Raw genomic sequence first — 72089 nt, 5'->3', positions numbered from 1 at the left:
AACCTGGTGCCCACCCTGTTATTTATGTATACTATAGTCACCAAATTGTCTGTTCTGTCCAACATATGTTGCACCCGAAGACAATCCTGAAACCGTAACAGTGCCCTAGCACTGCCATACGCTTTCTCCAATTGGAGGTCCTCCTACTCTCCTGAAGAGACAAACGTGCCTGAGTGGAGGCATGCTCCAGAGCTGCTCTCCACCCAAATGCGCTGGCATCTGTAGTTAATACCAACAGTGGGCCTGCCTGGAGTTTCAAACCCCAGCACAATTAATCTGGGGGAAGCCACCAGGTCAGAATCTCTGTGATCTGGGAAGTTACTGGGACTATCCTCTTGCATTCTGCCGAGGGGGGGTTCCAGAAGACATGATCCATGCAAATACCCTGAAGATGTAGGGGGGTCACCAAGGGAGCCACCACCTTGGTATACACCAGTGGAGCCGACTTTAGGTTAGAGGGAAGCACATAGAAGTTTAAGTGCTGTCGGTTGGCACAAAAATGCAGATACTTCCAAAGAGGAGTAAACACTGGCATATGCAAGTAGGCATCCTGAACATCCAAAGTGACTATCCAATGATCCCAGCATACACAAGGAATATCCCTCTGCAGTATCTCCATCTTCAAAGGCATGGATTAAGCAAACTTGTTCATATGCTCAAGGTTGAGCATCATTCAAAAGCCTTCTGTGGCTTTCTGAACCAGAAACATTATGGAGTAGAAGCCCTGACCAATGGACTCCATGGGAACCTCTGAAATTGCCTCCTTCTGTAGCAAAAAGTTACTCCCCTGCTAGATTGCAAGTTGTTTGTCTATTTGGTATGGAAAAAGTCCTGGCCTCACCCCCAGATCTAGAGGAAGAGGCACAAACTCCATTTTGTATCCTGATTGAATCACATTAAGGACCCAAGAACGGAAGTGGATTTGAGCCTGGCTCCCAGATAAATATGCAGCCTACTTCTGACCACAAAGGACTGTCCAACTCATTGATGGGCATGTCTGCTGCTTTGTAGGTGACTTAGATTTCTTCTCTGGCTCACTGTGAGGGCAAAACTTCCTCTGCTGGCCTTGATGTTGCAGTGAGAAGGGTCACTGTTAGAAATGGGGTTTCTGTTTGGCTAGGGTATGCACCTAAGCCAGTGGGAACCCACCCCTTTAGTCACTGTAAGGGAGTTACATACACAAGATAATCCATGCTCACCACCTTGGCAGCATGGCAGAGCAGTCAGTCTTATCTCAGAGGCAATGTGTAAAGCATTTGTGCAACACACACACACACACACAAACCAGTGACACACTAGGCACACCACAAAAAGAGACTCCGCAAAAGGTTATATAAAATGCTACTTGGTATTGCACATAAAACAGTTTAGACCATAATCCCATAAAGCACTGTGCCAACTAGACGATTGTCATGACATCACATAGACCATAAATTACTTTGCCAACCAGGCAATTATCAGAACCTTACAAGTTAGAGCAATCCAGGAGCTACTTGTAGGTGGCACATGTTATAAAACCACCATCACTGCATATATAAGGCAAATCCTAGAACAGTGCTCATTATCCTGATCAATGCAAGGCAAAACAACATACATTAATGATTCAGCACTTATCCTGTGCCACATAATGGATTGACACATGAATCACCACATATTACAGTTAAAACGTAGGGCACAGCACCCCTGTGCCCCTATTACGCTTTATACTGTAAGTTAGGCCCCAAGTGCAGGGCATAGCAGCACATGCATGCCTATTAGCTGTGATGGAGCGTAAAAGCTTAATTATGTTGCCTCTATCAATTTACACCACTAAATGAGATTTAGGACAATAAAATTTGATAAAATGTGTAAAATGTTTGAAGACGAAAACATGATATTTTCTACTGCATCGTAAAAACATGCAGAAGTGTTCTGCAATGTGAAAATGTGAAACATAAATAAAGAGAAGAAAAAGTTATTTGCTAATGCAATATAATCATGTGTTTAAGAAATCTAAACATAATTAATCTAGAAACTGTGCTGCTGATTACTAAATGTCACAAATGAAAATAATGCTTACGCAATGAAACACTTAAAACAGTTGAAATGTTTAGTTTAAAGCTGCTTGACAATATGAAGAATCGCAGTTTTACTTTAGTATTGTGTGATACAAACGTGAATAACAAAAGGGACAATCATATTAATCTGTTTTGGAAATAAAAATGTGTGAAATATTTTTTTTTAGTAGTACCTAATACTGACATGTAACTTCTGAAGAAAAGAACAATGAATGAATTAAATAAAAAAGGCATTATTCATATTAATGTGTGTTTTATATTAATCATAACGTGCTAATGATTCAGCAGGTTTTATGCAGGCTTCAAATGCTTCGTTGTCCTCGTTCGAACACAGAATTTAGCTGAAGTAGTCATTTTAGACAATATGAGAAATTTTCATGAAGTTTGTTGCTTAAGCTTATGAACAATAGAATCTTTCTGAATCAGCAACATTTTTAATAGAAATGTATCAATACAATTGCAAACCCAGAGAGAGCGTCTGGGAACAGACAGACAGTGAACAAAGTGAATTTTCTTAATTCTGAGGAAAGGGTGGAATTAAAATGTTGTTGGAATCGATGATTTTGCAAAAGGATTACTTAATGCTTCCAGATTTCTTAGTAAGGTATTGATCACACCATGAGCAGCCCACTGTGGACAACCAACGGAAAACATATTGTAAGATGGAAAGCATACTTTGTGGGCGTAAACTGAGAACCTTTGTAAGTATAACTGCCCCTTTGGAGGAGGAGTCGGTGCTGGTTGTCATTTTCAATTACCCTGCCAGACATGCTGTCGGACTGAACTCTGATTTTCTTTCCTATGCCAAACCTATATGAACTGAAGTTTCCGAACTGACTCAACCTGTACTTTGCTGGCTGGTAAAGTGTGCAGGTAAAACTCTTGAGCGGAAGAGTTTATGTACTCATTCCTGTGACTCATTACGCTTCAAAACTGCATATTTGGTTTGTATAAGCTAGATGCTGAAACTTGACTTTTCCCTTGATCTCTCTCTCTTCTTTTCAAAGGTAATCAGCAAATGTTATTTTTTTGAATCTGTATGACATTGAGTGACTAATTGTACTAAATGATATCTATTGAATCTTAAATGTGATTTGTGTTCTTGACCATTCAAATTGAGGCTTAGATAAATGGTTTATATGAGCAAACTTTACCGTATTTGAGTAATTCTTGGTGTGAGCCTTTTGTCGTGAGTCTTATCATTATAGTCTCTACAGAAATGATTGTTTGTTGTTAGCATGGACTTGGAATTTTATTATTCTGGGTCCTCATAAGTATTTGCCTTACGTTCTCTAAATATACAAGTCCCAGTTAGCTCACACAAAAGATCCATTGAAGGACCAATGGCAGTTTAGTGTTTATTTATGGGCCCAGAGAGGAAATAAATTGAAATATGATAATATGACGTAAGTATAAAATAAAGATTTTTGGCCAGCTTTCCGCTGCAACAGACTAATATGGTAAAACACCAAAGTGAACAGATGCCCCCAGATATGTGGGTTTTCAAGGGGACACACACTTGCACAACCAACTGATTCACCATAAATGCATAGGGTGCAGCTTCCCTACACTCTTATTATACATTATACAGTAGCTCCTATCCACAACGTGGGTCCCAGAAGCATCTGTGCCCCTATTACCGGGAATACAGTTCCATGGAAACAAAGAATCAGGGCCACTGCCGAGGTTTATTCCTTCCTGCCAGATCCTCTATTGTGCCCCCAGGTATGAAGCAAACAAAGGGAGAAGGTACAACAAGGCAGCTGCCCGCAAACAAAGGGCGCAGCTGCTACACTTGCAGGAGTATTATCGACTGGTAGGCACCGCTCGCTGATGCAGCCTATTCACTGAACTGTGTTGAGAAGACTGGCATAGGCTAGGTGCTGCCAGCTGGTACTGTCATTACTGTGGCATCCCTTTTGCTGGTCTCCCCTTGGCAGTCATCAGCGTTGGCTGGTAACGCAGGTGCTCCGGCCAGGGCTGCCCTTTGGCTTCTCTGGTGGTAGCTCAGCAACCGGCCACAGCCCCTCAGACCATCTGATCTACCATAACCTGACGTTAACCTCTATTCAGACCATGAATGAAGAGCTCACCTTACGTTTAAGTTGTCAAGAGGTTAGAGACTCTGGTGCAGTCTGCAGCGCTCTGCAAACCTCTTAGCACAGAATGAGTGAGAGCACAAGAGCCTCCAACAACGCTCAACAGTGCTGTACTGTCAGTGACAAGGGGCATAACCCCGCCCTCCTTGGAGAGCACTCAGGGGCACAAGCAGGGAACAGGCAGGCCGACCAGCACATCAGGGTCCTTCAGCAAAGTTCAAGTCCTACTGGTAGCCCAACAGGTCACAGGTTAGCTGAGTGTGTAAAGACCTCAGCAAACCAGAAGCTGTGTCACCAGGGTCATTCCTGAGGAGCTCCACCCTCAGATCTGGCCCTTGACCCACTGGTTCTTCCACTGGGTGCTGCCTCCCCCTCTCACCCCTCCATCTGGGCTTCAGCACCCTCCACTCAGGAGTGGTGATGCCAGATATAAGAACTGGTGGGATGCTGGCGACAGACGCCCCCTCAAGTTCTCCTTACACTAAGGGATTCCTCTCAGTGGATAGCCTTCCAGTACAGACTAGGCTCCCCTCCTGGCGTTCACTCATGGAATCAACCAGGTTCTGGGACTGGGCTTTGGGCAACCTGGGACTCCACCCACCCCACCCCTCTTCCTCACCTGAGAAGGGACATGGAACCCTCTACCCATCCCACTACACTGGGAGCTATCTGGGACACTACAAATTTTTCCCACCACCTTTGGATGGAAAAAACCTAAGCCACACCCTTTAGGATCACACCCACATCGCTTTCCAGACCCTATGGCACTCACCAAGAGGTCTGCCTCCTGTGAATGTTCCCTGGAATCAGAGAACTTACACACCATCAGGTGTTGGCGTAGCCCTGGAAAACAACAACGGAACATGTGCTCTCTGACAATCAGATTGAACAGCCCTTCAAAATGGTTTGCTATGGTACCCTCACCGAACCCTCCAGTGTATTACAGCAATCTTCCGCAAACTCCCCCAAGACTGATGAGACAGTTTCCTACTGCCCCTGAACCTAAATCTATACCCTTCAGGTGTGACACCCTCTTCCTGAGAACTAGGTACCGCGCTCTGGGATCTGGGAGTGGAAGTTTCTACACTGGACACAACATTTCTGCCACCACTGGACTCCACCCTCACTGGTGAGTCCAGAACACTGAAACAATGCTCAGGGGACAACATACCCTCCGGAACTAGTTTTCCGCTGGCGAAGGCCCTCTCTGCCTCCACCATTCTCTCTTGAACTAAGGCTCTCTCAACATCAGCCTTTCTCTCCTCCACAACCAGCTGGATTAGCTCCTTGGCATGCTCCAATTTGAGTGATTCCAATGCCAGCTGGTGCTCCCTTTCTTTCCTCCTGTCTGCCACCTCCTTTGGGGACAGAGAAAGGGAGATGACAGTACTCCTGGCACTAAACCCAGCAAGGACTCCCTCTCCATGGGGTCATCTCTGCCTAGTGATGTCGCTGACCAATCATTTCTCCCATTCTGTTCAGACTCTCCAGGGCCACCACCCTCCAGGGATATGGACTGGGAACCCTCCCACTCAGATTTCTCCCTAATCTCAGGGTCCTTCTCAGGGCCTTCCTCAGAACCACCACCCTCCTGGATCTCTGTTGCCGCCTCTTCAAGGAATGTTTCAGCATTGTACTGGGCCCTGAAGGATGTTTCTAATGGTGCACCATTAACGTTTCTTATCCAGTGTTATAACAATAATGAGTCCGGCAATATATTCTTTTGTATCATCAGTTTTATTAAGTCAACTCAAGTTCATAGCATCATCCAGCCAACGCATTTTTTTCAGTTGTAGCTTGAACTTTGTCAGGGCTATTAAGAATAAATGTTGAATAGGATATCCAATAGAATCACAGGCCTCTTAAAATAAAGGGCATAGCACCTGTGTTAGAGTTGAGTACCTCAACCGTCATCACTAAAGCTTGTGACTGTTGTAATTTCATGGCCACATATTAGGGCCGCAGGTTTTATAGCCCGGAGAAAATGCCAAGTAAAACCGGCCGCAGAACTTCACAGCAAGTAGGTCAAAAATAGTACTAGGCCCTAGCACGGTCCTTACATTCCCATTTGTACTCTAGCCACCTGAGCATAACTTTCTGAAGGCATAGCTGGTTGTCTTCTGCAGTCACTATTATTTTGCTCTCCCTGCAGAACCTCTTTAACTCCTCCAAAAGATCATGTATGTCAAAGATAGATTCCATTTTGGCAAAGCACTAAATACACAAGTGCAACACAAGATTCCTAGGCGTAAGAGCTGAAGCAGGAGTACACAATAATGAAAGAATGACTAATGAGAGAAAATCAGGAGAAAACCAAACCGCGCGATTGTCTAAGCGCAGAGTTTGTAGTGCAGCGAGTCACTGTGGTACTGCGCGAACGTAAGTCCTATCCTCACCTCTGACCACAAATGTTAGAAATTAGGTTTCTGGTTGACTATGGTATGCACCGAATCCAGGCAGGACTCACCGCTCTAGTCAAGGTAAGGGAGTTACACACACAAGATAACCCTGCTCATCCTGTTGGTAACTTGGCGGAGCAGTCAGGCTTATCCCAGAGGCAATGTGTAAAGCGTTTGCGCAACAAACACACACACACCAGTGGGACACTAGGCACACCCAAAAAAAGAGACTCCACACAGGGTTATATAAAAATATCCTTTATATTGCACATAAAACACTTTAGATCATAATCACATACATTACTATGCCAACTAGGCAATTGTCATGGTGTCACATAGATCATAAACCACTTTGTCAACCAGGCAATTGTCATAACCTTATAAGTTAGTGCAATCCAATAACTGCGTATAGGTTGCACACATTATAAAACCACCATCACTGCACATATAAGGCGAATCCTGGAATAATGCTCACTATCCTGATCAATGCAAGGCAGAACAACATATATTAATAATTCAGCACATATTCTGCGACAGGCAATAGATAGACAAGCGAATCACTACATATTATAGTTAAAACGTAGGGCACAGCCCCCATGTGCTCTTATTATGCTTTATAACATGGGTACTCACAAACTTTCTCTCGGGGGCCTAATTTACAGTGTGGTTTGTGTCCGAGGGCCGCACCGGTGGGGGCGGGGTCAGTGGGGGAGGGGGTGGGCTAGATCAACAAAAAAAAACTATGACCATGAGGTTGATCACAGGTCCCTGCAGCAGATGCCTTCATCCACTGAGCCACCAGACCCGGCATACACACATCTCTCTCCCTCCCTCGCTCCCTCGCTCCCTCTCTCGCTCTCTCTCCCTCCCTCCCTCCCTCTCTCCCTCTCTCCCTCTCTCCCTCCCTCTCTTGCACCCTCTCTCCCTCTCTCGCTCCCTCGCTCCCTGTCTCGCTCGCTCTCTCTCCCCCTCTCTCTCCCTCACTCCCACCCTCCCTCTTCCTCCCTCTGTCTCTCTCTCACTCCCTCTCTCTTTCACTCCCTCTCTCCCTCTCCCTCACTCCCTCTCACTCCCTCTCTCTCTCTCTCCCTACCTTTCTCTCCCTCCATCACTCCCTCTCACTCCCTCTCTCTCACTCCCTCCCTTGTTCCCTATCTCTCTCCCTCTATTCCTCCCTCTCTCACTCCCTTTCTCTCTCTCTCTCTCCCTCCCTCTCTCTCTCTCTCTCTCTCCCTCCCTCCCTCTCCCTCCCTCCCTCCCTCCCTCTCCCTCCCTCTCTCACTCCCTCCCTTGTTCCCTCTCTCCCTCCCTCTCTTATTCCCTCGCTCCCTCTCTCCTTCCCTCCTGCGCTCCTTCCCTCTCCCTCCCTCTGTCTGTCTCTCTCACTACCTCTCTCTCTCGCTCTCCCTCTCTCCCTCCCTCCCTCTCTCACTCCCTCTCTTGCTCCCTTTCCCGCTCTCCCTCTCTCCCTCCCACTCTTGCTCCCTCTCCTTCTCTCCCTCCCTCTCTCGCTCCCTCTCCCTCTCTCCCTCCCTCTCCCTCTCTCCCTCCCTCGCTCCCTCTCTCCCTCGCTCCCTCTCTCCATCCCTCCCTCTGTCTGTCTCTCTCTCCTTCCCTCTGTCTGTCCCTCTCTCACTCCCTCCCTCACTCACTCCCTCCCTCTCTCACTCACTCCCCCCTCTCCCGCTCCCTCCCTCTCTTGCTCCCTCCCTCTTGCTCCCTCTCCCACTCCCTCTCTCGCTCCCTCTCTCTCTCTCGCTCCCTCTAACTCTCTCCCCCTCCCTCACTCCCTCTCCATCCCTCCCTCTCTGTCTGTCTCTCTCTGTCTCCTTCCCTCTGTCTGTCTCTCTCTCACTCCGTCCCTCTCTCACTCCCTCCCTCTCTCACTGCCCCCTCTCTCACTCCCCCGTCCCTCTCTCACTCCCCCTCTCTCACTCCCTCCCTATCTCACTCCCCCCTCCCTCTCTCACTCCCCCCTCTCATTCCCCTCTCCCTCTCTCACTCCCTGTCTCCCTCTCTTCCTCGCTCTCCCCTCCCTCACTCCCTCACTCCCTCGCTCTCCCCCTCCCTCTCTCCCTCTCTCCCTCCCTCCCTCTCTCTACCTCCCTCTGTCACCCTCTGTCATCTCACCCTTCCTGCGTGTCAGCTGGGGCTGAGACAGCTTCCAGGTGCACACACACACACAGCCACACGCAAGCACTTCACAGGTCGTTAAAGGCCATTTACATGCTAATGAGGCTTTGTTGTATTTCACCTCATCTTAGGCCCCTGCAGCTCCACTCTGGCTATGTGAGAATCGCCCGGCCCCCACAGAGCAGCAGAGACTCTCTGAGACGCGCTGCAGCAGACACTCTTTAAAAAAAAATAATAATAATAATACATGGGTACTGATGTTTGCAAGGTCCGCGGGCCGCCGAGGAAGGCTTGCCGGGCCGCCCCTGGCCCGCTGGCCATACTATGAGTACCCATGCTTTATACAGTAAGTTAGGCTCCAAGTACAGAGCATAGCAGCATACCTGTTATTAGTAATATGGTAAAACACCGAAGTGAACAGATGCCCCCAGGTATGTGGGTTTGCAGAGGGACACACACTGGCACAACCACCTAATTCACCACAAATTCATAGGGTGCAGCTTTCCTGCACTCCTAATATACTTTATACGGTAGCTCCCATCCACAACGTGGAGCCCAGAAGCATCTGTGCCCCTATTACTGGGAATTCAGCAATATCCTGGGATTTTTGGGAAACTAGGAATCAGGGCCTTTGCTGAGGTTTGCCCTAACCTGCCAGACCCACAATCATGCCAGGTATGTGCCAACAAAGTGGGGAGGCACATCAAGGCAGCTGCCCGCAAAAGCTGCTACACTTGCCAGAGTATTGTTGGCTGAAAAGCCTCACCTGCTGGTGCAGCCAGTCACTGCACTGTGTTGAGAAGACCGGCATAGACTGGGGTCTGCCAGCTGGTCTGGTCATCACCACGGCAAGGCAGAAGGTCGTTACTGTAGACCAGGGCTGGGAAAGCACCTCTGGCCCCACTATCAGTCGTCATTGCACTCTGATTGTGGTCCCTTTTGCTCCTCTTCCCCCAGAGGTTTCGGCCCAGCCCACTGTCAGCTGTCAGCATTGCCTGGCAAAGCAGAGGCTCCGGCCAGGGCTTCACTTTGACTTCTCTGGTGGTTACTCAGCAACCGGCCACAACTCCTCAGACTGTTCGAACTGGACGCTCCTCCAACGCGGTTCCCTTTTTGTGGCCAGAATCAAGGAAGGGGAGAGTGCCTTTGAGGCAACACACTGTGATCCACAAGCACTGGCCAGAAGAACACATTGGCGCCAACCACAAAGTTGCACAACAAGCGCTGATTAGACCACAGGCCAAGCGCACCTCAGGCCCTATTGCAACGTGATATGAAGCGCTCAGCAGTCCACGAAGGAAGCGTTCACCACACGCTTAGGTTGTCAAGAGGTTAGAGACACTGGTGCAGTCCGCAGCACTCTGGAAACCTCTTAGCACAGAATGAGTGAGAGCACAAGAGCCTCCGACAATTCTCAACAGTGCTGTACTGTCAGTGACAAGGGACATAGACCAGCCCTCTTTGGAGAACACTCAGGGGCACAAGCAGGGAACGGGCAGGCTGACCAGCACATCAGGGTCCTTCAGCAAAGTTGAAGTCCTTTGGGTAGCCCAGCAGGCCACAGATTAGCACTTCCAGAGTAATGAACTCTCAAGGTGGTTCCTCCTGGCAGCCCAACAGTCCTCTGGCATAGAACCAGCAGTGTCTGGTTCCAAGTTCCACGCAGTGTCTGTAAACATGGGGTCACAACCCCTATACTTATAGTTCAAAACTCTTTGTTCTGGGGGCAGTTCACACACTTTTCAGAAGTGCACAACACCCCTATTCACATTCCACACCCTGGTACCAGACACACTACAGGTGGGCGGAGAGTATTGTGAAAGTCAGGGACATCCCTATTCAGGTGCAGGTGCAACTTCTCCCTGTCCAGGGAGGTCGCTCTCCATGTTGCACAGCTCCACTTACCTGTGCCCGTGCTCCCACTCTCGCTGCTGCCCTGAGCCACCTGTGTTGCTTCTCCGTTTTCCTGGTTGCCATCTTTTTTTCATTCTTTGCCTTGTATCTCTATTCTATCCTGCCTATTTTTGCCATTTCTGCTCTCTTCTTTCCATAGCCTCTCTTTTACTGTTGTCCTTCTGCCACCTCACTTTCCCGCCGCTGCGTCCCCTGCAGCCCGCCCCCTTGCTTGCCCATTGGCTCCCGTACCTGCCTCCCAGCTGCTAGTCCCTCCCACCTCCCCTTCTTAATCATGGCTGCTGTGCAAGCCAGTCTGCACCCATCTGTGCCCGTCAGTGCCTGGACCACGCCCAGTGCCATAACCTCCCGCGAGCACCACGACACTCGATGCCGCTATGATGCCGACATCCACCACAAACTCATGCCAGATCATCATCCACCTGCTTCCAGGCCCACCCGAAGTACACCCACGGACCCTTCTCATGCCGAAGCTGCAGCTTCACCAGCCACCGAACACCTACATGCCCTGCCCCTCCCACCAGGGCAGGTCACAACCATCTCAGATGCATACTACTCAACACCTACTCCGTCCACAAGCATGTCATTGAACTCTGGGACCTACTCGACTCATCCTCCCAGGATGTCGCCTTCCTGATGGAGACCTGGATGAACCCCTCCTCGGTGCCCGACATTGCCATTGCCATCCCGGACGACTACAAATCACCCGCAGGGATCGCACCAATAAACCAGGAGGAGGAATCGCCATCATCCACCGAAATAGTCTCAGAATTTGGACCAGCCCCGAAGACACCCTCAGCACTGCCGAACACCTGCATTTCCAGATCCACATCGATCCCAATAGCACCCTCGGAGGAACCCTCGTCTACAGACCCCTCGGACCCAGAACACAGTTCAGTGACTTCATCACCAACGTTGTCAGCACGCACGCCCTTGCTTCCACGGACTACATCCTCCTTGGAGACCTGAACGTTCACCACGAGAACGCCAACGACAGCAACTCCACCACACTGCTCGACAACCTCGACAACCTCGGACTCAAACAGCTCATCACGACACCCACCCACTCTGCCAGACACACGCTCGACCCCATCTTTGCCGCCAGCAACCACGTCACCTTCAGCCACACCACCAAACTCCACTGGACCAACCACCGCTGAATCCACTTCTCTTTCAAGAAACACACCACGCACAACATCCCACAACAAATCCCCCACTGCTGCTGGAACAAGGTCATTGAAGACCAGCTAATCACCATCTTCGCCGGAGACCCACCAACCGACCCCACTGACACCGACACAGCCGCCCGCAACTTCAGGCAATGGATTGATGATTGTGCCAACACTCTTGCTCCGATCAAGAAACTCTCAAAGAGATGCACCGACAGGAGGGCCATCTGGTTCACCACCGACCTCCAGGCATCCAAGCAGACTTGCCGAAAACTCGAGAAGAAGTGGCACCACAAACAGACACCGAACAACCATGCAGCCCTCAAGAACGCCAGCCGCAAGCACCCCCAATTCATTCGAACCGCCAAAAGGACCTCCTTCAAGGAACGCATCAACAACAACACGCACAACAGCAAAGGGCTTTTCAACATCGTGAAAGTACTCGCAAGCCCCAGCTCCAGCTCCAGCGACATTCCGCCGTCGCAAGACCTCACCGACTCCCTAGCCACCTTCTACCACAGCAAGATCGCAGACATCCACAACAGCTTCAACACCCAGAACCCCCTGACAGCCACTGACACTTCAGACTCACCGCCCCCAACTATACTGGCCTCCTGCTCTTCTGGAACCACGATGACGACACCATCAAAATTATGAAAAACATCCACTCCGGCTCACCATCTTGCCCTCACCACATCTTCAACAAAGCGAGCTCCATCATCGCCCCCCCCAATTCCGGAAGATCATCAACAGCTCCTTCAAGACCGCCACCTTCCCAGAGAGCTGGAAACACGCCCAGATCAACACCCTACTCATGAAACCCAAGGCGGACCTTAACGACCTCAAGAACTTCTGCCCCATCTCCCTGCTCCTGTTCCTGGCGAAAGTCATCGAGTAAACTGTCAACAGGCAACTGACCCACTTCCTCGAGAAGAGCAATATCCTGGACCAGTCCCAATCTGGCTTCCACAGCAACCATAGCACCGAAACCGCCCTCATCACCGCCACCGACGATATCAGGATCCTGCTGGACAATGGCGAAACCACGGCCTCACCCTCCTGGACTTCTCTGCCACCTTCGACACCGTCTGCCACCACACCCTACGCACATGCCTCCATGACACAGGGATCAGCAACAAAACCCTGGACCGGATCACCTTCTTCCTCACCGGCAGAACACAGAGAGTCTGCCTCCCTCCATTTTGATCAGAAGCCACCAAGATCACCTGCGGCGTACCCCAAGGATCATCCCTCAGCCTAACCCTTTTCAAAGCCTACATGGCACTGCTCACCAACATCATCCGATCACATGACCACAACATCATCTCATATGTAGAGGACACCCAGCTGATCCTTTCCCTCACCAAAGACCCCGCCACCGCCAAAACCAACCTTCACGAAGGAATGAAGGCAGTCGCAGAAAGGATGAAGAACAGTCGCCTGAAACTGAACTCTGACAAGATGGAGGTCCTCATCCTCGGCTCCACCCCCTCGCCTGGGACGACTCCTGGTGGCCGGCCACGCTAGGAGCTGCACCAACACCGACCAACCACGCACGCAACCTGGGGTTCATCCTGGACTCAACTCTATCAATGACCCAGCAAGTCAACGCCGTCTCCTCCTCCTGCTTTAACACCCTCCACATGCTTTGCAAGATCTACAGATGGATCCCCACCGAACCAGAAGGCGGTCATCAAAGCCCTGGTCAGCAGCAGGCTGGACTACGGCAACGCCCTCTACACGGGAACCACCTCCAAACTCCAGAGAAGACTTCAACCCAAACAGAACACCTCTACTCGCCTCAACCTCGACATCTCCCGCCACAGCCACATGACTGCCCACCTGAGATACCTGTACTGGTTCTCCGTCAACAAGAGGATAACCTTCAAGCTCCTCACGCACTCTCACAAAGAACTCCACAACACCGGACCAACATACCTCAACACACGACTCACCTTCTACACCCAGAACCACCAGCTTCACTCCACTGACCTCACCCTTGCCATTATTCCACGTATCCACCGAACAACCACCGGCAGCAGATCATTCTCCCACCTCGCCGCCAAGACATGGAACACCCTCCCCATCCACCTGCAACATACCCAGGACCTGCTGACCTTCAGGAGACTGGTTGTTCTAGCAGTAGCAGCACCCCCTCCTCCCTCCCTCCCTCCCTCAGAACCTTGATACCCTCCTCACAGGTGAGTAGTGCGCTCTACAAATGTATAATTGATTGATTGATTGATTGACTTCTACCACCATTCTTAATTCACACCAGGCCTATTCAGGTGCAACTCATCCCACCATTTTAAATGCAGCCAAGGTCAATTCAGCCCAGTTCTGAGTCATCCAGGAAAGGCAGGAAACACCTCAACCACCCTTGTGACTGTCTAGAGTGAATTCACACCCCGTTCTCCTGTCAGTCTAAACCAGACGTTGAATAGACAACCAGGCAGGGCAAAAAGAGTCATAAGCACACAGAAATGCTTACTTCTAAAAGTGGCATTTCTAATAAAGTCATAACAAATCCGCTTTCACAATAAGCAGGTTTTATTACTACTATTCCAAACATACCAAACATGTGCCACGCTACCCCTTTCATATCCGAAATTACCACTGAAACACATATCAGGGAATTCCCAATGCAATCATATGAGAGGGCAGCCTCACCGCAGTGAGAAACCAAACAGGCTGTTTGTAACTATCAGGACATGCCACACAGTTAAGGCACAATTCCTACCTTTTACCTACACAGCACCCTCCCAATAGGGCTAGCTAGGGACTACCTTAGGGGTGACTTATATGTGGTAAAGGGGGAGTTTCAGACGTGGCAACCACTTAAATGCCAAGTTCCTGCAGAAGTAAACTGCACACACCGGCTTTGCAGCTGCAGAGGCCTGAGACAGGTTTGAAAGGCTACTTCAGTGGATGGTGCAAGCAGTGCTGCAGGCCCACTAGTAGCATTTAATTTACAGGCCCTGGGTATATAGGATACTACTATACAAGGGACTTACTGATAAATTAAATATGCTAAACAGGTGTAGACCAATCTTTCCAGGGTTACAAGAGAGAGCACATCCACTTTATCACTGATCAGCAGTAGTAAAGTGCCCAGTCATAAAACCAACAAAAACAGGTCAGAAAAATACAGGAGGAAGGCAAAAAGTTTGGGGATGACCCTGCAAAAAGGACCGGTTCCAACAACGACGAACTGAAAAAGCTTTGTAAGGAGCTGGAAAAGATGCCTGCTTAAGAGAAGAGGAGTGCTTTTTTCTTTAAATAAAGTATGCAGCCCTTCATCAAGCTCTGCTCTAATCAGGTGAGTACCCTCAAATGGCAAGCACAGTGCAGAGAATTTCTGGGCCAAATCCATTCACCAGCCCCTGAGAGTTTAGGTCCTCAATATGAGGCAGTTTGCCTCTCCTCACTTACACCAGGTCTCACTACAAGGCGCACCAATGATATTGACACTGAGGATAGCCCACCTGTCAAAAATTACATTTACAGGTTGTCTGACAAAGTGAGAGCTAAAATTAAGGAGGAGGTTACCAAAATGTTGGCATTAGGGGTTATTGATCCCTCAAACAGTCCTTGGTCCGGCCCATTGGTGATGATTCCCAAGGTTACCCCTCCAGCTGTCACACTGGAACTTCAATTTTGTGTGGGCTACCATGGGCTTAATACAGTCTTCAGGACTGACGCATACCCAGGGCAGGAATGGCAGGGACCGTGTTGACTTCAATGGCGTCCCTTTGAGTTGCCCCCACTTCAAAGGCACAACTGGGAATGAGCACTGTACCCCTGACACCACCAACTCAGTATACTCTGGACCTGAGTACACTCTGCCAGGAAGAAGGACGGTTGTCCCAGTGCTTAATTTGTAAAATATGAAGTGCAGGTGCTCAAATGTTTGTCGAAGGCCACACCCACTTTTCTCTGGCTCCACCCACTTACTATATTAGCTCCACCCACACTGGCAACTAGCACGCACATGCGTTCCCTCAGTACCACCCTTTAACACTGCCCTTCAAGTCTTTATATTATAACCACTGTCTCTCACATCAATTTATTTGTATAGCACCTCTCACACCAGTGAGAGGTGTGTCAGGGCACTTTGCCCATACACACATTGCATAGATACAACCCTATGTGTGTAAATCAGTATATAGGGAATGTTACATCAGTTAGGACTACAAGGTATAGGAGTCAGATGTCATCCATGATTGCATTGTAGTCTTGTAGACCATATAGTTTAAGAGTTCCAAGTCTGGAAAAGTGCAAATTCAGAATTTAAAACTTAACAGCATTGTTAGGGGTTCTCTTCAATAAGAATTGATTTCTACCCAAAATGATCCCTTTTTGCAAGATCAGGTTAATAAAAGATTGGGCAAAAAAAACCATATAGCTCTCTAATATATAACTTGCAGCTTGCATGCAGCTCTTTGATGACGGATTAGTTAATAGCTTGCTGTTCTGTTAGGATTTTAACTTACAAACAGCAAGTAACAGAAGGATCTCTCTGACAGAAGTAGTAACACGTGTCACTGACCTACTTTACATAATTACATGCACTTTTTGATCAGCATGGTAAACGTTCTTTGCAGCAGGTATAGTAACCATCTGGCATCTGTACTACCTTACAAGTACCGGTCCCAGGATGCTTGTTTTTGGTCCAGGGAAGATATGGCTTGGCAGTTCGGGCGGGACTATTCCCAGGAGGCACAGGGTCAGACTGATTTGCATATAGCCATGTCTGAACTGGGGTGGCTGAGTGAACTAAAGAATGGTGATGGATTAAACCCAGATCAGTTGACTGGGGGTGAGTGTTTGATTTGTACAAACGCTCCGTCCATCATCCCCTTTTGTATCGCTACCTTACAAGCAGTCACAACTTCCCCTAGACAAAAGTCCTGTCTCTCTCTATGAAGACGATTAATCGCCAGAGTTATCTTGACATTTTAATTTATGTCTGATTAATACTGCAGGCCAGGAAGGAACTCGGCAGCAGGTGCTTTTAAAACAAGAATATAATGGCTGTGCTGGGGGTTAACCCTCTGCCTACGTTTGTGACTGGGCCCAGTGACCCGGCCCAGTCACAAGTCCAAGCCCCACCAAGGTCACCGAGGTAGAATGCATGCAGTATAATGGTGACGTGACCGGAGCCTGCTGAGTGCTGACACCTTCATTTGCCCTTCACTGTCCTTTCAATCTGCGTGTGTTCGTCTGATGTGGATTCCGTGGGTGAAAGGGAGGCACGCATGACTGTGCGCACCCAAACAAAAAGTAGTGTGGCGGTTTGGCAAGCAACACCAAGTAATTGCCATGAGCCATCCCGCCACCCACGGGCAGCATGATCATTGTGGCACTGGCATCACATGGCGGCTACGGCCGCCCGGTATACTTCCAGTAACAACAGTGCATTTAGTGTGTGTTTCAATTAAAACTTAAGTTACCGGACACTGGGACATGCACTCATACTGAATGCAGTAGTATTGCACTGCACTGCACAGCACACTCAGACTTACTTTCACTTACATTTCACTTAGTGAACCCGTCCTGGCTAGTATGATCAGGAGTGACTCAGTGGAAAGGGAGAGAGGCCACTCGTGCGGCCAGGTATGACTATGCTCATGCTGGGGTGTCGGTTGCCAAAGGCAAGCACTAGCAGCCAATGTGTGCACATTGCTTGCAATGCAATCTGAAAAGAAAAGGCGCACGCTGCTTGCCGCGCACAGTCCTAACACCCCCACCCTCACACACTGTGTCCTAGGGGTCCGAAAGCTGCACTCCCCATGGCGGCCATGGCCACGGGCCAGCCCCCCTGATGACATCAGAGGCCAGTGAAAGCAAGTCCACCAAACTCAGCTGAGTTGGAGCGCCCGTGCCCAGGGGTTGCAACTCAAGGATGGGCCTCGCCCTCATCGCGTCCGAGGTTGTCCACAACAAGCGGCGGTGCAGTTAAATTAGCATCATAGATAACAACCACTCAGCCTTAGGTCTTGTGCTTAGGTCACCGTCGGTCACCCACAGACTTGTAAAACCAAATGTGAATCCAGCCGCAACATCAAAGTAAAGGGCCCGCGGCCCCCGGGCCACGCTGCGCCATCATCACCAATCATCAACATATACAATCGAACAATCATAATCACCACGTGGCCACGCCATAATCAATCAACATATAATTATTAGTCGAATCGAATAATAAATTAATCAGTCGCACTCTCACTACCTCGGCTTGGGACTACTCGACTGTTTTAGGCAGGCTGCTGCGCAGCTTAATTAACTGATCAGGCCCTGCTTCGCCCACACTGGCGCGTGCTCCTTAGGAAGCGCTGCACACCTTTATTAACTGCTGATGATTAGGCCAACCGCCAGGCCGTTTCTCACCTGGTGCTGTGCTGCCTGCCTGGTGTAGTAAATAGGCAAGCAAGTTACGTCGTCCAGATCGCGCTCTCCTCTCACTAGACAGAGCGAGAGCGGCCGCTTGAAGAACCTCTTCCACGATGACTCAGTGAGGTGCGACTGTGTGGGTATGCTGGGGCGTGTGGCGGCAAAGCAGCGAATGCGCGCGCATTCTAATCTAAAAAAATCTGCAAACGCTGCCTGCTGCCGCGCACAGCCCCAACCCCCGCAGAAGACCATCATCACCAAAGCCCTGCCCAAACTCAGTGTACCGCCCACTGGGCTGGCAACACTGAGCCGCAAACGGGTGTAGACACGGCCCTGATAATTAAGTGCCGGTGCTAAGCACCGGCAAGCACCGGCACAAATTAAGCACTGTGTATGGCTGAAAGTACTGACATTCTGCTGGGCTCTGCTGGATTTGCTGGACTCCTGCTCTGCTGCGCCTGCCCTGCTGCGCCTGCCCTGCTGCGCCTGCCCTGCTGCGCCTGCCCTGCTGCCCCTTTGCCTGGTGGTGAGAAAGACTGGATCTAAATCTCTACATCCCCAGAACCGAGTGACTTCAAGGGCTTGCTGGCTTGCCTCCTGGTCTGAAGTCTCAGGGACATCAAAGACTTCCTTCAACTCAGCTTCAGCTGCTGGACTCTGTCAACTGTGAGTCATTCCATTTCTAAAGGTATCAATCCATTCCTGGGCTTTCAAGGGGGGTTCTGTAGCTGTTTTCTTCATAAATCCACACATTGCCTGCTGTGCACCGGTCTGTACAGAGGCATTATCCTTCGACATTGACGCAGAGCCGCTTCGAGGAAATCCCTGTGTGGCTCCATGACAATGGGCATCCCGACTGCGAGGTCCAATGATGATGTATCACCGTCATCGTAAGGAGTTCAAATGATGATGCAGGACCCGACTGCAAGGCTCAACAATGACGCATCACCTCCATCACAAACGGAGTTCGGCAACGATGCAAGACCTGACCATGTGACCCTGAACTGACGCATCTTGCTCTCACAGATGATGCATCCTCTGAAAAGGTACTGTTTTCAGTGGGGCCTTCATGACTTCTGTATCCAACCCTCACTCCATACCGGTCAGCTTGACTTTTAAGATTTGACCCAACCCAGCGCGACCAAAAAGGCCCGGTTCGCGCTGTATGACTCTAAACACTATAATTCAAGATTTAAAATAAAAATTCATAACTCTGGTTCTACTTATTGGATTTTTGTCATTTTGTTCATTAAATTGAGCTCTATTTTACGAACCTGGTGAGGTGCTTTTTTAACTGGTTAACTAAAATACGTTTTGCAGAAAATCTTTACCAATTGCCTCTTATATTAAGCCTAATTGCTCTGTTTCAAGCTACCAGAGGGTGAGCACAGGTTAATTTAGGGTCTGTTTCTCCTTACCCTGACTTGGATTATGGTCTCTACTTGGCCAGAGTGCGTACCTCTGCCAACTAGAGACCCAGTTTCTAACACTATAGAACTCATGTTCCTTTCTTAGAAGGCTAGTGACCTCAATAGTACGAACTGTGGCAAGCAAGTGGTGAACTATGACTAATGAATATTCATGGTAAGTAATCTTGGCATGGCTTCAGTTCTTTCAGTTTGTGTGGATAAAGTGCAAGGTAGTAATGCCTAGATTGCTTACCTTTAAAGAAAACAGATAATAGTCCTGCACCCCTCTCAGAAGACTCTAACGCCTGGAACAGGGGCGTAACACAGGCCCACGCAGCCCCCGCTGTGCGGGGTGGCCTTGGGCCCCCAAGCTCCAGGAGGGCCCCTTGGCAGAGTACTCCGGCCGGAGAGCTAGGGCCGTAGCCAGGACACAGGCAGCTTGTGCAATATTATTACAACTCTTTAAATTAAAATGTGCACAATGTAAAAAGAAAATATTCAACCTTTGAAATGCAGCCTTACTAAAGAAAAATAACCTCTGCAATGAGGCCCCTTCGAAAACACAGCAGTTGTTGTGTTGCTGATAGCAGGCTGCAGAAGCAGGAAGGCGGTTTGTCTGGGTATGACCTCTGAGAGAGGCGGAGGCAGATAGATCACGTGCATGAAAGGTTTAGTTAACTCCCCTCAGCATTGTCTCTGCATGCAGGGCCGGCTCTAGGCTCATGGTGGCCCTGGGCAAGGAGCATAGGTAGGGGGCCCGGAAGAAGGGGTCCGGTAGGGGCGGAGAGCGCAGGCCAGTAAAGAGGGGAGGGGGTCAGGGTGTTTAGAAGTGGAACAGAGCTGGAGGCCGCCAAATCCCTGCCAGGGGCCACCACGCAAATATGTATCCATCCTCAGAGGATTATTATATTAAGGATATATATTGGCGAGGTGGCCCCTGGGGTTTGGTGGCCCTGTGCAGGTGCAGAGCTTGCACATGCCTAGAGCTGGCCCTGCTGCATGCGTGCTGGGAGTCTGACCTGACTAGAGAAAAAGAGCGGGCAATTCCAAAGAGGGACAGAAAGTCTCTCTCTTTGCCTGTAGCCTGAATCTTTCCGACACACAGGAAATGGGACGGAATCTTTACCCAGACATGACATCCTCTTTAAAACTGTGGTATGGGTATGTTTTGCATTTCTTTCACATATGCACTTTCTGGCAGAAAGGGAACCACTGGACAACTTTCCTGATATATTGCAATGAGCAGTAAATACAACAAAAGTAATGTTTGAAATGTATAGTTAGTCCTGCAGGCGCATGCCAGAAATCCTTGCATGTTATAGTTTGGAGCGCTAATGTACATTTTAAATAACAACAATCGACTTCACTGTCAGGATGATAACTGCAATTGTTGTTTTAATGTATTCCCAAAACATCAGGTATTACTTTCACACTTCAGAATTGATGCTTGCATACTTATAAATGGTGCCAGTGGGCCCTATTATGTGTAACACAATCAACCACTCAAACTTTTAATCCAATCGCACTTTGAATTTTTGTTTTACCACAAAAATCATGCCTGTGAACATCAGTTCATGTAAGATACTGTTACAAGAAATCAAGTATAGCTTTAAAGCCTGCTACATGACCTAATGCTCCTTGGTAGATTTGCACACCTGTCCCTGCTAACAGTATGTACATGTTTTTTGAAGGAGTCTTGAAATGATGATTGCTTCCTGTCTCTCTATTTTGTAAATGTTAGTGAGGTTTGCACAGTTGTCATCTAGGTTCTTTATTTTGTAAAGTGAGTTTCAGCACCTGAAAACCCTGAGGTAGTGTGCTCTACAGATATGCATGATATAACATTTACTTCCAGTAACCTACCTGTTTTAAGAGCTGCTGCCCATGCTGTTCATGTTTTGAGCAAGTTTTTCACTCATCTCCTACCATTCTCTACCTATATTGTGAGGGAGCGTTCTCCTGCTACTTCATATAACTATGTGAAGGACACTTGCACAACTCCTTTCTGTGATGCACCATGTTGTGGGAGAGATGCCTGCCCAACTAATTTCCATGTATCAGCTGCTTTTCCTAAGAGTAATTTTTAGGGCCCAGCCTGCGAGAGCATGCGCTTCGCTTATGAGACACTCTTGTCTAGAAAAAAGGGCTTGGAGCCTGCCAGATTCTTAACATTTGGCTTGTGTGGCACTCTTCTTTACAGCCTAGTAATTCATCACTGAATGCCTAACATAATTTTTGTTCATCTTTATGGAGCAGGGACCAAGCACTGATTGATTCAACTTAATCAGTGTCTGTTGCTGCTCCTGACCTGATTGAGGTACTATTTTGTTCTTTTTAACTTTTAGTGCCCTGAAAACAGACGGCGTATGACTGGCAAACAAATACCCAGCAGGACAAATAAAATTTCAAAAGTTTAATTTGTATAGTTAACTTTATTTTGGCAAGTCTTCTTATCTCACTTTGCACTCATGTTTTATATTATTTTTGATCATGGGAGCTATTCTAAAAAAATTGGGATTATGTTATTGCAAAGCGACATCCTTTCTTTCTTATGTGAAATTTCTGAAATGATGCTTTAACACATAATCGTGCAGGACACCCAAAACCACCCCACTCAAATCCACCCCACTCAATTCAATCCACATTAGACCAATCCAATCCAAACCACTCACCCCAATCCAAACCACTAACCCCAATCAAATCCACTCCATACCTCCACACTCCAATCCTCCCAACCAGTCCCAATCTAGTCTGCCCCATTCCAATCCAAAACAATCTGCCCCACTGCAATCTGCCCTATTCCAGTCCCAACCAATCTGCCCCATTGCAATCTGCCCCATTCCAGCCCCAAACAATCTGCCCCACTTCAATCCAAAACAATCTGCCCCATGCCAACTGCCCCACTCCAGTCCAAACCACCTCACCCCAATCCACCCACTCCAAACCAATTCACCCCACTTTAATCTGAAATAATATTTCCCACTCCAATCTGCCCCAATCCAAAACAATCTGACCCTCTCCAATTTGCTCACTCTAAACTGCCCCACTCCGATCCAAAACAGTCTCCTTCATTCCAATGTGCACCACTCCAATCCAAAACAATCTGCCCCACTCCAATCCAAAACAATCTGCCCCTCTCCAATCCAAAACAATCTGTCCCACTCTACTCCAAAACAATCCAACCCACTCCAAAACAATCCAACCCACTCCAATCCAACCCACTCCAATCTACCCTACCCCAATCTGCCCCACTCCAATCTAAATCAATCCGCCCCACTCCAATCTGCCCCACTCCAATCCAAAACAATCTGCCCCATTAAATCCAAAACAATCTGTCCTAATCCAATCCAAAATAATTTGTCCCACTCCAATCCAAAACAATCTGCCCCACTCCAAAACAATCTGCCCCACTCCAATCCATCCCACTGCAATCTACCCTATTCTAATCGGCCCCACTCCAATCCAAAACAATCTGCCCTCTCCAATTCAAAACAATCTGCCCTACTTTAATCTAAACAATCTGCCCCACTCCAATCCAAAACAATCTGCCCCACTTCAATCCAAACAGTCTGCCCCACTTCAATCCAAAACAATTTACCCCACTCCAGTCCAAAACAATTTGCCCCATTCCAATCCAAAACAATCTGTCCCAGTCCAATCCGCCCACTACAATCCAAAACAATATTCCCTACCCCAATTGTCCCTACTCCATTCTGCCCCACACCAGTCTACCCCACTCCAGTCTGCCCCACTCCAGTCTGCCCCACTCCAGTCTGCCCCACTCCAATTCAAAACAGACAGCCCCACTTTAAACCACCCAACTCAAAACTAAGACAATGTGCCCACTATAGTCCGCCCACTCCAATGTTCCCTACTCTAATTTGCCCCACTCCATTCCAATCCACCTCACCCCAATCCACCCACACCATACCAATTCACCACACTCTAATCCACCCAATCCCCACACTCCAATCCACTCCACACCAATCCAATCTAGCCCAATCCAGCCTAGTCAAATCTACTCCAATCCAATTCACCTTATCCCTATCCAAGCCACCCCACTCCAATCCAGTCCGCTCCGAATCACTCCACTCCAAAATAATTTGCCCCAGTCCAATCCATCCCACTCTTGTCCAAAACAATTTACCCTACTCCAATCTGCCCCACTCCAATCTAAAATAATCTGTTCCTCTCCATTCCACCCCAATCCCAAACAGATTGCCCCACCAGTCTGCCTCACTCCAATCCAAAACAATCCGCCCTACTCCAATCTGCCCCAATCCAAAACAATCCGCCCCACTCCAATCCAAAACAATCTGCCCCACTCCAATCCAAAACAGTCTTCTTCATTCCAATCTTCCCCACTCCAATCCAAAACAATTTGTCCCACTTAATCCAATACAATTTGCCCCACTCCAAAACAATCACTCCACTCCAATCCATTCCACACCAATCCCAAACAATCTACCCTATTCCAATCTACCCCACTCCAATCTAAAACAATCTGTCCCAACCCAAAACAGTTTTCCTACCAGTCTGCCCCACTCCAATCCAAAACAATGTGCTCCACTCCAATCTAAAACAATGTGCCCCACTTCACTCCAAACAATGTGCCCCACTTCACTCCAAACAATCTGCCCCACTTCACTCCAAAACAGTCTGTCTCACTCCAATCCAAAACAATCTGCCCCACCCCAATCAGCCCCACTCAATTCCAAACAATATGCCCCACTCCAATCAGCCCCACTCAAATGTGCCCTACTCCAATCCAAAACAATCTGCCCCACTCCAAATTCTAAACATTCCACCCCACTGCAATCCAACCACTTTACCCTACTCCTTGTGTGAGCGAAGCTTCTAGTCCTGCTGCCTAAGGTATACCTCTTCTCTGTGTGATGAAATCTCACCTTCTAGCCTGTGTTCTATCTGGTTTGTGTTGCCAAGAAGCCTACAATGCTGCTATTTGTGCAGTACAATTGCTGCATTTGAGTTACGTTTAAAATGCTGCTGCTTCTGTCCTCTGCTCCATATGAGAGAAACCTTATTTGTTGCTGCTTTCACATTCTGTTGCAAATATTTCAGTGATTTCTTTGCCCCCACACCATTGAGCTATATACACTCAAACAGTGTCCTACGTAATCTGGGTGAGAAACTGACTTGACTGGGCTGAAGGACCACAGTGATGGACTGCAGAGAACAAGTTGTGAGAGAAGAACAAACACAATACTGTCAAGGAAGAGGCAGGACAACAGGCAAAGATGGGAGGAAATAAATGAAAGTGGGAGAGGAAAGGAAAATGTGACCCCTTAATACGATAGACCTTTGCAACTACTACACTATTTCTCTCTTTCCCATTTCAAAATAAGCTTTAGATTGGGCATCTTGGTCTCAAATCAGTATCGCATAGCACAGCATGGCCTCCCCCGTCATGTATATGCAGACGTTCTTCTACACCATAGAATGGGGCTGATAGTGCTGTTGAATCTGGGTAACATGAGAGGAGAGGTGAATGCTGGCTGTCAGTGTCCACATTCTTTTCGATCTGGTTGCATCATTCACAATTAACATCTGTCATAATGGATTTTACAGAGGTGGGTATTCAAGGCAGTCTAAACCAACATTGCTAAGACAGTGCCATGAATACCTACCCATGCTTGAATTTAACAAAATCTCAGCAGCCTCGGTTTCCCAGTTTTGCTTGCTGTAAGAACTTGGAGTATTGGTTGAGAGAGTGAAAACCCACCTCAAATAATAATCCCAAGCCTTATCAACATAAACCACTATAGTCACTAACTAAACCTATGCTTAACTCTCTGGTAGCTTGCCCCACAACAGTCAGTCTTACCTTTGAGGTAATGTGTAAATTATTTATGCAGTACTCAAACAGTAATAAAGTGAAAACACAACAAAACAAAAATCCCACGCCAATTTAGGAAAATTTAGTAAATTTTAATGAACAAGACTATACCAAAGCAATAAAAATCCAATAAGTAGAACAGGAGATACGAATAAGCTTCAATCGTGGCCATCTGATCGTGTTAGACCAGTTCAAAATCAAAAGTTAAGGATGACCGTGATGGAGCGAGGGTCGGATGCAGGGACTAGGTTCCTGCCAGTGGAAGGTTTACGTGGAAGGTTTACCTTCTGACTTAGAACGTTTTATGGGAAAAATGTGGTCTCTGAAGAGGCAAGCTGGATTTGAAGTGGTGTTTGATGACGGTGGGTTGCTTATGAGCGGAATCACGGTGTTGTTGTTGACGAAGGCCGGAGTGGGTGAAGTTGGAAGTCCATGCCTCGGATGGCCTTAAGGTTGATTGGATGCTGTTTGACATGGATCCTGGTGTGGCCCTCTCTACGTTCAGCATCCCAGCACGACTGGTGATTTGACATCAATGACAGGAGCTCTGAGTCCCACTTCTTACAGTTTAGGGACAGGAGAAGTTGACTTTAACACCAGCCAAGGTTCTGTGTATAATTAAATTGATTTACTATTGCATGATCCCCATTTGTGAATGCTTTGCACTTGATAATGAAGCCATTTACCTATGTACGACTACCAGTCTGGCTTCAGATCATGCTGTAGCTAGGAGACTACTACCTTACACGTCGTAAACAATGCCCTCTAGATGAAGTTACCACTGCCTCCTGATATTTCTGGATCTCTCCGCTTCCTTCAACACACCGATGATACACAGTTTTACTTGAAAGTCTCCTCCACTTCTAACATCCAGTGCCTCAAACACTGCCTGCATACCATGCAAACCTGGATGCCCAGCCCCTAGCAGAAGCTCAACCCAACCAAGATAGAATTTCTGTTGTTTGAAAAAGCACCCAAACGCAGTGTGCAATTTCAAATCTTGCATACTGTACATTTCCCCTACAAATACTACTTTGGAAAGAATATACGTATTGTGCACAGCTTTATGTTTCGTCATAGCTGAAGGCCAGGCCCCCCTAAAAATATCATTCTGGCTACGGGCCTGCGGAGAGCTCCTGATTGTGTCCAGAGGGGCCCCCTCCACGTACCTTGCAGGGGGGCCCCCTCAAGTTTCGTTACGGCACTGGCCTGGAAAGATTCACTCTCAGGTTGTAAGAATGCTTTTGACCCCGAATAGCACACCTCTACCTCACGGCTTAGTTCATGCTATGCACGTAACACTTACACACATGTATATATATATATATATATAGTGGATGGTGGTAATGCTCTATTCCATGCCCTCAGACTCCACACTGGCGGACCTTGGGGGTATGCTACACCTACAATACATCTCAACCAGGGCTGCACCATCTTCAAAAACAGTTGCATAATTTACAAAGCCATCAAGCCCAGCACCCTGCTTATATTGCAGACCAGATCCCCACCCCTGGTGGTTCGCCGCACGCTCGAAGCCAGAACACATCAGAGAAGTATAAAACAGATAACATAAGACAATACACCTTTTCCAGCTATGCACCCAGGATCTGAAACAACTCTGTGTGTCCATCAAGTCCATTCCCACCCTGCTTCAGTTTAGGAAAGAGTTTAAGACTGACATCTTTAAACAACACTACATCTTAATGCATTAAACGTCCACAGCTAAGCTACCTCTCTTATCAGTCATCGATTTTAGGCTTGTCTGTGACCACGAACAGAGCTAGCAATACCATATACGCACATATATACAAGCACACCACCATTAAGAAATCCAACGATGGTACGTAAATTAACACTCACTGACTGTGGCTCTTATTACAAGTGGGGCGGAAAATTCCATCCGGGGTGTGAAATAATCCCATTTACGCACAGTTTTACCCCAAATTTTAGTGCGGAACATGTTATTCCCCAAAAAACTCGTGATAGCTGTTTTTTTGATCGCAGACGATAAATAACGTACTCCTAAACTCTGTCTGATTATTAAATGCTGGCTACTGAATTCTTCCCACAAAAGATAATTTACCGAAAAAGTTTTTATCTTTCGTGCCATAAACCTTTTACGCTTCTTTTGTTTTTATCTTCCTCTAAATTACGTTCAAAGGAATTTCCTTCCTGGCTCGGATCACATAAAAAGGAAATATTAACTGTGTACCCAACGCTAAACGTCCACAGTGGGGCATTTAGTCTCTCCCACATGCTGCGGGAAAGCAATATGAGGCACAATTAGCAATGAAGATTATCATCACGCTCAGCACTTCATAAATATTACATGAATGCGCGGTATGCTCGAGAAAGCAAAAGCAAACATTGAAGAGGGGTCTATTAGTCCATCGTCGAAAGTTCATATTTTTCCAGGAAGGGGACCGATGGTGAGTCTCTAATAAATTCACAGGAAGGACGTACGCCATTCAGCTAGTGCGTTCAAGGTGGCGGCTAGATGTGACAATAAAACGAGTTAAGACATTCAAAGCATCAGGGTTCACTGATGGATCTTGGGAATTGCGTCTAAATCCCAGTCGCACACTTCAGGGAGCATCTAGGTTGATTTGTGAAAGGTAAGCGTCGCAATAATCACACTTCTGAAATGATCAGTGTTTACATCCAGAATTTTACATTTACCGTGAAATACATTTTCTGCAGTCATCAAACGATTTCGAAAGCGGCACATTTTGTTGAGATTGCTTTTTAGCAGCAGATACAATATCTCCTACATGAATCCCCTAAATTAGGTTCATCCATAAGAGTTTGAATTAGGAATAATAAATAAATTTTCAGCAGCCAGAGAAGTTGACAACATTTACCTTTACATGCCTTTTAACTAAAGATACGGTATATTGTAACATTGTCTAGCGACGTTAGCGTATGACAGTGTGTGTTGATGGGCATTTGTATCGGTTTTCACATTGCTCAGTATTTAACATTTTGCATAGGACTATTTATCTATCTACCAGTGTCAGAACATATTGGCCAGCTCATCCGATATTTTAGCCAGCCTAATCAGTCAAAAATCTTTATTTGGGATTGAGAGCAATGGACCATAAAAGTTCATAAACATATTGCACATAACTGTAAACACACATAGAAGTTTACAATTATTTTGTAGTAAGGAATATTTAAAATACTAAAAGAGACTTTTAAAGTACAAGGCAAAACACGATGGCTAACACATCAAATGACCAGGCTGGCTGAGCGACGTGACCATAAAAAACAGAGTTAAAAAAAAGCAAAAGTTAAAAAGGTGTTCAGCGAAGTGCATGGGTGGCGTTAAGGATTCAAAAGTGGCAGGTCAAAAAATACAACAGACGTCAGAAATTTAAAAGGGAGCCTAAAATGCAAAAACAGATTCAGATGAAAGTACACTGTTACAAAATAGGGAGTAAAAGCAGCGATTAAAACACCAAGAGTGGGGGATGAAGGGAGGTCAAAAAACCTCAAAAAGGGTCTGCCATATGCTCTACTACTCCCCGTTAAAAAAAAAAAAACACGCATCTACCAGGTTCCGTGCACTTTGCCACAGTGCGCATAATGTTCTATCGGACTACCCCAACATAGTTTGTCTAGTCCTGAATGCTACTTTCAAGAAGGCACAGACAGAGAAAACAATTTCAGTGGAGCAAAGAGATTGTAAGTGGGGAAGAGCAGGACTGCAGCGACGAAGGCCTAACCTCCTTAATAGGGGAGTTAGAAAGTGTTGTCGTGGGGCGTGGCTTGTATGCCGCGCAGGATGGCCGGCTAGGTGTGGAGCTCCGCCGCACCGCATCGCCTCCGTACAGTTTTCCCGATGTGAAGGGGACTGTTCCTTTGCCGTCTTCCCGGATTCCAGGACCGGAGCATGCGGTGAACAGACGGAGCGACTTTGCGGCTTCCAGAGTGCCGCCTTTCGACTTGGTTCGCAGAGTGAGTGACGCGCCTCATTCAGCCGCCATCTTCTATTCTCCTCACGAAACCGGACCTCCGCCTCCATGGTCGGCCAGGCTTTGCTTCTCTCGCCGCTCAGTATCCGGCATTAGCGGACTTTGGGGTGAGAAACTGGGCTTTTTAATACTTTTTCCAACGCCCTGTACTGCTTTGCTTATTATTTGAGGCGGCTGCTTGAGTCTACGTCATGGCGCCATTTGTGTGACGATCGCCATTTTAAAAGCTCTGCCTCTTCAGCGCTCCTGGCTCTCCTTGTTTCTATGCCCAACTACGATGTTTTGGTGATACTCCCAATGGATTCCTAATATCTATCTCTATATCACCAACCCTCACGGACCCTATGATGTGGAGCTTTATATTACGATATTTCCTGCATTCACGCGCATTCCTACCTTTTTAAGCGCTTTGGCTATTCAGCGCCAATGGCTCTCCTTGTGTAAAGCCTGCACAAACTACAGAGGATGTTTTAGCGCATTTTTTGAGTGTATCCTGAGGAAAACTATCTTCTACTTTTTCTGCCTCATGTTAGTGTATTTTCAAGTACTTTCATTTCATGATACGCACCTCCCTTTAGCCTACTGGACGTATTCTAATGCACCCTACTATGGTTTCCTATCGCCTTTGACGCTCCTAGAACTGCTCCTGGATATTCAACGTGCTTTGTTTATGGAGCGTCTTGCAGTCTTATATTGTTCTTAATTGTGCTGGATGACCCTCTAAGACACATTCACTTTCCTTGGTGAGAACTTTCTGCGCATTCTGATTTGCCTTTCGGAGTAGTGGGAAGAATCAGATATACTACGGTGCAATCTTCCTATGGTAAGGTTACGTAAACCTAAGTTTGTTTTTGCTCCCTCTATAATTGCCTCTGTGAACTCTTCAACTGGTGCGTGTACATCTAGTCACTCTACCAAGATGTCAACTTCTTCTTCTCAGCGTTCCCCCTCGGGACAATCATCGTCCAATAGATCTTCCCCTCCTGCTACATCTGGCAAACGACCTAAACAAGATTCTCCTACACCAGACAACTCTTCTTCTTCGTCCTCCATTGATCAAATCCTGGAAGAAATTCGTGCAATGCGCCCTTTCATCGAGGAGACAAGCAAAGATATGCAACTTTTAAAAGATAAATGGGAGACTATGGATGCTCGGCTATCCTCAGTTGAACAACAAATCCCTGAAGTTCAATCCAACACGCAACGCATTGTAGCATTGGAAAAGACTGTCCTTTCTTTACAGCAGCATACGGAGGATTTGGAAAATCGCAACAGGAGGAACAACCTTCGTATTTATGGCTTACCAGAGACTCTTGAGGGTGATGACCCGGTGAACTTCTTTACCTCCTTCATCCCGAAGCTTCTAGATATGCCTCCTACTACGTCCATCAGTCTTCAAAGAGCTCATAGACTGGGAGCGCGAACAACGTCATCTACAAAACCTCGTGGGGTTATTATTCTCTTTTTGAAGTTCACAGATCTTCTCTCAGTTCTTTCAGCAGCAAGGTCCAAGAGACAAATATCTTGGGAGGGTCAACGAATCTACTTGTCTCAAGACGTTTCTAATGCTACCGCTTCCAGAGGTAAGGAATTTCTGTCTTTCCGCCCTTCTTTGCGCTCACTTGGAGCACAATATGGCCTCTTCCATCCTTGTACTTTCCGAGTTACTCACCGGAATAAGACATGGTCCTTTCAAGATCCTGCTGAACTACGTAATTTCCTTCTTATACAGGGTGAAGAGGGAATGGAAGCCTCTACTTCAAACAGTGGCTGAACTGTTAATGTTGTTTTGTGTAATGCTCTCTAATTGTTTTCTCTAGTCTCTTGTATTTCTATCTAATCCTCTTCTTGCTTTTTCTTATATAAGCTTCCTCGTTGTAGCCTTGTCTTTCTTCTTCTTCTTGTATTTTCCCGAACATGTTCTCCATTGTTATTCTTCCTTTTCTCGATTCATCTATATCGCTATCCATTGTATGGTTATATGTTTCATATTACATATTTCATGTGGTATTAATTATTTTCTTTCCTCCCCCCTTGCAGATATGTGTTGGCTGTTCCCTTCATCGTAGTGTTTTGCCCCTTGTAATTACTGTGAGGTCTCGGTGCGGCTGTGACTCTCCTCCTGGTCTACCCGTCTTGTAACGCATCACCACTTCCCCACCTCCCTTTGTGTATTTCCTCCTTCAGGTATGTCTTTTACAGTCATCCTTATGGATTTGTACTGTCTTCTATGCCTTATTTCCTCTCTTTCTTCTTCTTCCCTTGCTGACCCTCCTTCCTGTACCTGTCTCTTTTTTCTCTTTTTCCTTTTACTTTCCCCTTTTCCTTTCTTTCCTTCTATTCTTATTTCCAATCCTTTAATGGTTTGCTTATTCTCTAATTCTGTAAATTTGTTTAATTGCTTGTACAGTATATTTTTGCATTTTGCAATTTTTGAACAGTTTGATATTTTTTCATCTTCAAAGTTGTTTCATGGAATATGAAAGGATTTAACCATCCTATTAAGCGGCAGAGAGTACTCTCACACCTCTCCTCTTACAACCCTGATATTGTTCTAATTCAGGAAACCCATCTTTCAGATATTGAATCTATGAAATTAAAAAGACTTTGGGTTGGTAATGTCCTGTTTTCTCCTGCTTCTCATAAAAAGAATGGTGTTGCTATTTTGATTCACAAACGTCTCAAATGTAAAGTGATCCTGGAAGAAAAAGATGATGAGGGTCGTTGGATTCTGGCTAAACTGCTTATTAATAATATTCCAATTACTTTATTCAATATTTATGGTCCTACATCCTTTGACTCCTCTTTTTGGCCCTTGATCACTGCAAAATGTATTCAACACAAAGATGACTCTTTCTTATTAGGTGGAGACTGTAATCAGATTGTTGACCCCTTTTTAGATCGTAAATCCTCTGTTCGGTTTACCCCTCACAAACCACATAAACAGTTCCTTGATACTATTACTCAGGTTCACCTTGTGGATTCATGGAGGCTCACTCACCCAGACACTATAGATTTCTCTTTTTTCTCTCCTCCACATGCTTCTTTTTCTCGTTTAGATTATATTTTTCTTTCCTCCTCTTTATCTCAAAATCTTTTATACTCTTCTATTGAACCTATTGTTATTTCTGATCATGCTCCCATTATTACTGTCTTTGACCTCCTCCCTCCTATTCCTAAATCTTCTCGCTGGCGCTTTAACTCTTCCCTTCTTACTGATCCTCTTTTTTCCTCCTCTTTTCGCTCTTTTACCTCTGAATTTTCCCAATTTAATTCAGATCAGGACACTCCGCCCCATGTTCTTTGGGATTCTGTCAAAGCCACAGCCCGCGGATTTATTATTGATTATGTTTAAAAAAAAAGAAACACTTTCTTCAGAAACGTAAGGTTGCTCTTGCGCATATCAAATTGTTAGAACATCAGTTCTACACCTCCTCTCCAATCACATGTCTCCTGACCTCCTTCAAGCTAAAATTGCATTTAACAAACTTACTACAGATTCAGCATCTTCTTTCCTTCTCCGGAGTAGTGTACGGTATTAGGGAGGTCGCAATAAATCAGACAAACTTCTTGCTAACTATTTAAAATCGCGTAAAGAGCGAACTATCATAGACTCTATATATTCCCCTTCTAATGTCCTTCTTCATACAGATGCAGAAATTTTGAACCAATTTCAATCTTTTTATGAATCTTTATACTCTCCTGAAAACCCCCCTACCCCAGATCTCCTTCACTCATATTTTGAAAATTTGCCTAAGCCAGATACTTCCCAACTTAATTTCTCGAGCATTGATACAGATCTTACCCTTTCTGAATTGTCCACTGCTTTGTCTTCTCTAACCAAAGGCAAAACTCCAGGGCCTGATGGCTTTCCAGTTGAATTTTATTTACACTTCTCCGATCTCCTCTTACCCAAACTTCTCTTTCTTTTTCAGTCTTTTTGCTCTACTGGTCGAGCCCAAGGCTCATTTCAAGACGCCACCATATGCCTCATTCCTAAGGAGGGTCGGGATCCCAAATTTTTTAAAAACTATCGGCCAATATCTTTAGTTAATGTAGACTATAAGATTTTTGCAAAGTTACTAGCTCTTCGTCTTGACCCACTCATGCCACATCTCATTGAGAAGGAGCAATGTGGTTTTGTTAAAGGCCGTCTCACTTCAGACAACTCCAGACTCCTTCTTAATGTTCTCAGTAAGGCTCCCTCCCTGTCTATTCCCCTGGCAGCCATCTCAGTTGATGCTGAAAAGGCCTTTGATAGGGTTGATTGGTCCTTTTTGATGGCCTCCCTGAAATGGCATGGCTTTGGTTCCAAATTTATTTCTTATATCTCTTTAATATATTCTATGCCCAAGGCTTCAGTTCTCGTTAACGGTCAACTTACTTCCCTTTTACATTTAAACGTGGAGTTAGTCAGGGCTGTCCTCTTTCACCTCTTTTATTTATTTTAGCTCTTGAACCCTTCCTATCTTCTATCCGTAACAACCCCTCCATCTCTGGCTTTACATACGGTGATCATCATCTTAAGTTATCTGCCTATGCGGATGATATACTTTTATTCATTTCAGATCCAGTTAATTCGGTTCCTTCTTTACTAAATGAATTTGAGAAATTTTCCCTGGTTTCAGGATATAAAATAAATTCGGATAAGACGGAGATTCTTCCTGTCACGAAATTTTGCCTTCCACATTTTTTTGCTTCCACCGGCTTCGCTTGGAACCCTAAGAAAATAAAGTATCTTGGTGTTCTTTTCTCTAACTCTATTTCATCTTCTATTCAGCTTAACACGAATGCAGTTATCTCCAGGATTGAATCTTTACTCTCATCTTGGAACCCTCTATACCTCTCCTGGTGGGTTCGTCTTGATTCCATCAAGATGATGATTGCTCCGATCTTAATCTATTTACTTTCCATGCTCCCAATCCATATCCCAGCTCTCTACTTCCGTCGTATTGATTCTGTCTTATCTAAGTTTCTTTGGAGGAAAAAGAAAGCTCGAATTTCTCTCTCAGCCCTGCGTCTGTCTAAAACAAATGGTGGGGTTAATTTTCAAAACTTTCGTCTTTATCATAAGTCTTTCTCGCTTCGCCAGGCTTCTCGCTGGTTATCAGAAGAGATCTCTCCTTTTTCTCCCCTTTGGCTTTCTGTTGAACATGACTTATTACTCCCCTATTCTTTTCAAGAGGTGATTCGCTTCACAACTAAGGCCCCATGTCTTAATCCGCCATTATTCAAACATACTTCTTCCCTTTTGCGACCCTTATTATCCACGGTTTCTGTTTCTCGGGAATCCTTCTTGTTATTACCCATTTGGTATAACTCACTCATCTTAATACGCAATAGACCTATTGCATGGCCTTCGTGGAGATTGAAGGGTATTATCTGGGTACACCATCTCTTTGATGGTTCCTCTCCTTGCTCATTCCCTCAATTTCAATCCAAATTTCATTGCCCTTCTTCATTCGCAAAGAAATACTTCATTCTTATGGAAATTCTTCTTGATCGATACTATTCCCTTCTTTCTGATGTATCACCAGTGTTGCCTTCCTCTTCCTCTTTACTCACCATTCTCTCTACTTCTCCTAAAGCTTCTCTTATTTATCGATACTTTTCAGCTCCTGATCCTGATCGTTCCAAGTCTAAATTGGAACTTTCTTGGGAAAAAGATTTGGATCTCTCATGGCCGATCTCTCTCTGGGACAAACTCTGGGCTAGGTCCTTGAAAACTTCCCGTACTGTATCTCTCACTCAATCTCTATTTTTCTTCTACCATAGACTTTATCTTTCTCCTATCTCTCTTTCTCATTTTCTGCCTTCTTCTACTGCTAATTGCTGGACCTGTAATGCTCCCAATGCTGACCTCTTTCATCTCTTCTTCCTCTGCCCTTCAGTTTGACTTTTTTGGACACAGATATGGTCTCGTCTCTCCCATATTTTTAATCTTTCTATTTCCTTCTCTATTTCTTTGGTGTTTTTGTGTAGCCTTTCGGAATCTCTTGACCTCCCTACACATTCACATGATCTGTTTGATCTTATGCTAGGCCTTGCACTAAAACATATTGCTTCTAATTGGAAGTCCCTGACCAAACTTTCCCTAACATGCTGGTGGAATTTACTATGTCATTCCCATAGACTTGATGTTGCTTTTGCATCCTCCTGCAAACCCTCTCGCAATGTGGAACTTTATTGGTTACCCCTTACTCTATATTTAGATCAATCCGCCAACAAGCACTATGCTCCACTTTCTTCTGAAAATGTTAAGCCTCCTTGAACAGTTATACTCCTGCTTGTAGTTTCAGGTTTTGAATTTCACTGATGCAGTTATTTCTTTATTCATGTTTTTTCATTTTTCTTTCTGATGTTTTTATTCCATATATTGCTAGATATTTGCGCATTTACTGTACTTTATTACCATCATTCAATGTGCTTATTTCTATTTTATTCCTATATTGTATTATCATGGTTTTATTTCCCTCCCTTTCCATCCCCTCCCCTTCTTCCTTGTAAAATGCAAAAATGCTTTGATTTTTCATTGTGCCATCAGCTGCTTATATTTTACCTTTCCCATAACTTCCCTTCTTTTGTTGTTCAGCTGATGTCACCTTACTGTATTGATCATTTTTCCTCAATAAAGCTTTCAAACTTAAAAAAAAAGAAAGTGTTGTCGTGCTAAACGTGTGCAAATTGCAAAAGAAAATAAAGTGCAACAAAGATTGGACAGTGTGATTATCACAAGGACAACGGGAGACCATATTCCCTTTCTGAATCTCAGAAATGTTTAAAAAAGAGAGACCAGTATATTGTACCAGCTCTGAAACGAAAAAGTAAGGACCGCTCCCATCTTGTTCAACTCCAAGGTCAAATACAGCGGGGACTCGTCGGTATAAAAGAGACTACTGTATTGCAGCACCATGGGTTTAGATAGCTCAGATTTCATCCTAATATTTGCTCAGTAGGCCTTAAATAATGATTTCACTTCGGACTTGGTGTTACTGGGAATGCTTTAGGTTCAGGGTACCACCAGGGTATGCTGATGGAGCGGAAAGTATTTCATAAATAGCTCAACCATGGTATGAAGGAAACATTATCCAACATCATACAGTCGGAAATAATGTCCTTACAAAGTTTCGCGGCTGGATTCAACCGGATGCTAACCCATAACAAAAGCGGCACCATCTGGACCGAATCCTCAATAAAACCCTGGTTTAGCTCAATGTGCACGGTGAGGGTTGGGGTAGCTGGGGGTGCGCTTAAAAGCCTACGAAGAAAGCCTGAATGGAGCAGCACTTGCTAAAACCCTAAACTCACACTCCATTAGTGGCCGCACTAATGCATTGATAGCTGAACACTATCAAAGGTGGAAACAGTGTCCCCCTAATTTTCTGTCTGATGAGGTTGCTTACTATGCCCGTGGTTTTGCTTAACTTGAAACAGACTAGAGCACATTCCATGGCCCTGAGGAAAAATAATTGAATCCAGGGTAACAAAAAGTCTTGATGTACGTTGAACATGGCCATTAATACTGATTTTATTTAACCCCTACCGCGCTACCGCGTTTTCCCGCTGTGCGCTGAAAATAAAAAAATGGCTTGTTTATGACAAAGCCAGCTCGTCATCCGCGTAGCGCAGGTAACGCCCATGATGAGCTGGCTTTGTCATCAGCACTGAAGGGGTTAAACTTAGTTTGTCTGGGTCACAGGACAAGACATGATGTGTGACTTGGAATAATTAGTGTTATGCATAAAGAAAAAAAAACAGTCCACCTGATGTCACAGGGCTTTAGGAGTAAGGGCAACAGCACTGCATCATCCGCGTATAACAGAGCGGGGGCAGGGGAGCCTGTGATTCTAGGTATGTCTGTGTGGGAAGATGCTTAGGGCTAGATGTAGGTAAATCAGATTTACCGATTCATAAATACCGAATTTTACCGATTCGGTATTCATGAATCGGTAAATCTGATGTAGGTAATTAATCGGTAACAAATACCAAATTGGTAGGATTCGGTATTTACCGATTCGGTATTTGCCATTGATTCCTGTGGGCCTTGAAGCCCATAGGAATCAATGGCAAATACCGATTCGGTAATTACTGAATCGGTAAAAATACCGAATTGCTAAGGGGGACAGGGTGTCACTTTGACACCCTGTTGCACCCCTGTTTCTGGCTTGTGTGCCATGTGACACACATACATGCCCTTAGGGCATGTCTGTGTGCCACATGGCACAGGTGTACATGCACAGATGTGCATGTACACAGGAATTCGTTATTTACCATGCAATAGAATTACATGGTAAATAACGAATTCTTAGGGGCCTGTGGCACTGTTTACTGTGCCACCTACATATTGATTTACAGAATCAGTAAATTTACCGATTAGGTATTTTACCGATTCTGTAAATTTACCGAATCGGTAAATTTACCGATTCTGTAAATCAAAGGCCCCCTACATTACAAAACCCAAATACCGGTCGGTAACGTCCGAAATCAGCCGTCACCGACCGGTATTTGGTCTCCTACATCTGGCCCTAGATGAGCTGTTAAACAATTAATATATAAAATAAATAATAAAGGTGCCATTATGCATCTCTGCCTCACCCCACCCTTTAACGGGACTTCGGAAGAATGAATGAATTAATGAATTTGAATTTGTATAGCGCTAGCTACCCGGAGGCCTCCTAGCGCTTGCGGAGCAGAGAGATAGAGGTGCAAGTGATGCTAGTGTGCTGTAGTGAAAAGATAGGTTTTGAGACATTTACGGATTGCTAGTAGATTGGGTTCCTGTTGTAAAGTGATTAGGTATGCGGCAGGACACTTCTTTGCAGCTGCAAGTTAGGTTTATTAAGAACACTGCAGAGCGCACACCTCGCCAGCTGGCCAGACATCCACTGACAAGAGTGGAACTCTCAAACAGTACAAGGTAGAATGCACACAGGTATACCTAATCACTTTACAACATTTTGGCAATAATTTAGCTGACCAGACCAGAGAGGCAGGACACTTCTTTGCAGCTGCAAGATAGGTTTATTAAGAACACAGCAGAGCGCACACCTCGCCAGCTGACCAGACATCCACTGACAAGAGTGGAATTCTCAAACAGTACAAGGTAGAATGCACACAGGTATTCTGGGAGGCTGGGGAGGTGGTAACACGAAGGAAGGACTAATGACCACAGGTGGCCATCTTGTGAGGATCACAAGAATACTATGCATCTCCCTTCCTTACCGGGAAAAGGAAATAAAGAAACCAAGTATACTACAGTTCCCCTCGAAGAGTGAGGGGGAGAGAGTTCCAGAGGTTGGAGGCGTTCAAGGAGAAAGAACGTCCACCCCACCTAGATCTGCTAACTTTCACAGAGGTGGCCGAAACGCCGAGCTGGAGCGTAGACTCCTAGGGGGTTGATAGGGGGTGACCAGGGACTGAAAGATTCCTGGGCCTGATTTCCACACAGCTTTGTGGGCTATGCACATGGCCTTAAACTGTATCCTGGAACGGATAGGGAGCCAGTGGAGGTTACTCAAGGCGGGTTTCGCAGATTGTCTCCGGTGAATCTGGAGCAGAACGCGAGCCGCACAGTTCTGAATGACTTGTAGCCTCTGGGTAGTGGACTGGGGGGCACTCAAGTACAGAGCGTTTCCGTAGTCGAGGCGGGACAGTATGAGCCGGGACAGTATTCCCAAGCGAAGGTAAACGGATCCATGCGGTGAGGTCCAAATGCAGACAGTATAAAAAGTTCACTGGGGGATCCATGTCTTGACCCAGCAACATTAACTAAAGTTTGGTTCTGTTCACTGATCAAAGACGGTGGATAGATCCTTAAAAGCTAAATATGTGGGTATCGCTCTGCCTAACTATATTTGGAGATTGTCAAAGTCAGATTCATACATTGTTCGTTCGTACCGAATTTAGGTCGAAACCCAATTTGAAAAGGGGACAGTATGTCATTATCAGCTGCCCAAACGACCAAACGGTCGTAGATAACTCTACCAAGAATTTAAATCATGCTATAAATGAGTGAAATTGGTATATAGCACTTGGGCGACGATTGATCTCCCTTTTTGAATTTGGGGACTATTGTTGCTGAAGACCATGCGGGAGGGATTGAAAGAGATAGGGAAGTGTTAAAAGTATTCGTAGTAAGAAGGCCCTAATCGGGACCCCATCTGGGCCTGGGGCTTTCCCTCCCTTACTGTTCTGAATGGCGGACTCGACTTCCTCCAAAGTTAGCAAAAGCGGGGGTGAATTTTGCAATGAGGTATGAAGAGCGGTAGGCAGAGTAGGCTCCTCCTCGGTGTGATAATACAGGAAAAATGGGTAACCCAGTCCGCACCAGAGATTTTATTTTGGAGCGTAGATTAATGGGAGAGTTCCTTGCCCGTATTAATTTTACTACATCCCAAAAGGATTTACTATCCTTTCACTGAGATACGAGTTCCAAAAGTTCCCAGTCTTGGCTATATTCTTCACTTTTCCTAGTTGCGAGGGCGATTTGTACTTAGTGCTTGCTAAGGAGACTTCAGATCTATTTCTGGGGTGTGTATTTGGGCTTTCCTCAGCCTCCTATTTGCCAGTGAGCAAGCCCCATTGAACCAGTCAAAGGTTTGTGTTAGGGGTACGCATGGGCTTAAGCGTAGAGTCCCTAATTGTGTGCATTAGCTGGATGTAGTGTAGGGCCATAGAGTCCGTAAAGGTCTCACCAAAACAGTTGAGAAATTTGTTTAGATGTAATTTAAGTAATAATCAGAGTGACTCTTTAGGATTATTCATAAACCAGACTAGGCGGAGGCCATGCGCAGAGTGTTGTGTAATGGAGACTAAGGTATTGTTATGTGCCAAGCCCTTAAGTGGTAAGCACATGGAAGGGCTTAAGGCATTATGATCCCCCCAGTTTACAGGCATGACCTCACTTATGGAGAACCAATGTAAAAAGTCTGGGCTAAGAAACATATAATCTATGGAAGATGCTTAGTCTGCAGCCTGGCTAGAAGCAGATTTTCCAATGTGTAAGTGGGCAGCTTGGACTGACAAAATGCTAGAAGAAGGCAGAACCTGAGTTGCTGGTACATGTTTTTCCAGAGGGTCACCGAGCACTCTACACGAAGTACAGAGTCTGGTGAGGGGTTCAGTTGAAGATCCTTTTGCTGAGTCAAAAAAGTTGATGGCCAGTGTGGCCAAATTAGACTCGATGGTGTCTTGGCGTGAAACTAGGGAGGAGAGAATAGTATTGATACGAGAACACAAATGTTCAGAAAAAGACTTAAAGTGCGTTGCTAGGAGTTGTCAATGGAATCAAAAAGATGCAATCTGTCAACCTGTGGTAGTTGATCAGAAGATGAGATTAAATTCTCTGGGGCATCTGAAATTACTGCAGAGGCCGCAGGTGCCTTAGGCCCGTGCTCCGATGCGAGCACTTGGGAGGGGACTGGGAAAGATATGGGAGGGCTGGCCGTCTTCTTGCACGTCTTGCAGCGTCTGACTTTCTTTGTTGGTGTTATACATAAGGGATTGTTATGTCGGCCAATGGAGGATTTGTGAGCAGGTATGACAGAAGGAGGTGACGTTGTTTGTATTGCTGTGTGACCATGCAAGGGGGGAGGCTCGGCACTGATATTAGGTGAGACTGTGTAAGTGACCGTAGATAGGCAGGTGGACGGGCCAGGGGAGCCCACGCTGAGCCCGTCTTTGGTAATAGAAAGCCCCCATTTGGTTCTGGCAATTTCTCTGCTGAAGGCGCTAACAGCACGCTGAAGCATCCGGTCAATGGAATTAGGCTTTGATGTGGACTTTGGGGAAGGCTCAACTTCAGAAGCTGAAGCAGGACCGGAGTCACCTCCTTTTTTCCTACTCATAGTCTCAACAGTTTTTTGAACAGTCAACTAGTGAGTCACTGAAGAGTCACATGAACAATCCCTAGCCAACGCAAGATAGAGCTAAAAGTACGGCAGTTCCAAAGAGTAAAGAGGTATAAACTAAAAGAACAGTACCTTGTGATGGTCAAAAAGACCTCAGAGGATAGGTCCAGCTAGCCTCAATCGGCCACAGACAGGTGCAGAAGCGCATGCTCTTGGCCCGAGCTTTGCTCGGGAACGGCCCTGGCACGCCCAAGCCCGGGGCCCAGATATGCACCTCCTGGCGCAGAGGCGGACATCACTGGCATTGGTGGTGGTGCACAGACCGCATTGGTCAATGGGGAATGTAGTCTCCATCTCCCCTGCACTTGGTACCTGAAGCTTTCTCAGTGAAGGTACTTAGAAGGCAAGAAGGCAGAGAGGCAAGGTTTCCAGCTAAAGGGAAACATTTGCTTATTTCTGCTTTGAGTGAAAGAGGTGAAATATGGGACTATGTGGGTGACTATCCCTGAGTAGCATTTGTGGGGCTTGTAGATTGCAATGTGAAACACCGTCCGAGATAGAGGCCACAACTCGCCAGTCCAAACTCACATTGTCTTCCCAAATTAGATAGCTAAGAGGAGTGACCGGCCCGCACATAATATTACTTTGGGGTAAAGAGAGGTAACATCATTATTGAATTTAGGCAGATTTGTATCACCAATGCCTGGAAGCATCAGTTGTTGACAGGTGCTCTCTGCAGCAGGTAACTCCATTCACCTAACACCTCCTTTGTGCACTTGTATTATTTTCACCTATGATTCCCTCCGCATTATGCTAAAAAATGTTCTTTACCTTAAATGTGCTATTTCAGCATTTTAAACCATCCTAGGATCAGTCTACAACTCCTCTTGGGTCCAGTTTCCTAGAATATTCTACATTGATGAGTATGATTGCCCATTTGCTATCTTATTGCAACACCTATTTGCGTATGACCTTCAATGTTACAGGTTGTGGGGCATTCCAAATGCTAATAATGCAATGCTCATTTCCCTGTGTTTTCCTGTTATTTGTCTCCTGCTTTCCTGTGTCCTGGTTTATCAGTTCTGTTCTAGTTCACCCAGAGTTGAAGATCATAGGTCCTCATGATAACCTATTCTAATCTTTATATGGATGAAAGATATCTACGCTATATCCCACTCATTGTCACGAGGTGCGAAGATTTTCCCCATAGGTTAGTCTATTACATGACGTGTCAAAGGCTTCACTCCTCTAAGACAGTTGATGCCAAGTTGTTCCCCAAGCCATATGGTCTGGTACTTACCTAGGTCCCCTACTCCAACTCCTGGACACTACAAATTCTGGGGTATGTGTGGCACCCCCCCTCCCCCAGGCTACAGCATTTGAAACCACACCAAAATATTATATTTTTGGATGGGGGGTGTAATCCCCCCGGCCGTATTCATTAAATAATTAACAAACATTTAAAAAAACATTATATACAGAATTTACGCAGAAAGTACAGATACATTGATAGACAAACGTTGTTCAGGCCTAACCTTAACACTGTCTAATACAAAAGACACTCCTACCGTAAATCTAATAATGCATATATTTACTTTCTGTGTGTCCCATCTAGAGCCTACAGCAAGGTCAATGACTGGCAGCTCCCCTGATCCCAGTGTACTACCAATACAGCTCCCGGAGTAAGGTTGCCCAGGGGGTAGAGCTTATCAGACGGATCCTTTTCCCCGCGGCCCCCCCAATGCCCTGTGCCTTAAACTCCATTATAGGGGCTGCAGACTTCTGCACACTGGTGCCTGGATGCGCATGCGTGTGTGGGGGTGGCCCCAGGCCCACTGGGAAGGATGACTTCCCCGGCCCCTGCACCCCAACAGCCTACTTACCAGCTGTCACTACCCCTGGATTTACATGGTGGTGACCACTAGGGACCGAAGACTATGCTTACCAATCGTGACCTTACCTCCTGACCAGAAACACACAACTAAATACGACAATATTTAACTGAAAGAGAAACTAAAACCTCACACTTTTATTTATACGTTACTTCAAAATTAATTATATTCAATAACTTTGGTACCGGAAAATAAAATTGGTCAAGGGAAACAAAAGACAATTATCCAAACCACACAAAACACAAAACCTCCTACAACACTGCCTTAAGGGATGGTGGGTGGGAAAGAAAGAAGATTACAGGCCCGCAGACGGCCCGGTGGAAAGTCCTGTGGGGAGCAGGAACAAGAGACTGTTCGGCTCCCCACTTCCCCCTTATAAAGAGCGCGCCAAGGCTGATGGGACTAGACCAGTCTACCTGGGCGCAGGCTGGACGTTTTGGACCGGAAGCACCGAAGTGCTTCCGGTTCAACCGGTTCTTCCCTATTGGCTTACCCTGCGGAAGGGAGTGCCGGGTCATTGCTGACGTTCCCCCCCTTTTTCTAAGCCGGGGACTAGTGCGACCGCCATAATGGCATCGCGGGCTATGCTAGCCCTCGCCTTCCCCATATGGTCTGTTACTTACCTAGGTCCCCTACTCCAACTGCTGGACACTGCAGATTCTGGGGTAAGGGTGGCACCCGTCTCCCCAGGCTACAGCATTTGAAAGCACACCAAAATATTTTTTTTTTTGGATTGGGGGGGTGTAACCCCCCTAGCCGTGTTTATTAAAAAATTAACAAACTTGATCTCCTTTTTAAGACAACTCTATGCTGGGGCCAGGGCTAAAGTGAGGTTTGGCACAAAAGAAGAATGCACCAAGCCTTTCCATGTAAAACGGGGAGTGAGGCAAGGGTGCGTACTCGCCCCATTTCTTTTTAATCTGTATACCAACGATTTAGAAAAGGAACTAGTGGCTGAAGTACGTGACTCTCCGCAGGTTAACCACCAACAAATTGTGTCCCTCTTATATGCGGATGATGCCGTGATTATGTCACAGACCCAAAAAGGATTACAAGTGGCCCTGAATACATATTTAAAGTTTATGGATAGCAGGGGCCTTAAACCTAATGTATCTAAAACCTTTGTAATGACGTGTGGAAGACCAAGGAATAAAGAGTGCCGTCTATTTGCTGGGAAGGAAAAAATTGCCCCTACCAAATCTTTCTCTTATCTGGGTATAGTGCTTGAAGAAACTGGGTCCTGGGGGTCAGCTATCAGAAACAGGACCATGATGTTTAAGAGAGCTACTGCTGCACTTATGTCGTTCTCTAAAAAGATGGGGAAGAGACCTCCAGAAATCTTGTTAAAAATTTACCAGGCCAAGTGCATCAGCACAGCTACCTATGGAGCCGGTATTTGGGGAATTGACAATTGCATTAAAATACAAAAGGTTGAGAATGCGTTTTTAAGATTTATCCTGGCAATCCCTGTGAGCTCCCCTGTATTCAATTGTCATGCAGAGCTTGGCATTCGATATGTGATCAATTTGATCAGTATGCAACCACTCCTGCTTTGGCATCGAATCTGGACTACCCCTGATCTTTTGTTAAATAGAAGAATCATTAAGGATTGCATGGGGCTGGACAGGGCCAGTAAGATACCTTGGCTGATGTATATCCTCAAATTCACTAGGGATCTAGGAAGACCAGAGTACTACCATCAACCAGATTCACTGATTAAGATTTCAAGAAAGGACTTGAAGCAGCTGTGCTGGTATCATGTTGAATCCCTGAGACTAGGTGTGGAATCGAACAAAAAACTTGTCATACAACATCAACTCACCCTAGTCAGTTATACTATTCAGCCTTATTTGATTTGGTGTCTGGAGGGTTTTGACCGTTATTTATTAACTAGATTCAGGTTTGATGTCTTTTTTCGTTTAATTTCATTCCCTAAAGTAAATGATTGGGGAAGAAATTTATGTAAATGTCCATGTGACAATTTGTCCACCCAATCTACGCTGCATGTAATTTGTTTTTGTAAATTTTATAGGGTGGAAAGGTCTAGATGGATCAAACAACTTAAAAAAAAATATGGTACTTGGAGGCAATGTCGCCCAGCTCTACTGTTTCTAGTATCTTTAAATGATGTAACCTCTGTGGCTGTTATGCTGGGCTTTTTAAAAAAGTATCTTAAAGAAAAGGAAAAGCTTAACTATTTCCCAAAATATATGAATTTTTAAATTATTTTTTAATCATGTAATGTACTTGTTGCTTTTATGATTTTATGTATCTTAAAGTCGAATAAAGCTTTTTCATTCATTCAACAAACTTTTTTCTAAAACATTATATGCAGAAAGTACAGATACATTGATAGACAAACGTTGTTCAGGGCTAACCTTAACACTGTCTAATAGACAAGACACTCCTACCATAAATCTAATAATGCATATATTTACTTTCTGCGTGTCCCATCTAGAGCCTACAGCAAGGTCAATGACTGGCAGTTCCCCTGATCCCAGTGTACTACCAATACAACTTCCGGAGTAAGGTTGCGCAGGGGGTACAGCTTATCAGACGGATACTTTCCCCCGGGGACCCCCTACGCCCTGTGCCCTAAACTCGATTACGGGGGCTGCAGACTTCTGCACACTGGCGCCTGGATGCGCATGCGTGTGCTGGGCTGGCCCCAGGCCCACTGGGAAGGATGACTCCCCCGGCCCCTGCACCCCAACAGCCTACTTACCAGCTGTCACTACCCTTGGAGTTACATGGTGGTGACCACTAAGGATCAAAGACTATGCTTACCAATCATGACCTTACCTCCTGACCAGAGACACACAACTAAATACGACAATGTTTAACTGAAAGAGAAACTAAAACCTCACACTTTTATTTATACGTTACTTCAAAAATAATTATATTCAATAACTTTGCTACCTGAAAATAAAATTTGCATGCACATGCTCTAGCAAGGTGTGATTGTCCGTTTTTTATAAAACAAATTGCATCTGCCCTTCATCCTGTGACTCCTTGCCCCTGATACTGTGCTCCCTTGTTCCCCCATGAAAGCAAGACATGCCACCACTGACTCTTGGTCGTGCCACCTGTGCTCCCATTGTTCCCTCAAGAATAGACAAAAAGACCCAAACGCAGCTTCGTAAGCACTCCTGGTTCTGGGTGCTAGGCTCGCTGCCACGAGCCAAGCTGCCAAAGCTGCTCTGGGAAAGGTGTTGGGTGCACCGCTGCCTCTGGGATGTGGGACCTGAATGCCTGCATTTTAAAATGAGACAATGCGTCAGCCGCATGATTCAGAATACCTGGCATGTTCTTAGCTTTAAAAAGGACATTCAATTTCAATGCATTGTACCACAGTTTCCTTCAACAAACGCAGCATCATGTTGCATTTCGCAGTTTGGCTATTAATGCATTCTACTACCCCCATGTTGTCAGACCAGAATATTACAGACTGGTCCCTCAGTCCCTCAGCCCATACAGCCAGTGCCACCAGGATTGGGTAAAGCTCTAGGAAGCTTATGTTACTTGCGAGCCCTGAGTTCCTACACCACTCAGGCCATCGCTGAGCTACCCACTTGCACCCCAGAATGGCCCCGAATCCTTCGTTACCCGCAGCGTCAGTCATCAGTTCCAGTTCCGGGCTGGACCTCGGTGGGCTGGGCCACACCACTCTCCCATTATAGTCATGCAGGAATGCTTTCCAAATCAGCATGTCCTGTCTGTCTTCCCCGGACAGACTGATGTGATGATGCTTTTCTCTAAGGCCTGACATGGCGTGCGCAATGGTGCGGGAAAATGGGCGTGCCATTGGGATTATGTGCAATGCAAAATTCAATTGCCCTACAACTTGCTGTAACTGGTGCAGGGTAACCTTATTTTTGTTGAGGCAGAGTTGCAACGCCGCCCCAAAATCTTTAACCATTGTCTGCTGGTAATCTAGAGACCACTTGCACAGAATCTAGTTCAATCCCCAGGAATTCAATCTTTGTGCTCAGACCCACTGTCTTACCGGGTGCCAAAGGCACACCGAAATCCTGCATCAGGGTACACAATTTTGACAGAGCTGCCCCGCATTCCCCTGAGTCTGGTGCACCTAGAAAAAGAAAATCATCCAGGTAATGCAGCACCCATTGATGCCCCGAGTCCATCCTGAATGCCCGCTCTAAAAAGGAGCTGAATTTTTCAAAGTAGGCGCAGGACACTGAGCAACCCAATGGCATACATTTGTCCATGTAGTACTTCCCCTGAAAGTGGAAGCCCAGCAAGTGAAAATCTGAAGGATGGATCGGCAGTAATCTAAAAGCGGACTCAATGTCGGATTTTGCCATTAAAGTTCCCTGACCTAGAGACCTGAGCATGTCAACTGCTTGATAAAAAGATGCATATTTCACACTACATAGTGCATCTGAAATGGCATAGTACACTGAACTGCCCCTAGGCGCTGAATGATTGTGTATCAGTCTAAATTTCCTTAGGAACTAGCCCTAGAGGTGAACATACAAAATCCTTCATTGGGTCGTCATCAAAAGGTCCTGCCACCCTACCCAGGCTGACTTCCTTCTGGATTTTTTCTGTCGCTATGTCTATATTGGACCTAACTGAGAGCTGATTCCTGCAGTGTGCGACCCCTTTGTAGCCCTGGGCTGGTATCCTGAAACCTTCAACAAACCCTTCTCTGATCGTCCTTGCTGCTTCAGGGCTATTGTACAATTCTAACCAGGGTATCACTGCGCTGACGTTGACGGGGAGCTAGCCTTTCCTAAATATTCCTCACTATTCTTGTTTATTGCCCCCATTTTCTCTGGATTTTTTGTGACACCTGGACATGTGGTGGGATGCGTTACCGCAGAAACCACAGGAATGCTTGAACTTACATGTACCTGGTGCTCTACTGCAGGTTCTTTTGTTGTAATCAAAACAGACGCCTTTTCTACCTGTGTGCCCTGTTTTTCCTGTGACCCCCCCCTATGTTACGGGCAGGGCCTGCCTTAAAGAGCTGGAACGACTGCTGTCCGGCACCTGCCCCCGCATGTTATCTGTTGGGCCGTGGACCAAATGTCTCAGATGAATAAACATGTCAGTCTGGTTCCACCTTAGAGTTGGATCCTGGGCTTTTGCCCTACTAAACTCTTTGTCATATTCTTTCCACCCATCACCTCCCTTTGTAGCGTGTGCGACGGTGCTCTTATTCTGATAACATGCCATTTCGGGCCCTACTTCTGGGAAATGCTCTAACATGACCGCCATGTATATAGTAACCTCTGTATCCAATTGGCCAGGTTCTCCTCTACTCTGTACTTCAGAAAAAAAATGTTATAACATTTTTTTATTGAATTTTAAGGCACATAATCACAGTCATCAAACAACCCCCCCCCCGAAAAACCATACACCATGCAAAATGACAACATTTCAATGTACGAACCCCTTTTTTCAGAATAAACAGCCGGATAGCCAACAACCCGACAGTGGGCAGGTGGCAGTCCTCGCAAACTTATAGGTCTAAGCAACCCTATGTAACAGATTGCCCTGTCAACCCCCCCCTCGTGTCCCCAGAAGAGAGTACAACTCGCCCACACCTGGCGTGGGGTCTCGCTCTACTAGGGCACACCCCAATCCCCGCAGACTCCTATCCTAAAATCTCGAAGGTCTCTAAAGCTCCCCCCTGGTACCTCAGCATGGCATCCAATGGCAGCCTACACTCCCCTGCGCCAGCTCAGCGTGACCCCTCCAGTGTTAGTTCACAGCCATACTCTGCGGAACTTGGGGTTCATCTTGTGTCATCGCAGTGTTTCGCCTCCACCCTGCCGTTGCGCATGTCCTCAGAGTCATCTTCAGTGCCCCTGCCGCTTAAATATGCCCGGTACCGCCCCCCAAAATTCTTCGGGCGGCTAGTGGGTGGCAGTAGCTCACTTTAGTGCTCAGACTGCGTGCAACTGTATAACATGACGTTTGCCCAGCGTTTAAATGTGGGTATTGGGCCTCTCATCCAGCAAAGGGCCACCACCCGCTTGGCGATTAGCAACCCCATATCTACCAGCCAGCGGACAGCGCCAGAGTGACCCAACAGCGCCAGTGCGGGATCCGGGGTCAACTCAATCTCCACTATTTTGCTCAGCTCCGTGAATATGGAATCCCAATATGCTCGGACTCCCGGGCACTGCCATGACATATGCATGACATCTGCCTCCGGTGCAAAGCACCTCTCACAGGCAGCCGACTGGCGGAGACTGTACCTGTGCAGCTGCTCAGGGGTGTAATATACCCTATTAATACATTTGAAATGCACCAATCTGTGCCTGCCATTTAAAGAAATCCGTTTGGCGCTTATACAGCAGTAGCGCCACATATCGTCATCGATTGTCATCTGTAGATCTCTCTGCCATGTCAACCGTGCAGCCGTGTACTGATGCTCTCTATGTGTCATCGACGTTTTGTAAAGGTTGGTCAGCAGCTTACGAGGAGTCTCGGTCTTCACTATATATGTGAGTTCAGGGACCTCCGGAGGCTCTGCAAGGTCATCCCCTAACTGCTCAAGAAGGGCTCTCCGCACTCCATGATATTGAAAGTGCAACAGCAAGGAGTCTCCTCCTCCACTCTCCGCCACCTGATCCCAGGTTTTGGCCTTTTCTCCCTGAAAGAGGTCGCCTGCTAGCTGGAGTTTCAGCTGATGCAATGCATCGATCACTCCCCTGTCTCTGCAAGGGGAAAGCCACTGTGCCCATTCTATCGGCATTGCGGGGAGTAAAGCAGTGCCCCACTCTGTTGTTGCAGGAGTGAATGCCACGCATGATTGGTGGTTGTAATTGAGTCTATGTTCCCAGTCCTGCGGTCCGCTGGTCTGAAAACGGTAGCAGGAAGAGATAACGGGTCTGCAAATAACTTCTCCATTCGAACATGGGGGATAAGCGCATCCCCATGCACCCAAGTGTGCAAGTGCGACGCCTGAGCGGCTCTGTAGTAGAGCTCCAGGTCCGGAGCGCCCAGACCACCCATGCTGTAAGGCAGAGTGAGGATTCTCCATCGTACCCTAGGCTGCTTGCCCGCCCATGCTAGCTTGGTCGTGAGTTGTGTCAGTCTCTGAAAGAAAACCCGGGGCAATACCATCAGGAGGTTGGTAAACAGAAACAGCATTCTGGGGAGCACTACCATCTTCATAATAGAGATGTGACCCAGGAGCGAAAGCGGGAGCCTGCACCAGGCCTCAACATCATCTTCTAACTTGCTGAAAGCCACCCCATAGTTCTCCCTGAACTCTATCTCGTGGTCGGTATGCAGCCGTATCCCCAAGTATCTGATCGGATCTGAGGACCACAAGAGCGGGAACTCCTTGTCAAATTCCTGTGTTACCGGAGTGAGAGGGAAAGCCAGCGACTTAGCCCAGTTAACCTTTAGTCCAGACAGGGCGCCACAGTGCCCCACCTCTCTGAGCATCGATGATAGATTAGTTTCCGGGTCACGAACATAGAGCAATACATAGAGACAACTATCCTGTATGCAGGGAAGCCTATCCCCTCGTTAGCATGGTATTCCCGGAGCGCACATGCCAGCGGCTCTGTCACCAGAGCATAAAGCAGAGGGGACAGTGGGCATCCCTGTCTGGTCCCCCTATTGATGGGGAAGGAGTCAGTGACAAAATCTCCTAGCCGTACCCTGGCCTTCGGTTTGTTGTACAGAGTTCCTATCATTTGTAGGAAGGGCAATCCCAGCCCCATCCGTAGCAGCACTCGCCGCATGAAAGGCCACTCCACAGAATCAAAGGCCTTCTCCTTGTCAAGAAATACAGCAATCGCCTTTGTGTCCTGCTTTACGTGCTGCATTGTGCCGAGTACCGTGCGAATATTGTAAGTGAGGTTCCTGCTAGGGATAAATCCCGCTGGTTCGGGAGCGACAAGCTGTGGGGCCAAGAGCGGTGATGGATCAAGCCCTGATCTTTGGACTGGGTAAGAGTGGTCTGCTTAATTCAGACACTCTGTTCATCACCACCCCCTTTTCTGAATCGTGGGGCCAAGAGCGCCAGTCGGTTTGCCAACACCGTGGCAAATATTTTGGTGTCCACGTTGAGGAGGGAAAGGGGCCTATATGAGCTGCACTCCTCAGGCAGCTTACCAGGCTTAAGTATAGTGACCATTAGCGCCTCCCTCATTGAGTGTGGCATGCAGCCTTCCGCACAGATGTTGTCAAATAACGCCGACAAATGTGGTGCACTGCCCGACCTCATACCCGCAAGGGCTTCGACAATTTCATCCCTCTCAATAGACAGCATAAGGAATTCCCTATGTGTGTTGGTTAGTGTGGGTAGCGCTATGTGTTCCAGGTAGTCTAGGATTTCGTCGTCAAGGCCTCCGCTCTTTGATGCATATAGCTCAGTGTAGTTGCTTCTAAACCTCTGTGCTATGTCCACCTCTTCGGTGAGGGTCTCGCCCCCCTCCGACCTCACCTCCATGACCTGTGGCTTGCCCCTTCTCCCCCTCAACACTCTCGCAAAAACATAACTCGGCCTATCACCCTCCCCATACGTGCGAGCTGTTGCATACTTTCCCATATGTTTGACCTCTCTGTTAGCCTCCTCGTGATATTCTGTCAGCAGGGTTTGAATATCCTCGTCAACTGCTGTGTCGTGGGCAGTCCTCTGGCACTCCTCCAAACTCGATAATTGTCAGTCCAGCTCTGTCAGTCGTCGTCTAATCGACTTGAGGACCCCCGAGTGCTTAGACATAGCAATGCCCCGAATAGGGCTCGGCGGGCAACTTCACTACGCCCACGAAGTGAGCGTAGTGTCACCTACTTCGCCCTTTGCAAAGTAGGCGAAGTAGGCAACACTACACCCATTCCTTGGGCGTAGCGAAGTTGCCCGCCACCCGCCTCCCTCCCGCCCTCCCGAACATAGCTAAATTGAATTAAATGGGCCCATATAATAAATAAAATAAACGTACCTTGTCCGCGGCGTCCCGGGGCTCCCTCTGCTTGTTCACGGCGCGAACTTCTAACCAATGCGCATGCGCGGGCGGGCGCGCATGCGCATTTCTCATGAGAAATGCAAATGCGCGGCCGCCCGCGCATGTGCATTGGTTAGAAGATGGCGCCGAGAATGAGCAGAGCGAGCCCCGGGACGCTGCGGACAAGGTAAGTGTATTTTATTTATTACATGGGCCCATTTAATTAAATTTAGCTATGTAGGGGAGGGGGGCATGCAGCGCGTAGTGGGGCTACGCGAAGTGCGCAGGTGGGCATAGTTTCTCGCCCACTATGCGTAGCTTCGCGTAGCCCCACTACCCACACTACGCCCACCCTTAGCCCCGAATATAGACCCTAAATGCCTCCCAAACTGACTGGAAGCTGTCAACAGACCCTACGTTAGTCTAAAAAAAAAACTCTATTGCTTCTGCGAGTTCCCCTCTAAATACGGGGTCAAGGAGCGAGTAGGGCGGGAATCGCCACGTAAATGGCGGGACCGTTTTCTTGGGGGTCACCACTACCAAGAGTATTAGTGAATGATCAGATAGAGTATGCGGTAAGACCCTACAGTCACGTATCTGTCCCAGCAGTGAGGAAGACGCTAGCCAATAATCTATTCGGGTGTGGATGTTGTGATAGGCCGAATAGTGCGTATATCCCCCCTGCGCTGCATGTCGCACTCTCCACACATCATCCAAATCGGAGCTGGTGATTACGCTGTGAAGCATTTGCGCGGCAGCAGAGGGCCTACGGGCAGGGCCTGCAGATCTATCCAGGGCCGGGTCAAGCACCAGCTTAAAATCTCCACCCCATAGGAACTGGGCCAGGGAGAAATCACCGGTCCTTGCTGCAAGTGATTTGTAAAAGTCAGGGGAATCAAAGTTCGGGCCACACACATTAACCAATATTAGGTCCAACCCCATACCCTTGCATCTCGAGATTACAAAACGGCCTTCAGTGTCAGCACTCAAGAGGTCCAATGTTAACTTCGATCTAGGGTTAACCCAAGTTAGTACGCACCTAGCATGCGTCGTAAAGCCCGCTGAGGCAATTTTCCCCTCCAATCCTCTGCTACGTAACATCCTGCTCGATTGTGGCAGGTGAGTCTCCTGTAGGAGCGCCACATCAACCTGATGCCTCTGTAAATAACCCAATACCTTCCACAGCTTTCGGTAATCATTAAGACCTCTAACGTTCCATGTGAGTGCCCTAATCGAGTCTACCAATCTAGGCCTCTCTGATTCAGCTGTACTTGCCATTGCCAGCTAATCTGAGTGTCTTGCGTGTGTATACAGTGAGTTTAACTGCACTCTGGTGCATGCTCAAAAACCAAAACTGTAACCCCCAACCACCTAACATCCGACCCGAACACTCATACACCTCCACTCCCCTCCCAGGGCAGACCGCCCCCAACCTGACCTTGCAGACACCCCCCCCACCATCCCTCCCCACTACCGATTCCCCAAACAATAAGACCCCCTGAATGTCAATGAAGTGCATAGCACACTAGGGCCAAGGTTGCCTCACACCCAACCAGTGCTGTAACCACACAAAAATACTGAACGCTCTGCTCCATCCCGCAGTTGCGCTGGATCTCGCGCATCCATTTTAAATTAAAAATTAAGCTTTCCCAACTATAAATTCAAAATCACTGAACATACCCACTTGTACCTGAGCTCCCCCCCACACAAGCCTGGACCTCCAGACAACAGGCGCTGACAGACAGCGCACATCACCATACATGAGAACTTTGCTATGGGCTTTATGCACGTGTTCAAGTAGAATACTCTCTTTGCAGGTCGCTCGGGGCGGCCTACGACGCCACCCAATCCTTCAAACTAGCTTCTCCATCCCCAAATCCGCCAGCACCCAGTTTAACAATTATAATGTCTCAGAGTCCCAAGCCTTACCGCACTCCTCGCAACAGGTCCACTGCCGTCATCAGGCAGCAGTTTTAGAGCGCACAGCTACTCCTGTTCATCCAGCTGGCTGCTCAGCTCCTCGCCGTCTTGCGGCCCGTTCAGGATCTTACGACGTTCTCTCATCCATCCCTTCAGCGCCTGCTGCAGGGCCTTCGGATCAGTGAACAGGTGGGACTTCCCTTGCCGATTGACTCACAGTTTTGTGGGGTACAACATTGCGTAGTACAGCCCCATATCTCTCAGCTGCCGTTAAAGCGGAGCAAAATGTTTGCGGGCTTCCTGTACTCTGGCCGTGAAGTCCGGGTATAGCAAGATCTCTGAGCCCTCGAACTGCAGTGTCTTCTTGTCCCGGGCTAGGCACAACGCTGCATCCCTGTCCCTGCAGTTCAGCAGCTTGACGATGATGGGGCACGGCGGCGCTCCAGGCCGCGGACAAGGGCCCAGCGAGCGATCCACAGCGAACATCGGAGAGCATACTCCCTCCCCAAGCAGAGTCACCAGCAGCTTTTCAACGAACAACTCCATGTTGCCCATTTGAGTCATTTCCGGAAGGCCTGTAATACGCAAATTACAGCGTCGCGACCGGGCCTCCATATTCTCCGTTTTATCTTGTAAAACCTGCTTGAGTCTCCCGAGTGTTTTGTGGCCAGTGTCCAGCTCCGAATGTGCCTCTTCCACCTTTCCATGTGCTTATCAATCATCTCCGCCATTCTGTCCATTTTATAGGTGAGGGCATCCATTTTCGAGCCTAAGGACGTCATGCTGTTCTGGAGGCCTTTTTCCATAGCAAGAAGTAGGGTACGTAAGGCCGAGCTCGCCTCGGCTTCCTCACCAGGCTGCTCGCCAGCTCTGTCCTCACCCGTATCGTCCTGCGACTTCGAGCGCCTTTGAGCAAAGGATAGCTTGCTCTGTGTCTTGTCCCCTCGTCCCATAGTGCCCGGGGTCCCCGTCGCGGCAGATGCCTGCGAATAGAGCGCACCGCAAGCCAAGGATCCAAAGTCCACTGTCAGCGGCCTCAGGCTAGGTCGGCACCGGCGTTATCAAGGAAAACTGCGGAGTCCCGCGCTGGTCCCGCAATGTGCCCACACTGCCCGACACCTCCACCTCCTGCCTGCTACGGGTAAAGCTGGTGTGACACCCGCTTCAAGGACCACGTCGTATGGCAATCCACCACCCGGGGCAGACCACCGCACACTGTCGCTCCGGGTCAGGGCTACCCCCTTCAACACTGTCCGCCTCCAGCTGTTAAGGTACTCCCAGGAAGCACACCTCACTTCGGTCTGGCTTCAACTACCACCACCGAGGAGCAGAGGGGGGGCAGTAGTTGTCCTCACACTTGCGTGCATCGCAGTTTCTCGACTCAAAGCCACCTCAGCACAATGTCCTCTTGCCGCCCCACTCCGTCTCTCAGCAGGCCTAACAGTCTCTCCTCAGGCTAATGCAGAGCTTGCCTCATTTGCTGACTAACCAGATCCAGCTCCGCCGATGTCTGCCTCTAGGCGCACCTCACTGTGCACGGCGCAGCGCTGCTACAGCCTGTAAGGGGCTCGAGGACCACCTCGCCTCCTGGGTCGCGACTCTCACCCCGCGGGCTCCTCCGCATCAGCCACACCGCACACCCCGCAGTCACCGCCTCACTCGATGGTTCCTCGCCTCTGTCACAGGGGGAGGCGTCCTCTCGTTCCCTGCAGTGCCACCACAGCAGGGGAGAGGGGGGTCTCCCGGTCTTCGCTCTCCCTCCGTCCGGCCTCTGGGTTACTCCGCCTGCTCCTTCTAAGTCAGCCGAAGACGCGAGCGCCGCACGCACAGCGACGCAGGCCAGCCCCCAAAGGAACGCGAGCTCGCTGCTGCGAGGCCCGCCAAACCACCACTCCTCCGCAACCGATATCTCCAGGCTACGGGACCCCAGCTCAAAGCGCCAGCCCTCCACCGACAGCTACGGACTTCCGCTTTCTCGGGGGGGGGGGGGCCTCGGTGACGGTTTTCAGCGGTCCGATGAAGGATAAAGACGAATTTTATGCGCAACTGGACGGAGCTCAAGGCTTAGGCAGCCATCTTGGTTTGCTATCAAGCTCCGCCCCCCCTGTACTTCTGAATTATGTTTGACCATTCATTGTGATGTTTCCATTCTTTGTTCTTCCTAGCCGCTTCCCTTTCTGCCTCATCTATCAGGAGGGAAAACATGCTAACATATTCCACCTTCCAGAACTTTTCCATGGTCTCTCGAGACAAATACCACCCCAAATGCTCCCTCCCGGAGCGCATCTCCCCCAAGCCTAGAGGAGACGATGTCACACTCGTACCTGCTGGTGCTGTTGCATCAGCCGTCTTGCGCGCTTCTGTGTTCTTCGCGTTGCTGATTGTCACCAGGACACCTTCGCCACCAGGGACCGGTATTGTGGCAATGGGTGTTGCACCCCCGCCAGTACTGCCGGCACCTCATTTGGCTTCCCTTTACCGAACTCAGCCATCAATTTCTTTGCCCTTTCGATTGCATCATCCCCCCCGGAGGTCGCCCCGCGACCTGAGACCAGTTCCCCACTGTCTCCAACCATGGGAGCACTGCTACCAGACTGGATGCTATGTCGGACTGGTGTGGCTTCCCTTGGCCCTTCCCTTTAGGGGGGCACAGGGACAATAGCTTGGCCCTCTGTTAGCCCCATGGGTACTGTGTCACTTGGGCCCCCCTCGCCGTGAGGGCTTGGCGTGGGTGCAGTTGGAACCTGCACTCCATCTCTTGGTGCTACCCCCGTGCTCCCCCAGCCCCTTTCCTACCGGGCCTGTGCCTATTCCGTTTTGACAGTGGCAGGGAGTAGGTTGTCGGCAGAACAATAGTCCACCTGGGCCTCCCTTCTGGCACCTCTGGACCCCCCACCTTATCTTGTAACCTGTTGAGGGTCTGCCCCATTACCTGGATCTCCTGCATCAAAGCCTCCAGCATGACGTCCGTGCATGACCGCTTCTCATTGCGCCGCACTTTAGGGGACCTGCCCGTACGCAACCTGTAACACGCTTGGACCGTAGCCCCGGATAGATGACCGTGTCACCTCTTACCTCCAAGAAGCAGCAGCCCCAGCCAACCTTTGCACACACGCAGCCAGAGCCACGACCTACTGGCTAACCCAGTAGGCTCAGGTCAGCCACCCGCTCAAACCCTCTGTGGCTCCCAGAAGCGATGAGATGCTGGTTAGCCGGTGCTGCCCAAGCAGGTCCCTCCAGTGACCACCAGCGACCCTTCTGAGCCAGGAACGGTCTCGTTCTCCCAGGAATGCACGCTGTGACTGCGAAAAAACAAACAATACTAGTTTCGCCGCGCAAGGCCCTACTTGTTTGTTATTGAAGTCCTGTCTCTGCTTGCCCCCTTCTCAAAATTACCTGCAACCTGACCACACGCGCTAGCTAATGGCGTTAAAAGTGCAATAAGGCGCTATAAATATAGCTGACTTAGTTTAACAGGCTTTCAGCAATACACTTTACACAGTTAACGCCCGAAAACAATTGTGCTGGCACTGCTAGGGTTCTTGTGCGTGATAAAAAATGCAGCTGAGTGAGTAACAATCAACTAGCGCATTATGCACTTAGCTCACCCGCAAAAACAGCACCCAAGTTTGCCTTTTAAAACAACTGTACTACCCGCGATGACCGTCCCACAAACAGACCCCGAAATGCGCGCTCTCCCCCGAGGTTAAATGCACCTTAATTCACATATACCCCACGCTGCACCAATATATATTCCACGGTGAAGGGGAGCGGGATGTCGGGCACATTACAATACAATATGCCCTCAGAATGCCTGGGTCGCGCAGGGAATACGACAGCGCCTATCCCCATGTTAATTACTCTGCTGGCCAGCAGTAGGATCAAAGTCTTTCCCACATAACAGAGCAATTTGCCAGTGCTTGGTCCAGTTAGTAGGAAAGGAATAGGAGGAGTGATTGTATGTGTTAATACATTCTTCACACTGCATCCGTCCTTCGGAAGCCCATAGAAACAAACAAGTGAGGCCAGTACTCTGAAGGCAAACACAGAAGGGCTTCCACCTTGAAGTTTAGGTGGGAAGGTATCAGGTAGCTGTGTCAGTTGGGGGCAGGGCTGAAGCTCCCAGAAAATGTCTTTTCATAAACCACTTCAAGCCACCATCCTTCGGTGTCTTAGATTGGTTGATCAGTGGTGGATTGATGCTGTGGCATCCTAGTACTGGGCAGTGGTAACTACCTTCTAGAACTTTCCACCCCCACTTAAAAACCCCTACACAAACAAGAGGCAGTTGACAACTGTTAGGAAACTGGCCATTAGTAGTGTGACCTGCACAAGCAATGGGTCCACATTCACCCTTCACTGGAAACCCAACACCCCATTGTAGCACTTGACTATCTCAGGGTAGAGAAGCAGAGCAGTCTAAGGCATGCTCTAGGGAGGTGGTGTGGGCTAGTAATCATCATTTGCTCCCACTCAATAATAGCACTCACTAAATAATTGTCCAGTCTGTATTTTTTCTTTCGCAAATTAAAAGTGCCTTTATTACACACACACTACTCAGTACTTAGCAGTAATTAATAAATATAAATAAGACTGGTGTATATACCTTTAGCAATATTACATTTGACCCCTGAAGGGTCATGACCTCAAAATTCACAATACACCCCCCTGTATTTACAATATAACCCATAACTATATTTGGGGTGTCAGTTTACATTAGGTCAATGTTATCACATTTCAAGCCTAGAATCATGTTATGTAATACTTCATTCAATCACTGACTTCAGTAACCATAATCCCTCTGCATTTATTGTCAATCGTCATACATTGCAATCAGGTGCCCCACTAATCTATACTACTATTATAAAGGAAGAACTTTGAACCTTTGAGGCGGGTAAACTCGGGAACCACAGCGCCAATCCACACACCCGATACATCGTTGTAATTGTCAGGGTGTGCAGATGGACATAGGCCATATAAATTAAAAAAATAGAAGTTGTTTAAAAAATTCGCGAGAAAAAAAAAAGTAGTCCCATGGAAGTAGCGCTGGCCGCGACGTGCGAGCTGACATCAGGAGCGCGGGGAGGAGCGGCGTCCAGGAGCGCGAGGAGGAGCGGCGGACATGAGCGCGGGGAGGAGCGGCGGACAGGCGGGGAGGAGCGGTGAGGAGCTGCGGACAGGCTGGGAGGAGCGGCGGACAGGCGGGGAGGAGCTGCGAGGAGCGGTGGACCAGTAAACTCAGGAGCGCGGGGAGGCGCAGCAGATGAGGTAAGGCTCCGTGGGACCCACGGACAATGTCGGGGCGGGCGGGGGCCCTGAAGCCAAGGTCGGGACGGGCTGCTTCTCTGGGGGACCCACGGACAATGTTGGGGCGGGCGGGGGCCGGGGCGGGCGGGGGGCCTGAAGCCTGATTGCTCCCGGACAAGGTCAGGACGGGCTGCTATATATATATATATATATACTAGCAGCCCGTCCCGACATTGTCCGGGTATGAATTGCTGCCGGCCAGTAGTATATTGTTTTGTAGGATTTTGTTTTGATAGCATTTCTTATCTGTGACAGGCCTGTGAAACGCTCCGATTCACACTGCACTGCTGATGCACTTAAGAGTGCACGTTCAGTAGTGTGTGAACTCAAGTTTCCCTACTTTATTTTTCCTTGCAATATTAAATAGCGCAAACTTTCCAACATGGCATGAGCACAATTTACATTACAGAAGAACACATTCATTTGTGGTAGGCACGGGGAGACAAAGCGATTTGCTTGGAATCACAGGATGTTGAACTGATGCCGAGATTCGAACGTAGCTCCCCAGCTCTAAAGTTCACAATTCTAGAACTTGTGGCGGGAGGTGTGTCTAAAAGTGTATGTCGGTGCTGGCCATCAATGAGAAAGACCTGTGCATTTTTCAAATCGGTGGTGAAAAAATATGAGTATGTTGCTGGAGATGTGGGCCGCCGTGCCACCAATGTACTTACTGGGGGAGGGTAAACACCCATTATTCCCTAACTTTCTTTCCGCATACCATCACTCCGCATACTTTCATTACGAAAGTACCATGACTCCGCAATGCCATTATAACGCATAGCATTACATTGTATATGCTTTTACCACGCATACATTTACAACGAAATTCGTTGTAAATGCATGAATGGTAAAAGCATGTTTTTTTAATGTTTGGATAAGGTAAGTATGGGTATAGGGGTATATGTTTTGGGGTACTGAGGAATATGTTTTGGGGTGTTTGGGTATTTTAAGGGTTCAGATATAGTTTTGGGTTATGAGGTACAGGGGTAGTTTTAGGGTTTAGGGATAGGTATGGGTTTTGGGGTACAGGGGTATTTTTAGGGTTCAGGGCTAGGTTTGGGTTTTGGGGTATAGGGGTATTTTTAGGGTTCAAGGGTAGGTTTGGGTTTTGGGGTACAGGGGTATTTTAAGGGTTCAGGGCTAGGTTTGGGTTTTGGGGTACAGGGGTATTTTTAGGGTTCAGGGCTAGGGTTGGGTTTTGGGGAACAGGGGTATTTTAGGGTTCAGGGGTATGTTTGGGTTTTGGGGTACAGGGTTATTTTTATGGTTCAGGGCTAGGTTTGGGTTTTGGGGTACAGGGGTATTTTTAGGGTTCAGTGGTAGGTTTGGGTTTTGGGGTACAGGGGTATTTTAAGGGTTCAGGGCTAGGTTTGGGTTTTGGGGTACATGGGTATTTTAGGGTTCAGGGGTAGGTTTGGGTTTTGGGGTACAGGGGCATTTTTAGGGTTCAGGGCTAGGTTTTGGGGTACAGAGGTATATTTAGGGTTCAGGGGTAGGTTTGGGTTTTGAGGTACATGGGTATGTATAGGGTTCAGGGCTAGGTTTAGGTTTTGGGGTACAGGGGTATTTTAGGGTTCAGGGGTAGGTTTGTGTTTTGGGGTACAGGGGCATTTTTAGGGTTCATGGCTAGGTTTTGGGGTGCAGGGGTATTTTTAGGGTTTAGTGATAGGTTTGGGTTTTGGGGTACAGGGTATATTTATAGGGTTAAGATGGGTTAGTGTTTAAGGGTGTTGGGGTATTTTAAGTAGTAAGGGTGGGTTATGATTATGGGGTGCAGGGTATTTAAAGGGAGCAGGGTGGACACCCGTAGCTGGAATGTACAGAACCTGGGAAGAAAAAACGATGAAATATTGGGCACAACGCTCGCTTTTTTTCCCGTAATCCCGCGCCCCGCACACGCCCACGCCCCCAGCATATGCCCACAGCACACGATATGAGACATGGCATGAAGGGCGGAACGTACCACACGCCCCCAGCGTTTGTCACGCCCCCCAGCACACGCCCACAGCACAACGCAGACATGCCCACAAGGGACTACTTTGCTGGCACGGTTTTTTTACCTTTTAATTGTATATGGTGGGCGTCGGCATAGCCTATGTACTTCTACTGCAACTGCCCTTTCCAACGCTGTATTGGGTTTTGTGATTGGTGCTGTGGTTCCTGAGATTACCCGCCTCAAAGGATTACCCGCCTCACACACTACTGAATGTGCACTCTTAAGTGTATCAGCAGTGCACTGTAAATCGGAGCGTTTCACAGGCCTGTCACAGATAAGAAATGCTATCAAAACAAAATCCTACAAAACAATCTACTACTGGCCGGCAGCAATTCTTACCCGGACAACGTCGGGACGGGCTGCTAGTCAGTAATAAAGCATGGCATCTCATTATAAATAGTAAAGCATGAAAACCTATTCTGCACTTATTATGAATAATCAGAGAGTAGAATAAGGTGCTCACATCATCTTTAATATAACATTGCAGCCTGTTAGCAATATGGATTAATGTCAGCATTAACAACCCTTTAAATAAAGCACTGTCAATAACATAACTGAAAAAACATTGCTAAAGGCCATGGAGAATAGCACTTTTAAATAAAGCCTTTCCTAACATGTAGCATGTGTCTGTGTCTTTTTAACAAGTTTTATGCCACAGAATCTACAGCCATAACCTGAGCCCCTGGAGGGTGCTGAGTTCCCAGCTGTAGAGCTCCAGCCTGGGGAGTGCTTACAAAAGGAAGGGAATCCTTGGTTGGTCATTTTATTCTATACCCTCCAAACTTAGAGTCTCTTTTGCACACACTTTTTATATCCTCTTGGAGAGGGCGATGCTGAACTCCTGTATCTCCCCAGCACTGTTTCCCCATCTCTGTTGGGGCCTCTGCCATCCCAGGGGTGCCACCAACAGTGCAGATATACTCAGCAAATTCAGTTCCGCAGTTCCTTATGGGCCGTACCATCGGGAGGGTGATTATTTTAGTAGCGGCCCAGGCTACTTCCTTTTGTTTCTCCGTGCAGCCTCGTTCAGCATGTTCCTTTTCCTTTTTTGTTTCTCGGCGGGTGCCTGGTCACACCCTGGCACCCCCCATGCCTCTAACCATTTGGGGCTGGCCAGGAAGCCCATCCCTGGCTGAGCCAATGGCACCTGCACAGCAGTCTCTCTCTAGGTCTCTTCTCTCCTGCCTGCTCCTGCCGGCGGGAGCTTGACTCCGTGGTGGCTGTCCACTCCCCTCAGACGTGGGCTCGGGGAATGGGCTGGCCCACCACTGTTGGGGGGATGTGACAGCACTCCCAACTTTTCACCTCCTCCTCTTCAGTACCTGGCGTTGGGATCTTGGGTCCCTTTCTTGGTTTTTCTGGGATGTGAATTTGCTGCCTGCATTTCTGTGATGGGGCAAGGAATTCGGGCCCCGGGTCTCCCTGCAAGAAATCCGTCCCAGAGGTAAGGATCCCTCGTCCCGCTGCACGCTTGCAAGGGGCTCCCATGTACGCTCCAGATAAGGGTTAAACAAGTCAATTACTCCCTGTGGTGACCTCCAGGTCTAGACCCATCACAGGGTATTTTCCAAAGCTGCAGCAGAGCTCAGTGCGCTCTGTGGTTGCACGGGGGGGGTCAAAAACCAAACCCTTTCCCTCCTCGTATCTCGGGCCCCGTTGGGCTGTTTTGAGTGTTTTGGACACATTTGTGTCCTGAATGCAAGTCTCCTGGAGTTCTCTCGTTATACTTCCTGGCCTCTACAGTGGCAAACGTTCAAGGGAGCTGGTTCCACTGGCTCCCTTTGCCAACCTTTATGCTTTTACTCCTCTGGGGCTTCTCTCCTCCTTGGTACAGGAGTCCAGTTCCTCCCAGAACTAATCCTTGGTGGGTTTAAGGGGGCCAGCTTGGCTGGTACTGGGGACAGAACCACTGGTCCTGGGGGCAACTGGAATCAGAGTCTTTGGTCCAGAAGGATATCAGAGGGTTCTTCCTTCCAGTTGTTCATGGCTGCCAGCTCTAGTACCAGTGTCCAGCAAAAAGCACAACCGGATACAGAGCTCTCCCTCATGTGCAAGACCTTTTAAGTGGGGGTGGAAAGTCCTATAAGTCAGGCACCTATGTCCTATCATGTGGTACCACTTCACCTCTCCGCCCCTGTCCCAAGCCTCCTGCACAGCATGCTTGAACACTTCAAAATGGCGTCATAGATTAGTCACTGGTGACATCTCCTCTGAGGGCCTCAGCTACGATGTTCACTAGCATCACTGCCAGGGCCTTTCCCACCAAATATTCAAATAGGAGCCCCCTCCTCTGTTGGCTCCAGAGGTCAAGGTTCCCTTGTTTGTTCAGTGGGTTTGGGGTGGCCTATCCCTGGTGAACCTGACAGCAAATTGAATGATGCAGACCCACCCTTCCCCCTTGGGAGCCGAGGGAAACACTATTAATTGCCCCTATTGTGTGGGGAGGCCTTTGTTCCTGCTGCTAGAAAAGAATTGTAATTAACTTTGCACAGCAGGGTAACAAGAGGCCTGGGCTCTGATCCTGAGCTTAGCCAGAGAAATATGACAATTCTGGATGACACATAAGCTGTACAGATATCTTCTTTGAACTCTCAGATTTGGGATTGGCAAACATGTTTAATCCCTTTTTTGATACATCACTGGACTCTGTAGTCCAAAGGGAAGTAACCCTGTACTCTAAAGAAGTCTTCCCCGTAGGGCTATAATGGTGTTTCACTTCTGACAAGACAGAAAGCCACAGTGACTTTCCCTATAAGTGGACACTACGTTATAAGGGCTATGAATGGTCAATATCTAATCCTGCTGAGTACCAGTCTATAAATGCACAGTTACTGGGCTGTGCATTAAAGGAGTCTCACAAGTGCAGCCATTGCATGTGTGCATGTGTCACCAACCAAGAGGCCCTTATTCTTGCTGCTGTGCATCATCCTTATCTTAAAAGGCAGACCTTGGTGGTAAACATACACATTCAATTTACAGTGGATGAGTCACCGGCTGTGAGGATCACCCACAGTAACATGGTAAAAAACCAGGTGAACAAAAAATGAAAAACAAGGCAGATTTTATGGGAAGAACCCATCACTTTACAAGAACTCACTGGGCCTGGGAAGGTCGGCAGTGAAAGAATGCCTCGCTGAAAGGAGAAGTGTTAGACTTGTTATCATTAGGAGGGTCGACCCCCAAACATTTTGCCTGCTAACCTCCTTTTACAGGGTTAAGAGTTTGCTTTCTACATTCTCTCACTTCCATACTCTCCACACAGAACCTTTTTCCAAGCCCCAACCTGATTCCTCAAATCACGAATTACACCCATCTAGTTTTTTAAGAACGGAATAGCACTCCAGACTGGGGACGTGGTTTTGGCATTTGATTGCTTCTACATCACATTCAGACAAAGGCCTCTCTGGAACACCAGTCAGGGATGACACATTAGTTACCCCAACAGACAGCATTTCAGCACTCAAATGTAGTTTGCTAAACATTTGAGGTATATGCTTAATGTGCGCCACCCGAGAAGGTTTGGTAGATTTACTGCTAGAAGAGGGGTTAGAATTAATGATATCCTCACATTCAGTCAGGATATTATCGATCCTGTCCAGTACGCAGTTGCCCGCTGCTGAGGGTAAGGATTCTTTTTTGCTCTTGAAGACACTAAGACCTCTTCACTGCCTTCCTTTTGCCAAGTATAAAACCAGATTGTGGTGGCAAATGGTAGCGCAGAAACAGTAAGATTAGGGTAAAAATACAACAATTAGACCAAACCTATCCTCTCCCTGCAAAGGTTTGCCTTTTAATAGACACATGAGCCAAAGCATGCACTCAACAGAGACTGGACCTTCCTCATTGCCAGAGCGATACCAACACAGACTGGCCCTGCAAGTTCTTCTCCTCCACGACCTCTCAACTCTTAGGTACTCAGAATGAGAGGTGGGACTGGACATTGACAAAAAGTCCCATCAGTGAATTGATGCTGGCCCCTGTAGGGAACAATTTAGTCCAGACGTCCAATGATGGCCCTTCCCAGCCTCCGCTCTTGCAGAAGCTTAAACAGGTGTGGGACGGGAAACACTGAATCAGGCTAAAGTAAATAAAAAGTACTTGAGTTGGAAGGAGACATTGAAGAGTGAAAGTTAGTATCCTATGCGAAAAGCCAAGGGGTATGGCCCTGCCCTGGCTCTTCCTGGTGCTGACAGGTGCAGGACGAGCCCGCCCTTGTCTTTGCCTGGATACATCTCGCGCAATGGGAGGATGCTCTGCATTATATAGCACTAAAAAAAATTCAGAACAAGGGTGCTGGAAAAGGGCCTCCTCCTCACTCTCAGGGTAGCTTGGGACATGTTGTCCCTGAGTTCCAAGCGGGAGCGCTCATGGTCCCAAGTGGTGGGAGGACGCTCCGCGCTATATAGTGCTGAAGAAAATGCAGAACAGGTGGTGCTTGAAAAGGACCTCTTCCTCTCCCACAGAGCAGCTTGAGACTTGTGGTCCCTGATTTCAAAGCAAAGGAGCTGGAGTACAAGAGGGATGAGAGACAGCTGAAGCTAGAGCTTGTAACACAGAAATTAGAGAAGGAGAAGGCCCTTGACAAAATGGAGTAAGAGTAAGTTCTAGAGGAGAAAAAGCTTGCTAAGGAGGAGAAAACAATGGTCCAGGATCTTAGCAACAGGGAAGCTGGATATCTGAGCCCTACAAGTGGAGTCCAGTGACAGCAATGCATGCAGCATAACTGCAGTGTCCACTGGTGAGTCCAGAGTCAGGATACCCAGGGGTTTGGGGCCCAAGTATGTGGTGCGGCATGACATGGACAAATGGTTTGCAGCCTATGAAGTGGCTCCAAGGGTCTGATTTCTATCTCAGCAGGCAGGTTACTCCTTCACAATGGTGACAGATATCCTGCCTGCTGAAATATAAATGCCTTAGGAAATAATGGGATTTATATTTTAGCAGACGGGATATCTGTCACCGTTGTGAAGGAGTAACCCATCTGCTTAGATCTAAAATAGGGCCCTAAGAGTGCACAAGGTCGCAGAGGAGTTCTGGGGTTGTAGTTTATGGAGGTGTATGCACACAGTGGGAGGGACACACTCCTTACAGTAATGCTACATTGCTATGAAGGCCATTTTTGTCACTACGTTTGGAGTGACCCCTGAGAGGTATAGGCTCATATTCTAGGGCAGCCACAAGATCTCATCACAAACATGGGTGGATTTCTTAGATTATGCCAGCAAACTCTGAAGGGCTGGGTGTGGGGCAGCAAGGTTGATAATTATTCAGGACTCTGCAAGTTCATTTTAAAGGAGCACATGCTTGATTTTTTTGTTTCAGAGCTGTGCCTACACCTGGTTGATAGCGAGCTTCAGGATCCCAGGAAGTTTGCTGAGGAGGCAGACATCTGGGTCAGTACCGGAGTGTCCAAGAAGGCAACTGGAAGGAACTCCCAAAAGGGTGATCAGGGTTCCCAGCAGAAGAAGGAAGGGAAGAAAAAAGACAATGTTCTCTAAAGGCCCCCAAAACAACTCACAGGGGAAAGGGTCAGGTTCTCATTCCCAATCTGGCAACCAGAAGAAAAACTACCCTGATTAAAATTAGCAGCCAAAGACTTCCAAGTGCAATGAGTGCTTTGAGGATGGTCACTACGAAGGGGGTCCCAGTTGTTTAAAAAGAGAACTATCTCCCACTGGAGGAAAGATTCCATGGGTGACCAGTGTAGTACTGGGGGAGGAGGTTGACCCAGTTAATGGGATGGAGCTTAGTGGGGTTACTCAGGTCAGATGACAGTGAGATGGTTCCATGTGGCCTCAAATACTACAAAGTATAGGCAATAAGTCCCCAATTGGCATGGTGTTGAGGCTCTGAGGGATACAGGTGACAGCATGACTATGGTAAGGAGTCAGTTGGTACTTCTAGAGCAGATGATTCCCAACACATTTCACAAGTTGTGGTGGCTGACAACAGTGACCCTTGTTCCATTTGAATGGGAGGGGTTCAGGTCTTCTGCAGGCTGCTTTGAGCCTTGCTATGCCTGCAGACTGTTTGCTTGGTAATGACCTTGAGCATACTACCAGGAAGGAAGTGGAGCTAAAGGCTCATGAGGAGATGTTGGGTTACCTGACTTGATCTGTGCTATGACAAAGTCCATGGCTTCCCTGGATGAGAGTCAAAAAGGGCAGGAGCCCTAAACAATAGCCCAGCCAGCTGCTAAAAATGGGAGAGGTAGAGGGCGCAGGAAAACAGCACCTGCATGTACTCTCAATGAGATTGATGGGGCCATTGTAGTGGCCGCCCTGGAGCCCACTGAGGAGGGCCTTGCTTCTCATGGTGAACGGCCTGCTCTTGCTGGATGAGATGTAGAAGAAGGACCCACTAGGGAGGAATTATGTGGGGAACAAAGGGAGTATGTAACCCATGAGGGCATGAGTCAACAGGCTGAAGCCCAAGCAGCAGGTGTTGCCTCTGGGAATTGTCACATTTACTGGGAGTAGAACATTCTTTACAGTAAACCTAAGACTCGTGTGTATGGGACAACAAGGGTGCTGGTGGTCCCCGAATGCTACAGGGCCTTCCTACTGGAGCTGGCTCACATAATTCCCCTGGAAGGACATCTGGGCCAATATAAGACCTGTACAAGGCTTGTCCCCCACTTTTATTGGCCTAGGATCTAGAATTCTGTAGGATTGGTATAACCTGCCAATCCAGTAGGAATATTTGGCAGAGGCTGAAAGTCCCCCTTAGTCCCTTGACTGTCATTGGCACACCCATAGAGCGGGTGGGCATCCATATTGTTGGGCCTAAGGATCCCCAAACTACATCAGGCAACAGGTTTATCCATGTTGTTTAGGACACTATGTACCCAAAGACAATCCCTCTGAGCACCATGACTGCGCCTGTAGTGGCAAAGGCCCTGATGTGGAATTTTACCTCAGTGGGTTTCCTCGAGGATGTGTGTCTGACAGGGGCACCAACTTCATGTCTGCATATATGCAGTTAATGTAGAAGGAGTGTGGGGTAGCCTTCACGTTCACTACTCCTTACCATCCACAAACAAATGGGCTTGTTTAGAGCTTCAACAAGATCCTGAAGGGCATGATTTGAGACCTAACTGAGTTATAAATGGGATATCATATTGCCATGCCTTTTGTTTGCCTACAGGGAGGTACCACAGAAGGGAGTGGGCTTCAGACCCTTTACCTTCTGTATAGGTACCCTGACAAAAGATCTCTGAGTTTGGTAAAGGAAGGAAAGGAGCAAACTACCAGAAAGTTCCTCAGGGTGTAATGAGCTACAAGCTGGCCTTCTGGACCTAAATGGTTAAGTTCTGAATGTAAGCTTCAGACAATGTAAAAGCCAGTCAGTCTGTGATAAAAGAGTAATGTTATCAAATTCTACCCCTGTGTAATTGTAGCTTGAGCAGCACGTAAGGGCTATGGAACCTGTGGAACCAAAGACCCTCCAGGACTGTTGGAATAGTCCCTATAGAGTGATTGAGAGGAAGAGTAAGGCCACTTACCTGGTGGACATCAAGACCCCTGCAACCCCACATAGTGCTTCATATCAATTGCTTCAAACCCCATTTTAAGAGGCCTGAGCTCACCTTGCTGTTGGTGAAAAATGGAGAAGAGGTGGAGGAGAGTGAACCTCTCCCTGACCTCTTAATCTCCAAGGAAAAAGATGGGTCTGTGGAGAGAGTAATCCTTTCCCCCAGTCTAACTCATGAACTGCAGAAAGACTGCTACGAAGTGTTGAAACAGAACTCCTCTATGTTCTCCCATATTCCTGGGACTACTGACCTGTGTACTCTTGATGTGGACAAAGGGGACAACCTCCCTGTTAAGAATACAACTTACAGGTTTTTGGATAAGGTGAGGGCAATTATTAAGAATAAAGTTTACAAAATGCTGGGATTGGGGTGTGATATAACCCTCCTGCAGCCCCTAGTCTACACCTGTGGTTCTGGTACCAAAAGCTCCCCATTGGGCACCACACCTGAACTAAGGTTCTGTGTGGGTTATAGAGGGTTAAACTCAGTGACTAAGATAGATGCTCACCCCATCCCCTGGGCTGATGAGCTGACTGATCAGTTAGGGGCTTCCCAGTTCTTAAGCACTTTTGAACTTACCTCAGGTTAATGGTAGATCGCCATAACAGAAGGTGTTAAGGAGAGGCCAGCCTTCTCCACTCCAGAGGGCCTCTACCAATTTTATGTGATGCCCTTTGGACCCACAAAGGACCCTGCTATCTTCCAGAGGTTGGTGAACCAGGTCCATGTTGGTATGGAGGCTTTCACAGGTGACTTTTTAGATGACATATCTGTCTACAGTGGAAACTGAAAGGACCACCACTTTCACTCCCAAGAAGTGCTTTAGGCTATGCCACACGGACACCTTACTATCAAGACTAGTAAGTTCCAGGTAGGGCAGGGGTCTTTGGTGTTCTTGGGACACCTGGTAGGCAGAGAATAGGTGTAGCCCCTCCAGGCCAAGATAGAGCCTATCATGGCCTGGGAGCCCCCAAAACCCAGACTAAGGTCAGAGAACACTTGGGCCTCACTGGGTGCTACAGGAGGTTTGCCAAGGGGTATGGCACCCTTGTTGCCCCTTCACAGAGCTGACTTTAAAGAAGCAGCCCAGACATGTGGCTGGGACAGAGGCATGCCAAACATCATTTGATCCAGGGAGCAGGTCTTGTGAACAGCCCCGGTCCTCAGGGCCCCAAACTTCATCAAGGAGTTGATTGTTCAACAGATGCTTTAGAACATCCATAGGGGCAGTTTTATCACAGGTAAATGAAGAGGGTCTAGACCAACTTGTAGCATTCATCTCCTGGAAGTTACTCCCCAGTGAATAGATGTGGAGTGCTATAGAAAGAGAAACATTTACTGTGGTTTGCGCACTGAAGAAATTGAGACCATACCTGTTTGCCACTTACTTCCAGATTCAGACTGACCATAAGCCCCTCAGGTGGCTCATGCGAATGAGGGGTGAGAATCCAAAACTGTTTAGGTGGTCCATTTCCTTAAAGGCTATTGAGTTCAGACCAGGGCTAGACCCTGCCAATGATGATGGTCTATCTGGGTTCTTCCTTCTTAGTTATAAGAATGCCCCCAGAAGTTAGGTAAATCTCCCCATTTTCAGTTCTGGGGTCAAGTGTTAGACCTGTCAACCTTAGGGTGGTTGTCCCAAAAATATTTTGCATGCATACCTCCTCTTTTTGCTGTATCTTTTTTTTACCTTAGGTCTCTGAGCACTTTACCACTGCTGACCAGTGCTAAAGGGCATGTGCTTCTCCCCTCAACATGGTAACATTGGTGTATACACAATTGACATATTTACTTGTAAGGCCCTTGTAAGGTGGTATACTATATACAAAGGGTGTCGCTCTGCTGGGAAAACAATGAGGGAGAACTGCGCCTGTTCGGGATAGCTGGATTATCGGACCCGTTTTTACAAGGATTTCATTCACTTCTCGCGGCCACCGCTTCGCGGGAGCCGCTTGTGTGTGTGGAACTTCACTGGTTGGCATTGTAGCAGGAGGAACAAACTGACTGGCAAATTGCGGCGGGACTGCGAGGACCAGCCTGCAGTGCGGCAATCAATCTGCCGTAGCTGGTCCTCTTCCCACCCCCACCTCTTGGCTGTTTAAATCCCCTCTCGCCATTAATCATTTGGTGTCGCTCTGCTGGGAAAACAACGAGGGAGAACTGTTCCTGTCCGGGATAGCTGGATTATCGGACCTGTTTTTACAAGGATTTCATTGACTTCTCGCGGCCCCCGCTTCGCGGGAGCCGCTCGTGTGTGTGGAACTTCACTGGCTGGCATTGTAGCAAGAGGAACGAGCTGACTGGCAAATTGCGGCGGGACTGCGAGGACCAGCCTGCAGTGCGGCGACCAATCTGCCGCAGCTGGTCCTCTTCCTGCCCCCACCTCCTCCTACTTAACTTCCTCTACCCACGCGCATGCGGAACGCGCGCGGGCGGGCGCCGGGCTAAGCCCGGGCAAATGGCGGGCTGTCTAAGGCCGTCCAAGGTCGCTCAAGGCCGGGCCTGGCCCCCCTCCCTTATTAGGCATCTTATTCGTTATCTGTAGATATCTGTACTTCCTGAAAAAGTTTTATGGTACACAGGTATGATTGTGATTATTACCTAAAAGTGTGGGTTGGTTGTGGTTAAAGTTATCATGTCTTTGCGGTCTGGAAAAAATCGCAATGTTGCAATTCCTACTTCTGCCGGGGTGGTTACAGGTACTCTGGATCACTTCTTTAAGAGAGCTTCCACCATACTTGAAAAGGAGATTGCCTTTGTAGAAAAGCGTCTCTCTTTGGATTTAATAACGGGGAAACGGTCTTCCCTAGGCCGCATAGGGTCGACGGTTTCTCCGGTGCATACAAATGTTGCATGGGACGAAATTAGGTTGCTGGATGTTGGGGATGTTTCAGATAGTTCGAGTACAAACTTATTTTCCCCGAGCTTGTCTCCTAGTAGTGGTAATGCTGGTTTGCATAATTCCCCAGCGTTAGTTATTTTATCTTCCCCCACTTTGACCCAGGGGTCTCCAGTTAGGACGAAACCCAACAGTAAGAAAAGAAGGGGTAGCTCTCTGAAGGGCCGTCATGCCAAACAACAAAAGAAGATCTTAAACCCGGCCCCGACAGTTGCTGCTCAACTCCCTATTTCTTCTGGGACAGATACAGAAGGTATTAGCCCCCCTGATTGTCCTACTGTTGCTGAGGGTGACCTCCTGGGGAAAATAGAATTTTTGATTAAATCTCTGATGCTGCAGCTCCTAAAGAGAACTAGGA

This window comes from Lissotriton helveticus, chromosome 9 (assembly GCF_964261635.1).
Source record: "Lissotriton helveticus chromosome 9, aLisHel1.1, whole genome shotgun sequence".
NCBI lineage: Eukaryota > Metazoa > Chordata > Amphibia > Caudata > Salamandridae > Lissotriton > Lissotriton helveticus.
This window is presented reverse-complemented; position numbering follows the sequence as displayed.